At 32.7% G+C, this 60948-nt stretch overlaps 1 protein-coding gene across 1 annotated transcript; it reads left to right on the forward strand.

The window, feature by feature from the left end:
- Positions 1-3185: 3185 nt before the first annotated feature.
- GlyRS (glycine--tRNA ligase) lies at positions 3186-49482 on the forward strand. The gene is made up of 12 exons (XM_072540601.1): positions 3186-3558; positions 3611-3954; positions 7304-7469; positions 9922-10067; positions 23752-23849; positions 24007-24221; positions 24439-24603; positions 41989-42242; positions 48290-48414; positions 48528-48692; positions 48765-48952; positions 49239-49482. The coding sequence occupies exons 1-12, from the start codon at positions 3316-3318 to the stop codon at positions 49347-49349; spliced, it is 2220 nt and encodes a 739-aa protein (XP_072396702.1). The 5' UTR covers positions 3186-3315; the 3' UTR covers positions 49350-49482.
- Positions 49483-60948: the final 11466 nt, after the last annotated feature.

Consider the following 60948-nt stretch of genomic DNA (forward strand, 5'->3'; position numbering starts at 1 on the left):
AGGATTCCAATAGAATAGAAGGATTGTGTCATATATCCAGAAGGATGTGAGACACAAGCAAAAAAATTGAATATAAATAAACTGGGCAAAGAAGCAATAGAGTATAAAAATGCAATAGAGAAGGAATTAAATAGAGCTTAAAATCTACTAGATGTGGAAAGGCGAATGCAACATATTAAAAATAGTATAAATATTAAAAGTGGCCGAGCAGGTAATAAGAGAACAGGAGAAACATCAAAACGTAGTATGGCTTGACGCCGAATATACATTGATTATGAGGACGATGCGAGGATAAAATATTTGCAACTAGGAAGAAGAAGTAGCAAGGAAGAGTACAACATTAAAAGAAAAGATGCAACAAAAGTGTGCAGAAGAAATAAAGTTGAGCCTTACGATTTAAAAATAAAAGAGATACAGACAAGCAATTCAAAACACTACAGAAAATTCTATAGAGAAGCGAGGCTACTAACAAAATCGTTTAAACCTACGAAAAGTTTTTGTAGGGAAAAGAAGGAACTAGCCTGACTGATAATGAAAGCATTCTAAGCAGGTGAAAGGAATATTTCCAAGAACTACTAAATCATGATAATGCACTTACTTACACCCTTGGCATGTTAGCCATTTGGTGGCGCGCTGACCAATATAGACGAGCCGTTTCTCGTAGGCGATCTTCATCCTCCTCGGGTGGCTCTGTTTTCAGGGCTGGGCACTCTGGAAGGTGAGCAGCATCCATCTGGGGCTGATCACATAGTGGACAGTTGTCATTTTCGCGGACGCCGATGCGATGTAGATCGGAGGCCAGGTAGTCATGCCCCGTAGTTGTTCTGAACACGGCTACACTAATGGGTCTCGGCAAGTTGCGAGTAATTGGTGACTATATTAGGTGGGCCCAAGCACCGGCTTGTATTTGCTGCTCTTTTATCTTCGCTTGATTCCTCTTCTAATGGTGGCCTTTGCTGATGTGTACGATTGGAAGCTATAGGGCTGTGCCATTTTTGTGGAAGTATTCGTCTTTGCCTTTCCCAGAAGGTTAACGCGTGTTGCTCTCTGCGGCATTGTATTGGTTCAATACCGGTCTGGGCTTCCATTGATGTAATCGGTGTTGATTTTGGAGCACCGGTGATGACGCGAAGGGCAGTGTTCTGGCGCCCCACTTTGTTGCTGTGAGACGCTTGAGCAGTCGACATCTCTTTGTGGCTTTCTCTGCAATGTCGTCGATTTGAGGTTTCCACGTCATTTTCTTATCTATGTACACCCCCAAGTATTTTGTTACGTCCTGTCTTTCCAGATCAACTCCTTTATACGTCAGCTTGACAGCAGTCTGTTTTGTTGAAAGGCTAAGTACTTGATATACGGTTTTGGTTGTACTGACTGTTAGGTAGTTTTTATCCGCCCATTTTTCTAGATTTTTCAGAGCCTGGTTCATTACTCCCTCGAGCGCTCTCAGACTGCTACTTGATGCCCATATTAGGAGGTCATCAGCATACAGGAGGGCTTCCACACCAGGCGTCTTTCTAATCATTTCGAGCACATCGGTTATCATTAAGTTGAACAATTGACAGCTGATGACAGCTCCTTGTGGCAGCCCTTGTCTTTGCAGTCTGAATTTGGAACAGTGGTTGTGAAATTTGACTCTCTAATACCTTTCCCCGAGAAAGGATTTTATCCAATTGAATAGTTTGCCATCAACTCCGGACTTCGCTAGTTTGTGTAACAGCAAACCTCTCCATACTGTGTCGTATGCAGCTTTGAGGTCTACTAGCACTGCTACTGTTGACATCTTAAGGTGGAAAGCATCCTTGACTTTTTGGGCAAAATCGACTACATGGTCCATGGTGTTCCTATGTTTTCTGAAGCCAGCTTGAGCGTCGTCAATCAGTTGATATAATGCAGAAGTGGTGGAAAATGCACCTGCAGTTATATCAGCTGAGAGAAAAATTTATGGACCTTCCAAAGATGGAATTATAAGTATAATTACTTTAAAAAATAATGTACTGATATAATAAAAGCTGAATTATTAAAAAATTATGGACCAGCATTATGAAAACAAAGACACAATTTTAATCACCCAAATATGGAAAGAATAGAAATAGGGCCTTATACAACCCATTCACAAGAAATGAAATAAGCAAGAATGCTCCAACGATAGGATAAAACCAAATTTATGTTTACAACAAGGACAAGACGAAACAATAGAAACTTTTTCCAAACCGGTCTCTACAGGTTTGAAAATGAAGCAGAGTTCATGTACTTAGAATCCTTACTAACCGAAAGTAATGACGTAAGTGTAGAAGTAAAGAACAAAGTAAGCAAAGGTAACAGATCAGTCACTGTATTTATCAGAGATGTGAGTTTGAAAAACTTTATTCAGTACTTTTTTTTAATTTTCTTTTCCTGACTATTCGAGATGGTTTGCTTTTATTCTTTTTGTTTACATAACTGCGCGCTGCCAATACAGCAGGATGGCTGTTCTTCAAAATTTGTATTGCCTTTGGTCCAATTTGTTGGTCGGTTACAGGATTTTTTTACAAATCTTTGGTGATTGTTTAAATGTCTCGTTGTGTCAGAAGACTAAGTGTAAAGGCAGGCAGCATTCAGACATTTTTCCAAATCGGTGTAAATATTTGCCCAAATTTTGCTCGGTTGAAGGTCCGTTCGTTATTATGATTCGCTCAAAAAGTTATCACCTCCTCATCCCAGTAAGCAAACTCCTCAAACTCCTCAAAACTCCTAAAAACTGCTTTAGGAGTGGATATTAAACGGCTTTCTTAAAACTGCAGATCTTTTGATCTAAAAAATAGATGTGAGATCTTTTATGTCGCAGTGTGTCTATAACGTCAAACAACCTTAAAATATGCAATATATAATCTATAAATACAAATGAAGCGATGTTAACGGTGTAAACAGAAGACAACAAACAAGAAATTATCTTATCGTTTAATACAACTCTATATAGTGGAAACAAGAGCCAACGACAAGAAGACTGAATAATATATAGTTAAAGTAAGGTACTGTAAAAAAGATGATAACAAAACGAATACGAAACAATATTAAGAATAGAATGAGAATGGAAGATTCAAAATTGTGTCCTGTAAAAAATTAAACTGAGCGCCTATGGAAATGTAACAGTGAAGAGAGCAGCAAACTTCATTTCAGTCTTTTTACATGAACGCACATTTCTGTCACTGTCACTGTTTCAAAAAGTTTCATAACCTTACATGTGCTTTTCTCGTTCTCGGTTTCCTTTCACTTTGCCGATAATTGACTGCTTCGTGGCAGAATTATCGCTACTGTTTGAGATAAATTGTGCACCATATGAAACTTATCTCAATATTGCGGAGATTAGCAATACTAAATTGTGACATTTTGCAAAATAGCATAAAAAAGGAGTGTAAAGAAGTTGCAACAGTCAGGACATTTTACATCAGCCCTTCTGCAGAACAGTGGGGCAAGAATAAAAAACATAGAAATATTAAATTGAATCTATACTTCGACGCAATGGCAGATCCTCAAATTGAAGAAGTTTTAGCCCCTTTAAGAGCCAGTGTGAAAGAACAAGTTAGTAGTAAGTAAACTAGAGGTTTTGTATAATATTATATTATTTTTTTAGGGAGACCTAGTACGCAAACTAAAAGCTGATGGTGCTCCTGTCTTAGATGTCAAAAAGGCTGTAGTTGAGTTACAAGCCAGGAAAAAGCTTCTAGAAGATAAAGAGTTGAGCTTAGCACCTAACAAGACATTTGATAGAGCGAAAATGGAAGATCTCCTTAAACGAAGATTCTTTTTTGATCAGAGCTTCGCCATATATGGAGGTATAACTGGACAGTTTGATTTCGGACCAATGGGTTGTGCATTTAAGGCAAACTTATTGCAGACCTGGCGCCAATTTTTTGTCTTGGAGGAACAGATGTTGGAAGTAGATTGTTCTATTTTGACACCAGAACCTGTTCTCAAGTATGTATTTAATCATATCATTAATATAATCTTACTTATCATTGATATAGTATAAAAGGGTATGTTTATAGTTTATATCACTAAGTTAACATTGACAATTTCCTGTGTATTCTTGACATTGGAACAGTGCACATATGTTGTGGGGTTTGGTTGGGCTTCTGCTTTTAAATTCTATCGAGCTTCTGTGACTAGGGATCTTTTATTTAAGCCTTAGTCCAATTGGTTGTCATTTAGATTTGAACTTTCATTTAAGTGTAAAGAGGTGTTTATTTTCCGAAAACTATGAAGTGTCAAGCAATGACAATGATTTCAGTTTTGTTTTATGCTCTATTCTATCCCTTTCGGTCACGCTTTTTTTTAGTGTAATGAAATATATTTTGTTAATAATTCCAAATGATTCCCAGTTATGGTACTCTTTTGTAAGGTAATGTCTTTTGGTAGGAATATTAGCATTTTTTGTTAATAAAATAGGTCCCGTTTTTGATGTTGTCGATCGACAAAATTGTGACTAACTGTAATATTTACTTAAACGAAGTTAAAATTCTTGTGTTGTCAATTGACGACACAGTGACTGAAAGGGATATACAGATAACTGTGGCCAGTGTTTACATTCTGCAACATCTCATTTTTTGTGGATTGGTCATAGGATAACTTATTTCCACTGCTTGTGTGTTCGTTGATCCACACTTTATTAATTATCACAGTGATTTCTTCTTTCAGCGTTTTGCCACCTTTTTTTAGAAACTCAACAATCATATTTTAGTGCCTTGTTTAATACAAGATCCCACTGCAAGATCGCCAAGGTAATAACATAGTTTATCAAACACACATTTTTACATACATTTAAAACTAGGAGAATACATTGATAATAGGTTGCCAGTCAAAAAGTGACTGCAAATATTTGTAATTCAATTAAGAGTAATTAATTTTTGACAAGTATTTTATTTCTCATTTATTTTTTAAATAAAATTCGCTGCTCACGACATATTGTCGCCTCAAAGCGACAGTAGGATATGTCAAAAAATGTAGTTTCGAGAAAAACGCAATTGAAATTTTTACGAAAGTTCATTACTTGAATAACTTTTTTATGTTTGAATGGATTTACATGAAATTTTGTTTGAGTATATAACTTTACAGGCCTTACATAAATATTTATAGTAATTCATAAAAAAGTGAAAAATAATTGGAAAAAAAGGTAGTTGTCCTACTGTTGCCCTCAAAGATAATCTGTTTTTTAACGATATCCATAAATTTCTGTTATATAAACTTATATTGCACTAAACTTTTGTTTAAAATTTTACACATTTCAATACAAAAAACAAAACAATTTTGTTGTTCAAACATGTTATTACATAAATAATAACATGAACATACTTATTTTCCAAAATATAATAAACAAAATAAAATGAAAAATCATCAAAATCAGTAATGGTAATAGATACTGAAAGTTGTAAAAGTACAAATTTATTGCATTTTATTAAATCAGCCAAAAATTTTTAAAGGGGAATTTATCATGAATTTAACTTACCTTTTTTCTGTGCTTTATAAATTCCAGATAACAACTCAGAATCAGTGTTATTTTGTTCGTTAAATACACTAAATACTGACTTCTAGATAACCCATAATTTGTACAATTTAAATTGGCCGAATGATTCATTTTTACTCTTTAACATACACCTTTTAATATCAATGTAATATAACTATTGTTTAAGATTACTAAAGATAAAATTGTGACCGCAAGCTGGATAGTATAAACAAAGACGTAATCGCAACTCAGCAATAAGTACATGGCAACAGTAGGATATGTGCGTAAGATAACTTAGTGTTGCATTAATATTGATGACCAAAATGGGTGAACAACAAAATATAATGGTATGATAATGTATGTTGTCTTAGTGTTGCATTATAAAATTTGAGCTAAAAGGAATTAAGCTACACAAGGATACGTAATATTATGAAAAAAGTATATCACTTTTTATTTATCCTAGTGTTCCACTCAGCAGAAGGGTTTATTTCGAATCATTTGACATGAATATCACAAAAGTCATTTTTTTTATTTATCCTACTGTTGCTTTGGGGCGACGATATCTGCATGATTTTTATATTAAATTAAAGCTAATTTTTTTTTCTTAACCCTTTCAGTATGGGCCAAGTATCCTTTGCGTGTTGCTCATATATCGCACCGGGAAAATTTTGCACTTCACGATCGAGACGGCCATCGTCTAAACAAACTAAAAATGGAATCGTTTTTAGTTTGTCGGCAGTTTGTTTATATTCGTTTTATCAAAGTAGTGGATTTTTTTTTAAACTTCAAAAAACGGCATTCAGAAAGTACGGCACTAGGGTGGGTGATGTGCTGCCGTGTATGTACGGCATCAGTATGGTGTATTTGTGGATCGTAACGTACATGAATGATACTAGTAAGCAAGATGGACAATGTATTACATACTATTACGATTATAGCTCTTCAAAGATGTAATTACTTAAAAAATGTATGGTGACAGAACCTAAACGATGGAGATTAATTTGCGTAATAGTACGGCGCTCGCTCATCAAAGCAGCAAATGAAAATCATACTTTTACAGCATCAGTATCGAAAGGGTTAATATGATTATATATGGTTGAATGAAAAAAAAATGAGATAAAGCCAAAGATAAAGTAATTAGAGTTAAAGACACTAGTTTAACAAGTGATATTATGTATATTATTATGTAATTCTTGTAATTCTTATATATATATATATATATATATATATATATATATATATATATATATATATATCGACACATGCTTTAAAACTCACACAAATGACACTTCAAACCAGTAGCATTGTATGCTAGCTATTTTTTATTTTTCTTTTATACCTCGCGTTTTTAACAGCTGGTAACTCCAGTTTTCGACCGTTTTTTCTTCCCATTTTCAGAAAGTTCCCTTCCTTCCGACCAAACTTCTCAATGTGTCTGGAAACCCTAGAAGCGATGCCAATAAGATATCGCAGATTTTAACAATCTGCAATCCAAAAATGCTCAATCAAAAGAGCTGTTCCCAAAGTATAACTGGTAACACGCGAAAGTACCCCCACAGAGCAGCATGGCTAGCAACCTTCCTCCTCACCACACACCACAAACGACACCCACACTGACTAACTACTGCTTCTTAGCAAGCCACTCATCTGCTGAATGTCTCCTTCACCAACACAAACAACATTCGCAGACTAATGTCTGCTCTTGCCAACTCGGAGAGAGCCCATACCTCTCCCTGGAAGGGAGCCCACATCTTGAAGAGGCGTCTCGCCTAAACGAGATATAAATAACTATACTCGCTCACTTTAATGTTATTATCATTTTAGAGCCTCTGGACATGTAGATAGATTTGCTGACCTCATGGTTAAGGATACAAAAAGCGGAGAATGCTTTAGGCTAGATCATTTAATCAAAGCCCATTTAGAAAAGATTTCAGCTGATAAGAAAACTTCTGCTGCGACAAGGGAGGAATGTCAAGATATTGTCATCAAGGTTAGTATAAGAAGTACATTTTTTTTATTTAAATGTTTCTTCGTTAATATTTTTGCTTTCTTGTCACCAAATTATGATTATCATCAAATATATCTTAGTGAACTTAGGAGAAAGAAACAATTTTTTTTCTTCTCTTGAAATGAAAATCGAGACTAAAAATGAGATTTTTGACATTTCCACTTCCACTCAGGAAATTGTTTTCCAAAGCAATTGTAAATTAAAAAATAAGATCTGGAAAACAATTTCAGGACTGAAACTCAAAACATAAAAAAATATAAATGTTATGTTTATATGTGATTAAGCCACGATTATTGTAATGAAAATTGCATTTTATAATTTTTGTTTGACGTTTCGATTTTCAACACATGAAAATCGCCCTCAAAAAAAGATTATGTTAAAAATATGTCAAAATTATAACCAAAAGTTGTTTAAAGGTTTTTTTTTTTTCAAAACTAACAGTAGTTAGTAGCTCCATGATAGCTGATACATTCAGTTTAGCTTTTGTTGTCATATCATCCCCCTCTAATTTGACTCTTATTATTTTCCAATGACACATTGGCGAAAAGACTGATGATATTGAAACTGACTAGCATATTGTTGGAATTGTAATATATTTTTTAGTTTTTGCAAGAATTGTTAAGTTTTTAATAAATGTTGTCTTGTGTGCTAAAGGCTTTGGAACTTTGACAGTCTGATGCAAGGAGAACCCATGCTGCTGTAAATTGGTTTGAGGGGTACATTTCCTTTGTGAATTTTTGAGACTCCATATAGATGTGGTGTCCTGCTGTAGTGTGTTGTTAGTGTTCTTCTTTGGTATAATTGTCAGGTAATGCCTCAAGATAACATTTTTTATTAAGGTTTTGACCTTAATAAAAAAATGTTATTTGATTTAAAATTATTGTAGGCGACTGTAGCACAGTGGCTAGGTTACTGACTTAACAAGCTGTAGGGCCCGAGTTCTATTCCCGCCATTTACATTCAAATTCTAATTTAACTGAGCCGCCACCGTGCTTTGGAGGGCACGTAAAGCTGTCGGTTCTGGCTACGTAAGTATTTAAGTCTTGTTAGGGGCGCTTGCACGACCTGAAAACCCTATCACCAGACCTTAGTCAGAAGATTAAACAAACTTTCCTTTTTAGTAAAATTATTATGGTTTCCTCTCAGAAAAATATAGGTACCTATCAATATAAAAATTTTCATTTATAAGATGTGATCATTTTGTAATAATTTTTAAATTATACATAGGGGGTCTTTTCAATTTTGCATATTTTTGCAAATCCAGGAAGATTAAGACACTATTGCTTTAGTGCAGTCCAAATTTCGTTTTTGTTGACAGCAATAACATTTTCTGACGACATCCTTTATTTTTAATAAAGTAAAAAAAATTACGACTTGGATCGGGACTTTGTGTGTTGTAACCATCCAATATTTTGTTGCACCTGTGTGTGAACTTGCATTTTGATGATTCGTCCTTTGGGGTAGATTTTTCTAAGCTCAGTGATGGCTTACGGGAGGTGTCTGTTGAGGAAAGATCCTTGTTTGAGTCTTTTTGTAGCCTCTTCAAGGAAAGGTCTGTTATGTTGATGACGGACGTGGCAAGTCGGCTGGGATCCCAGAAATGGTACAAGCTGTCTTCTTCCAGTTAAGCTCTGGGTGGTTCTGTCAGTTCAGGTGATTAATTAAAACCAAAATTGAAATCAGGGTATACCGTAAAGAAAACGGTCATTTTCAGAATGATTGAACTTTTTTTAGCAACTGGTGCAGTAGATATTGTTATGACCTGCTTTCAACACAAATATCGCGACCAATTTTGTTTTGGCACACTCCGAAAACGGAAGACCTTTGATGGTTTTTTTTTTCTGGTGGATTTTTAAACATATGACTATTGTTTACTTTCTGGTTCTTATAAGTAAATCGATAACTCAGCGCCAGTCACGATATCGTTTATTTTTTTAATTATCCTGCTTTGGACTGGGCTAGAATTTTTAAAACAAATTCACCTTAACTGCTTTATGTTCTTCTGCCAATAGATGCAATATGCGACGGGAAACTAATGTGTTTACACATAATTATTCTTACAAAATGTTTTTAATTCAATTCTTTGAAATCCCTAGTGACGCCTTTATTTTGCGATATGTCACAAGTGGCTACTTGTAGATAAGCTTTTGTATAGTATCGATGTTTTCTTGAGACAATCGTGTTCGAAAATTATAAAAAAAAATGTGCCAAAATGTTTACGGTATAATTCCATTTTTCGACTAGATGATCAACTTTGATTATTTTCTTCCATCGTTCCACTTCTTTAAGGATTCTTGTCTGAGGCCGCATCCTGTTCGGCTACCTGGTTCCACTGTTGTTGACATTTGATTAGTGGCGCCGTCTTTGTCCCAGTGTGCAAAGCATAAAATACACGCCACGTAATAATACTACTTTTAATTTCTGTTTTCTTTAGTTGGATGGAATGAATAAAAATGAAATGGGTGCTGTATTGAAAAAATTCGACATGAAAAGTCCTCTTACTGGAAATGCCCTAACTGAACCTATGGAGTTCAATCTAATGTTTGCAACACAGATAGGGCCATCTGGTTTAATTAAAGGGTAAGTTACATTAATAATAGTAGTCTAACAAGATATCTAAAGCCGTAATCAGACAGCTAGTGGAATGTCGCTCTTCGCTGGTTTACGTCGGCAAATAGAAACAGAAAATCGATATTAAGAGCGTAGCGTAGGTGCAAAATTTCGGGCCAATGCTTTTTAAATGCATTCATTTTTTTCGAATCCTGAGAAAACTAATAAGTATTTTTGAAAAATTTAAACGCAGAATGAATGAATACATTATTACTGAGGGCCGAAAGTCCCTGAAAACTTCTATAATGTTTATTTGAATAAGTTACAGGGGTGAAAAAAAAAAGAGAAAATTTAGTGTGATTTTTAATTTCAAATATTTTCTTCAAAAAAACTTTTTGTTTATTCTAAGGGACTTTCGGCCCTCGGTAATAATGTAATCTTTTATTGTGCGTTTAAATTTTTCAAAAATACTTAATAGTTTTCTCAGGATTCGAAAAAAATGAATGCATTTAAAAAGCATTGGCCCGAAATTTTGCGCCTACGCTCTTAACGATCAGAAAAGAGACAACGGTTGGCATCTCATGTTATTGTAAAATTAGTAAATATTTGCTTTTTGATAAATGCACTCGACCCACCCCAAAATGTAGTCAGTCAGACTATTCCGATGGTGAGTATTATTGGTAAAATCTGTTGTACGCCATCAGTTTTGGCGGTAAAAATTTTATTAAGTTGAGTAATTTATACAATGATAAAAATTTCAACTCAACTTCGTTAGACTACTCCATAGTAAAATTACCACTACACTGACCGTATCTCTCCTAACCGAGTCCGAAGGGCCGTCCATAAATAGATAGTTTTGCCCTATCTATCACAGGGATCGGAAACCACAAATATTGAGAGAGAAAAACGGTATTCCACATTGTTTTGGTTCTCGTCTTTATATTTTGTCTTTTTCTATCACGTATTTTCTATTTCTCTTCGCAGATGAAGAACGCCACTCCACGTTATATGAGATCGCTCTTTAAGAGAGTCATGAATATTCATAAACAAGGGATATACCCGTTTTATGAAACGATCCATTGTTTATATAATTTCACACCTCTAATAATAGCACCACGCTGAGCTAAATATTAATGAGTATCTTAGATAGCTTGCTAGACTATACAGTATCGGCAATACTAGAGTTTCAATTTATACAATCGAGTTGCAAAAATTAATAATCGTGAGATTTTCAATAAATGATCGAAATACAAAGCATAATTGGAATTGTGCTTTCTTTCTTTCTTTCTTTCTCCCCTTCCTTTTACCCTAACAGGGTGTCGGATTTGGGCTAGCTATTTTAATTTCCATTTACCCACCTCTTCCATTATTTTCTGTTTCCTGCCATTATTTTCATTTCCTCGAGTGATTTTTGTTTAAGTTTTCCCGCCTCTACTACTTGCTGTATCCATTTTTTTCTTGGTCTGCCTCTTTTTCTTTTTCCGGTGTTTTTTGCTTCATAAATTTTTCTTGTTATTCTATTGGATTGCATCCTCATCAGATGCCCATACCAGTTCATTTGTCTCTTTGCTATTTTGTTCATTATCGGTTCCTGGTTGGCCATTCTCCTAATAGTCTCGTTGCTTAATCTATCCCATTTTGTCTTTCCAACTATCCTTCTTAGATGTCTCATCTCCATTGCGTTTATCCTGCTTTTATGTTTTTCCAGAATTGTCCAGTTTTCACTTGCATAGAGCACAGTCGGTATCACTATTGTGTTATATATTTTTATTCTTGTTTCTCGTGCAAGTTCTCTTGTTCCCATTATTGGGGCTAACACATAATATAACTTGTTTGATTTCTTTGCTCTATTTGTTATTTCCCAGTCTATTTTCCCATCATTAGTTATTATACTTCCCAGGTATTCGTAAGTTGTTACTATTTCCAATTCTGAGTTTTTACATTTTATCTTTATTTGATTATCTTCCTTATCTCCTTTGCCGCTGATTATCATTATCTTACTTTTTTCCTCGTTTATCTCAATTTTAAGTTCTTCTATTTATTCTACCCATATATCCATTAGTTTCTGCATTTTATTCTCGGAATCTGCTATTAGTACTATGTCGTCTGCATACATTAAGGACTCTATTGTTACCGGTTGTAATCTGCGGTAACCTATTATTGTCTGTAGTTGATTAGTTCTGACTCTAGTGTTTCTTATCAATTCGTTCATTACTATTATGAATAGCAAAGGGCTGAGACTATCTCCTTGTTTAATACCTCTCTTCCAATTAAATGCTTCCGATCTTTCCCCTGTTATTTGTACCCTTCCTTTTACCTCTTTGTAAGTACTTTCTATAATTTTTATCAATGCATTAGGTACGTTAATTTTCCTCAAGCATTTCCCTATATGTCTTTCTATCGTGTCAAATGCTGCTCTTAGGTCTATGAATGCTAATACTAGTTTTTTCCCCGTATCTATGCTTCTTTCTATTAGGTTTCTAATGATATATATGTTGTCATTTGTCTGTCTTCCCGGTCTAAATGCCATTTGTTCTTCTCCCAATACCATTTCTACTTCTTGTCTCAGTCTCTTCTCTATTATTTTCGTATATATTTTAAAGCACACCGATGACAGACATATTGCCCTATAGTTGTCGCAGTTTACATGTTCTCTTTTTTTTGTATATTGGCACGATGATATTGTTGTGCCAGTCTTTAGGGATTGTTTGTTTTTCCCACGCCTTTTTATATATTTTCCATAGCCAGTTTATTCCTTCTTCTCCCATGTATTTTACCATTTCCGGTTCAATTTCATCATCTCCACCTGCCTTGCCTATTTTTATATTTGATAATCCTTCTATTACTTCTTCTCTACTTATTTGCCCTGGCTCTGTGTTTTCTTCGCCTTCATTGATTATATTGTCTTCCTTTATCACTTCGGTATCAAATTTTTTCTCATAATATTCTTTCCATACCCTAGCTATTTGTTCTGGGCTTATTTGTATTTGGTTTGAAGTATCTCTTACTGCGTTTATTTCCTTTCGTTTTCCCTGCCTTATGTGTCGTATTGTCGTCCAAAAGTTTCTATTATTTGTTATATATTCTTCCTGAAGTTCTTCTCCAAATTCTTTCCACGTTTTTGTTTTTGCTTGTGTGACTGTCTTTTTTGCCAATCGTCTCTGCCTATAGTATTTTTCTTTATCTTCTTCTAATCCCGTTTCGAGGTATTTTTTCCATGCTATTTTCTTCTTTTTTATTTCTGTCTTCACTTCTTTATTCCACCACCTTGTCCTTTTTAACTGTTTATTATATTTTTTGATTCCACACACTTCAGTTGCTGTTGTCTTTAATACTTCACTGTATGTATTCCATCTTTCTTCCATTGTCCATGTTTCTTTTTGGCGCTCTATTTGTCTCAGTCTTTTGTTAGTTTCCTCCGTGTAAAATTCTCGCACACTTTTTATCTTTAGTTTGTTTACATTTACTTTCTTGTACTCTTTTCTTTCCACTTCCTCCATTTTTTCAACCTCCAGTTTTGCAGTAACCATCCTGTGTTGTGTAGACAGTTCGGGTTCCTTTTCCGTTAAGATGTTTTTTTATATTTTGTTGTAGGTTTCTCGTATAGACTATATAGTCGATTAAGCTTTTCGCATTTCTCTCTTCAGCCACAAATGTATATTTGTCGTTAATGGTTTGTTCACTGAATGTGTTTTCTATTATCAGGTCATTGGTTTGGCAGAATTCGAGCATTTTAATTCCATTTCTATTTAATATTTCTTCCCCATATTGTCCAATGTATCCTAATCCCCTGTTAATATCCTTACCTACTCTTGAATTCCAATCGCCTAAGATTACTATTTTTTCTCTTGTCTCTCTTAATTTGTCTAATGCGTTTTGGAGTTCGTTGTAGAATTCTATCATTATCTCTTCTTCATTACCTTCTGTTGGTCCGTATATTTGTATTATTCCTATCTTATCTTTTAGTTCTATTTGGGCTGTGATTATTCTAGATGATACTGCTTCGTAGTTTGTTATTCTTGATTCTATTCTTTTATTAACTATTATACCGACTCCTTCTTTTGCTCTGTGACCCTGTGGTACTCCGGAATAATATAGACTATATTTCTCATTGATATTGATGTGTCCTTTCCCTATCTTTTTTGTCTCGCTTATTCCCATTATTTGTACGTTCATTTTTTCCATTTCTTCCGTAGCTTCTATTTCCTTGCCGGTCAGAGATGTCACATTCCATGTCGCTATTCCTATATGATTTGTCTTGTTAAGATGTATTTCCTTATTACTGTATTCTTCTTCTCCATTATTGGTGTTAACGTTGATTTCATGCTCCCTGGTTTTTGTATTAACATTATATCCGTTATTTATTTTATTAACGTTTTTATTTCTAATGCTAATATTTAATTTTTCCCTACCTTCATTACTAATGCTATGCCCATTTTTGATATTCCCCCTAACTATAATATTATCACTACTGTTAGTAAGCCTAATACCCATATTCCTATCACAAGTCATATTTCTAATGGCATACTTATCATTTACATTTCTAATCCTATTCCTATTACTACTTAAAACTAAACATTTATCATCATTGTCCGGTTTATTTTGTAATTCTTCTTTCTCTATTCGTTGCTTCACCTCTCCTTGGTTCTTTTTATGTTGCTCTGGTAGTTTTTTGAACTCTCTATTTCCACTACTTTTTCTTCTTTATAGCACCATCTCCATTCCTTGCCATCTACTGTGATTTTATTGTATCCTATTTTGACCATTTTTCCATTTTCCCTCATTTCTCTTGCTTTATCTCTTAAAGTTTTAATTTTCTCTCTCTCTCTCCTTTTGTGAGATCCTCTGTAATCCATATTTTTTTGGTCTTCACATTCTTAAGTTTGTATTTGTTTCTTAAGATTGTTGTTTTTTCTTCTTCGCTTTCTAGTTAAATTAAGCACGTTTTTGTGCCTATTTTTTGTGCTCTTTTAATATTACTTTTGACTTCAAGATGATTTTCTAGAATTGTCTAGAAAATCATCCTGCCAGCTATAAGGGATGCTCAATATACAAAGAGCTACAGAAAAAAAAATTTCCAACACTTAGAGATAAAAACGCAAGTCAACCACCTCGTGCAGAATTTCCTTCAAGCACTCAACCAACTACAAGCTATGCGAAAATTGTTGCAGGAAGAGATAATAGAAATACATCTACCATAGATGAGACTCCTCATATAATAGAAACAACAACTCCTCAACATATACAAAATAATCTAGAACTACTAGTACATAAGTTAATGGAAAGAATGGATAAGATGTTTGATCTCATAATTTCTCTGATATCTAAGCTTAACCTTCAACACTAAACTAAAGATGTGCTGTTGGAATGCCAATGGCTTAACCACTCATTTCCACGAAGTTAAAGCATTTATTTACTGTCATAATCTAGATGTTATGTTTATTTCCGAAGCACACATGACTAATAAGAGCCATTTCCATATTCCCAAATATTCAACCTATGTAACTCAACATCCATTAGGTAAAGCCCACGGAGGTATGGCAATTATTATAAGAAATAACATTAAGCATCATGAAACAAATAAAATTAGTAAAGTTAACATCCAAGCCACATCAGTGTCGGTCGAAGATTCACAAGGCTCGATTATTCTATCTGCTGTTTACTGTCCACCGAATAAAATAATTAAAGCTGATCATTTTACTGAATACTTTAAGATGCTAGGACACCGTTTCATTTCTGCTGGAGATTATAATGCCAAACATCATAAATGGAGTTCCAGAATCGTAACCTCACGTGGACGAGAATTATTAAAAAGTATTAATGAAAATCATTTAATTCCTTTCTCTACTAGAGAGCCTACGTATTGGCCTACTGATAGACAAAAAATTCCTGATCTTATTGATTTTGCTATAGTAAAAGGAATATCACATACCTACCTCCAAATTTCTCCTTCATTTGACCTCTTATCAGATCATTCCCCTTTCTTCATAGATCTACAAAGCCAAATTCATAACTGTTCTAAACATTTAACACTCTCTAATAAAAGAACAAACTGGAACAGATATAGAGAAGAAATAAAAACATCCATCAATCTAAACTTGCCTCTTAAAAGTGATAGTGACATAGAAAACGCAGTTGCTCACTTAACTACAGTTATTCAGCAAGCTGCTTGGACGTCCACCCCAGAAATTTATTACAAACACAATTCCGAGTCCTATCCTGCACACATAAATACACTCATATTGGAAAAAAGAAAACTGCGAAAGATATGGCAGCTCACTAGGCATCCAGAAGATAAAACAAATCTGAATAGAGCTTGCAGACTACTCAAAAGAAAACTGATCCAACATAAAGACAGTGGAATCAACAAATATTTAAAGAACCTCTCACCTGCAGATGATACAAACTATTCGCTGTGGAAACTAACAAAAAAACTTAAACACAACGAACAAATGAATATGCCAATCAGGAAACAAAATGGCACTTGGGCTAAAACTGACATAGATAAAGCATATACTTTTGCAAATCATCTATGCGAGGTATTTCAACCGCATCAGAGGGAAGTCTCAGGTGAAGAAGAACAAGCTATCCATGAAGTCATAAATGCACCATATCAAATGGCTCCACCTATTAAACCTGTTAAGAAATCTGAAATCAAAGAAATAATTGATAATCTGGAAATTAAAAAGTCACCTGGATATGACTTAATATCTAGTTTAGTACTAAAAATCTACCCAATGAAGGCGTAAGTTTAATTACTTATATATTTAATTCAATATTAAAAACAGGTTATTTTCCACTCCAATGGAAAGTTGCTCAAATTGTTCTGATTCCAAAACCTAATAAGGATCACACGGAAGTATCTTCATACCGTCCTATTAGCTTGTTGCCTATTATATCTAAAGTATTTGAACGGCTTTTTCTGAGAAGACTGGAGCTTATTTTATATGACAGTAATGTTTTACCGAATTATCAGTTTGGGTTTAGGAAACAACATGGTACTATCGAACAAATTCATAGGGTGGTAAAGACTATCAGAAATTCGCTTGAACAAAAAAATTACTGTACTGCTGCATTTCTAGATGTCTCTCAAGCATTCGACAAAGTTTGGCATGTAGGTCTTATCTCCAAAATTAAATCTATATTTCCTCATCCCATAAGTTCACTTTTAAGATCCTACCTGACAGATCGATTCTTTCAAGTCAAAAGAGGTGGGGAAATCACTAACCTGTTTCCAATTTGTTCCGGAGTTCCACAAGGAAGCATACTAGGACCCACCCTCTACTTAATATTCTCATCAGATCTCCCAACGACGACCAATACAACAATCGCTACATATGCCGATGACACAGTTATCATGGCTTCAAATTCTACAGCAGCTGAAGCAGCCCAGGTATTACAAAATCACCTACTTAAACTAGAGAGCTGGCTTAAGCTGTGGCGGGTCCAAGTTAACAGTTTAAAATCAACACAAATAACGTTTACTTTAAAAAAAGGTGTCGCGCCACCGGTTTCTATAAACAACACTACACTACCAGTTAATAACGTCGTTAAATACTTAGGAATCTATTTGGATAGCAAACTTAATTGGGGCATCTACATCTGGAAGAAACGCCTTCAACTCAGCTTAATCTACAGGAAAATGTATTGGTACATGAGTCGAAAATCAAATCTTAGCCTGGAGAACAAACTTCTGATATATAAATGTATTTTAAAACCGGTATGGCAATATGCAGCACAAATCTGGGGTACAGCAAGTAATACCAACATACAAAAACTTCAACGTTTCCAATCGAAAGTACTGCGCCAGATCTGTAATGCCCCTTGGTATATCACGAACCACAGATCACACCACGATTTACAGCTACCAACAGTTTGCGAAGCAATATCTGCTGTAAACTCTGTATACAAGAACAGACTATCCTGCCATCCAAATCCGCTGGCCACGGATCTGCTCAACATTTTACACGTAAGAAGATTAAAACGACCAGACCCTTTGGACCTCTAGTAAATCAGGAAAAATAGAACATAATGTCATGGTGCGGTGAAATAACAAGTTTCTATTCAGGTGTTTTCTAAATCTTTCCTTAATTTGTGTTTTTGCCTTGTAATTCTCATCTGTGTGTCAGTGATGTTTACCTGTATTAAACTCTGTTTGTTAAGTGAAAGTTTAAATTAGTTGATATATCATAGATTATATTTATGTTATCTTTTACCTGGGTGCTCGCCACTGGGCAGCTTCCCACTATGTTATTGTACATATATTATACATATTGCTTATTGTTTATAATGAGACAGATTGCAATAAACATTGGATGTTAAAAAAAAAAAAAAATTAGTTTTATCTCTTCTTTAACTTCATTTATATATCTTCTGATCTCCTTATTTTCTTCCTTCATTTCTGTTTTCAGCTCTTTTATCTCCGTTTTAATCTCCTTATTTATTTCTTCTAGTAGTTTCTTTAGTTCTTCCATTTCGCGATTTTTTATGTTATCCTTTGGAGGTGTTCTTAACGTAGCTTTGCTTCTTTTGAAGGCTTCCTCCTCGTCGGATGAGTTATCGTGTTCTGGTTTATTTCTTTTGCTGTTCATTCGATTTTGTTACCTTCTATATTAATATATATTTTCTATATTAATATACACCAATATAGTATTTTCCTATAGTAATTAAACTTTTTTATTACAATAACAATTAATATTTATTATTTTAATTTAATTTAATTCTAATCTTAACTTTAAACTAATTTATTCTAAGGCCGGATCTGGATTTTTGTAATAAACTTATGAGGCTTTTATTTTAATATTTAATTTTTGTCGGCACTAATTACTTTCTTATCTGCCAAGAAACCAAAAAACGCGTAGGAATCCCTAAGCAGGTCGACCCCTCGGACTTAAAACATTCGCCAAAACCAGTTTTTTTTAATATTTCTCACAATTATTTATTTACTCAAAACTTGTTAAAATTATTTAAAATGGTTATATCTTACTTGTCTGATGGTATTTCTTTTATTCACTACTATCACCTGTATGCACCTAACTTTTAACTCTTTTTCTTTTTGAACTTTGTTGAATTTTTAACTTGTAGTTCCCCAATTATTTGAAGTTTATTACTTGTGTAATATTGTGCTTTCGATTACTATAATAATTATTTCCAATAAGTAGGCTAATAATATAATTGAAAGGCTTGGAAGGTCAAGGTGCTATGTCACAAATAACTGAAAATGAGATAATCCAGGTTAAAGTTTTTTTGGTTGCATTTTTACAAGAACCTGTTAAAAAAACTCAAATTTTGAATCTAGAATCTTTTGGAAAACAAAAGTTCTTGGGAGCAATTTTTTTTTGAAAAATATACATTTCACCCTTTAAAAAAAATTCAAATATGTACATAGCACCTTTGTACACCAACCTATTAGGATGTAGGGTAAATGAAAACAAGTACATGGTGCTATGTGTAGATCAGAAGACAAGCCAAAGTCACAAATCAGAGCTATATTTTATTTAAAATAAATCAAAATAACATTCTGTTAGTCAATGCAAAAATGATATACAAACATGTAGGACGCTACCCTTTTTAATTGCCCTGCAAAATTGCTTCCTAATACCATCTGTGTTCAAGGGGTACATATGGCAATAACTGCTTGATGTCTTCTTTTTTCTCTGCAGACAAACTGTCAAACTTCTTGTTTACTCTTGGAACTACAAAGTTTGGGGATATAGCACACATAGTTTTATTTGTCTTATTGGTAGACCTATAAAGTCGAATATGCACTTTCTTGAACGGCATATTGGGGTCGTAGCTATATTTAAACAGATAACTACCAAATTCATCTGCCCTTATCCATTTGATGCCATCTCTAAATTGAACAATCTCTCCAAGAAGATCCGCCTTTCCGGTTTACTAGTTTTAGAGATGTAGCTAATTCCTCAATGTTCCTAAAATGGGGTTCCATATTTATAACCTGGTTTCCTTTGGTTGTTTGCAGTATTATCTGTCGATACTCATCTGGTAAGAATAAATTAGGCTGTTTCCGTAGATTCTTTTCGATGCGGCCAAAGTCACGATCTGAGTCTAGGTAAGAGTGGCCCACCTCTGGAAATTTATGGTCTATAGTTTTGAAGTACCCTTTCAAAATCATGTACTGGTATAGACAAATAATCTGGAAATTCTTATTTTGTCCGACACAAGAGTCGGACCACACTTTCAGATGATTTTTTTCTCGAAGTGTTCTATCACTTTTAACCGCACTCAACAGTGAACTTGCAACTTCTGTACTGCCACGATTTGCTACGTCTTCTGTCCAGGTAAAAAATAGGCCCCTGTCTACATTTTTTGAAATTATATGCAGGCCGAGATTGTAAAACCATATCTGTCTTTTATAAAAAGCTTTTGATGTGGACAAACGAGGCAATGGCATAGTCTGTTGCAGATACATAGTGACATATGCAACATCGTTCAACACATTGGCAGTTTCCCTGTCAGCTTTTTGAGCCTCAAATGCAGATTTATAAAAATCAATATGTTCTTCTAAACATTGTCCACTATCACATGTACTACATGTATCACTCTTAGGTTGTCCAATGGATAAATTGAACTCGTAATCATAAATAAATCTGTACATGGACTCTTTTACTAAGAATTCGTCTGAAACTTGGTCTAGTCTGCATTGTTCAATGTAAAGTTTGTACATTTTAGGTACGGACAACAACGGTGATAAGAATTTTTTGTTTAGATTGTTGGCTCTAGAATAATGAGACAATTCAGCAGGAAACGAAGCAATATGTTCCATAACATATTTTTTTACACCTGGATCAAGTTTAGTATGCCTGTTGTTATGCTTGCCCTGTTTGTCTAACTCCGTTGCTGACAAACCTTTTTTATCTGGTTTTAGATAAGAAATACTTTCTTTCTGCCTATTTGGTACAATGACATTAGGGCTGATTTACAAATTGGCACATGAGTTCCATTTACTGTAATACTGTACTTGAGAGATGCAGTTTTATGTCTGTTTGCACCCCTATGTTTTCGCTGAGGTTCACTTATGGAAATTGATTTAAAAATAATTACATTTTTCCCGTTAATATCATGTTTGTAGAAGTCATTAAAAATTGATACTCTTGTATCCTGGTTAATCCTAGTTGAATATTTTAATCGACACTTCTCATTACAAATAATATTATCCTCATTAATGCGCTTAGCAGGTATCACTACACCTTTACGAGATAAGTAACTTTCTCCACATTCTCTTGCTTTAGCAGCCACATTTCTTTTCCATTGTTGTTTGTTTTTCTGTCGTTTCCTGGACAATTTTTGTTTTTTTTTACTTGTGGTTCTACATCTAAATGAGCCTGGTCACAACTAATAGGGCTACTCACCACTTTATCCTCAACACACCTGCTGTTTCTAATTGAAATGGGAATTTGTAGGTTTACCACATCACTTTCCGCATCGGACTGTGGATGTATTTTTGCTGTGGAATTTGTACTTGTTGAAGGGGATTCTAGAAAATTAGTTTTATCTCGATAAGAAAGAAACCTTTTAGAAGAGGAAATGCGAGCACATCTTGTATAATCATCATCACCATTATCCTCACTATCACTAACGATATCTGAGTCCGGTACATATTCATCACTTGATGGATCGTCGGAAATGCAACTGACATCTTCATTTTCACCTGAAACCAAACAAATATAGTAGTCTATATCATTGTTCTATAAGATTATAATTATAACATTGCGTTTATTTTGTTATTTGATAAAATATTGTCTACTTTAACTTTTAACATAACCTCAAAATATTTGATGTGAGAAAAACAATATTTTAATTTATTTGTAATGGTAATTTACTGTAGTATATTATTTTAGGTTAGTTATTTTATCAAGCTTACCTTCATAACTGCCTTCTTTTGCCTGTTTTAAGAGCCAATTCTAATATTTGTTTACTCCTTCTCATCTTGCACTTTATTTTACAACGTCAACAAAGCACAGTGACTAAGTGGATGAAGGTGTTATGTGCATGCTGAAGACACATGGCACCTTCTCCCTCCACACATTCTGCATATTAGTGTATCATAACCCCTTCACCAGCTGAATAAATACTAAGTTATGGCTAGAAGTGAATGGGAGATAGTGCTATGAGAAATAATAACACATAACGCCTTCATCCACATAAATATCCCAATTTTCAAGCAAATGTAACATAACACTTTCACCTTCCAAGCCCTTCAATTTTAAATAATTAAATATTTTTTGAATATTGTAAGAATTGTCAATTATTCCTTAATGAGTGAAATACAAAGCATAATTGGAATTGTGCTTTCGATTACTATCATAATAAATAATTAAATATTTTTTTAATATTGTAAGAAATTGTCAATTATTCCTTTGTTTTATATATTGATTGGTATTCATTTTTGCATACTATTGGTTAGAATTCATATTTGTACATATTCATACATCTGCAATATTTGATTTTTGTTAATTATTTTTGGGAATTGTTTGAAATTTTGCATTGTTTTAATCATTTATTTTTTTTATTGAGATCACATCGACAATAATAGGTTATTAGGTTAATCTTGTAACAGGTTTGACAAGTTTACAACATAACTTGGAACTTTGTTTCGTTTTTCCAGTCCTGTCGATCTTGAGCTTTCGGCAGTAAATTCTCAGCTATTCTTTTGACATCGTAAGAGGTGACTCATTTCAATATTGATAAATAAACCTTTTGTATGCCACTATATATATTATATATTTATATATACATTGTTAACAGATTGTTTAATATGTACTTTCCTGAAAAATATCTGTATTTTGGTTTAGGTCAGACTGGCTAATTGATTCTGCAGTTAATTATTTAAGTATTTTCCCTTTTATTCTTATAACTTTGCTTTTGATACCTTTGTTCGAGATTAGGATATATTTCTGATAATATTTTTAATTCGGGTATATGTGTAATATATTCTCGAGCGATTTTCATCGGACTGCGTAAATAATTACGTTTAGTTTTTAAGTTTCTTAAAAAAATATTTAATATTGTCCACAAACAGTTTATGTATGGTTGTCTAATCATTATATATATTAAAATACTCTATGTACTTAAATTTTCAGAAATGTTTTATTTTATTTCGGTAGATTTACTGCTTTTTAATTAAGAATAACGTAAAAATGTGTGTCAAAAAAGTGTCCAACAAGTTCAAACGGTAGTACGTCCGCCTAGATGACGTAATTGAGTAAATTTACTTATGACTAAGAGACCGTTAGTAGATTGTAACTTCAATTAAGAATATCATTTTCCCAATGAATTAGAGGGGAAAGATAAAGATTGGAGAGTTTTTTGTCCTTCCCAAAAACTTTGATAGTTTTCACTCCGACCTACTTTATTTTAATTACCACAACGATTTTATGTTCATACACTGAACACAGCAAATAACAAAATTGCGATACGCACGGCTGACAGAAATTTTTTTCTTCCATTTGTGCATATAGAATATTATAATAATAAAATTTAAACCGCCAAAAAAAAGAAAATTCTCTATTGGATCGTGAAGTCTCTTCACGAGTCAACATTTATAACAATACAACTAGACAGCCATATATAACAATACAGTGTTTTTGAATTATTGAAAATTTTTCAATATGCTGCTACAACAAACTCCTTTTTCATGCCTTAAACTATTGTTCTTGAATTGTTAAAATTCATAGTAGTGTATTTCTTGTAGATTTTTGCGGCCTGAAACAGCTCAGGGTATCTTCGTCAATTTTAAACGCCTTCTAGAGTTCAACCAAGGGAAATTGCCATTTGCTGCAGCTCAAATAGGTGAGTAACTGTAATTAGTAATATCTTCATAGCACTGTCGTCGCACATTTCTAAATCTAAGTACATAAAATGGTTGTATAACATTCAATAAAGGTTTATACAGCTATCTTTTCCTACTCACATGAAATAGGTCTGTCTTGATTTAAATAATTTTTAGGTAATGCATTTAGAAACGAAATATCTCCACGATCTGGCCTCATAAGAGTTAGGGAATTTACAATGGCTGAAATTGAACATTTTTGCGACCCTAATGATAAAGCTCATCCCAAGTTCAATAATGTGCGAGACACACAACTGTTATTATACTCAGCTTGTAATCAGATGGATGGAAAACCAGCTGAAAGAACAACTATTGGTGTGGCTGTTGATTCGGTAAGATTTTTTCAAATATAAACCCTTTAAAATATTATAAAATCAAGTGATGACGATATTAATGTTTACATAACTAGGGATCAAAATCGAAATATTATTCACGTAGATTATGAATCAGATATCAAAACTGCTCTATTATATCTACTGAATTTTTGTTTCATAATTGTTTACTAGCTCCAAAAATCGGTTATTTTACTTTTTCATCATGTCTTTGCAGGGCCTGGTGGCAAATCAAACCTTGGGATACTTTATGGCCCGAATTCAACAGTTTTTAGTAAAATCTGGAGTTGATCCAGCAAGATTAAGATTCAGACAACATATGGCAAATGAAATGGCACACTACGCATGCGATTGTTGGGATGCCGAATGTTTAACCAGTTATGTAAGTATTTAATGTATTTATTTTTCCTTTCAAGTCCGTCGCACGTCATTAATGAGATTTCTACATTGTCACAGTACAACAAACTGCTTAGAAATTTCTTAAATAAGCTAACATTCCAAAACCTACACAAACATTTACGAGCATCCTTGTACTTAAACATATTATCACGTAGCGAAAAATGCAGTATTTATTTTGATATTTTAGAATTAATATTTTAATTATTTTTACTTATGCACTTCAAATTCAAAAAAATCTTCTAAATCCTAATTCATCAGGGAAAGACGTGTGTGAATGCTCCGTTGTTGAATTCGAATTTCGGGAAATAGTAAGTACACGTTGGTTTAACGGGCTAAGTTAATTAAATTAGAAAGAGAAAGTGTAACTACGAAAAAGTGTAGTTTCAGAAATAACTATGGTAGAGCTCATATTTCTGAAGCGGTGAGTTAGATCTGCCCTCTGGCACCAATGGTTGGGGATCCTCTCATATAGATTGAAAGTAATAAAAATTCATAAATTAGATAATTATTTAAAATATTGATCTAATTATTAATCGAAAAAAAATTACATAATATTAATAAAAACAGGCCAAACTAGCAAAAGCCAATATTGTGTTGTGAATAGAAATTGAAACAAATTATAGGGTCGGAGCGAGTAATAATTTGAGCGACAAAAAATATTCAATTCAAGAAATAAGTTTCAACAAAATGGATAGTGAATCAACAGATGGGGGGAGGGGGCGGTAAAAGAATCGAGGAAAATGAGGTGTTCACAAGAAGCAAGAAGATGTATGGAACACCAGCAAAAGAAAATAAACATAAAAATATCGACCTAATATTGGAATGAATAACAGAAATAAGAACGGGAATGCATGAGATGAGTTTAGAAATGAAAGATATACGAGAAGAACAAAAAGAATTAAGAGAAGAAATCAACCAAATAAAAGAGGAAAATGAAATTCTAAGAATAAAAAAGATATAAACATAAAAGAATTTTTATGAAAGATTGAAAAAAGAAAAAAGGAAAACAATGTGATCTTAACTGGACTTGCAATAAATACAACAGATACTAATAAAATGAAAAGGACCATGACAAATTTTATGGTAGAATATCTAGAAATACATGAATAAGTGAACATCAATCATATATCAAAAATAGAGATTTTGATAGATCTCAAATGTGTAAAGATGCATGGGAAAATGTACATAGAGTTCAATGGAAAGATTCAAGTATGAGTATTCAATAGAAACAGATGGTAAAAAGAGAAAAATCAAAGAAGCAGCTCTAATTATGAAACCATTTGCGTTGCAAATTTCTGGGCAGAGTGCAGTAGGATCTGGTTACTCATATTAAAAGAGGAAATTAATAAAAAGAAAATACAGTAATAACCCGAACTTGCGCGATAGGTGGGGTAGATGGGGCCGAGCGATAACCGCATAAGTCGAATTCGCGTAAGTCGGGATATAATTTCGTGTACAAATTATTTTTAATTGGGACCGGAAGCTAAAAAGTAGCAATTTACACGAAAATGGTTTATTAAAAGCTTAAGATATACAAATATAAAATTACCCATCGAAGTTATTTTGTTGTAGAAGGCTTCATAAAATCTAATAAAGTAGTTTGACAACTCAATTTTTTTTCTCTCAAAATTTTCTCATAACAGGCTTTATAAATTGAGCTCTTCAGTCAAGTTTCCAACCGTCATTTGATCCTCAGTTTGAACAGTATCCAAACAATTAAGCTCTGCATTTCTATGAGTTCATCAATTATCAGCTCCTGATTGCGGAAATCCAACAGTTCTTGAACGTCACCACTATCCACTTCTAAATTTATTTGCATGGCGATTTTAAAAACTTCTTTCATCAGGCTCTGGCGTCAATTTCGCCTTAGTGTCAGTAATGAAAAAAGGACACAGCTTTTTCCTGGCGCCATTTAACGTTTTTGTGAAACTTCATTCCAAGATTTTCCAATGATTTACATCTAAAACGTTGAATTTTTTCCCAAAGTCTTTAACAGATAGCTCGTTGTTTTTCTTATGACTTTATACAAGTGTGCAAATGATCGTCTGGTGTAATAAGTTTTGAATATTTTAAAGACTCTCTGATCCATCGGTTGAAGTAAGGGGGTTGTATTAGCTGGTAAAAATTCTACTGTCACACATTGGTCAAAACTAGTTCAAGTTGTTGGAGGATGATTTGGTGCGTTGTTGATGATTCACTATCATCATCATCATTGGTGCTATAGCCCTATAAAAGAGCCTCGACCTTCCCAAGTCTATTACGCCAGTCAGTTCTATCCATTGCCAACTGTTGCCCGTTTGCTGCGCCTATTTGTCTACCATCCTCATCTACACCATCCCTCCATCTGAGTTTTGGTCTACCCCTTTTTCTTCTTCCCACAGGTTGTGACATAAGGATTCTTCTAGGAGGGTTGTTCTGCTGTGATCTTGCCAGATGTCCTGCCCATCTTAGTCTTCCTATTTTTATAAAGGATACTACGTCTTTACCACCAAATATGTGTTTATATCTGTGATATATCTCGTAGTTAGGGAAGAAGACGACACTCATGGATGCATAACCTGCGACAATGGTTCGGACTAACATCGATCGAACTGTTCAGAGGTGCCGTAAACAAAGTCAAAATAGCCTTGTTAATAGCCAACGTCCGAAACGGATAGGGCAAAGGAAGAAGAAGATCTCGTAGTTGTACCTCCTTCTCCAAACACCATTTTCACAGATGCCACCAAATATTCTTCTCAGGATCCTTCGTTCAAATATAAGCAGGAGATTTTCATCTGCCTTGGAAATGGTCCATGCCTCCGACCCATATGTCAACACTGGTTGTATAAGAGTTTTGTATATGGTTATTTTTGTTTTTTGGCTTAAGTTTCTGCTTCTCATATGTCTACTCAGTCCAAAATAGCATTTGTTTGCTAGGATTATTCTTCGCTTGATTTCTTCCGTCATGACGTTCTCCTTGGTGATCAGGGAGCCTAAGAGTATGTGAATTTGTCCACCACTTCAAAGGTAGAATTATCAACCGTGAATTGGTGACCGATGTTTCTGGCTCTATTGTTGGGTGTTGATGCCATTATCTTAGTTTTATTTTCATTTACTTGCAGGCCCATATTTTTTGAGGCGTGTGACAAGGTGGTATACATTTCTTCTAGCTTGCGTGTTGTGCGGGCAACTAGATCAACATCATCTGCATATGCCAAAATTTGGGATGATTTATTAAAAATGTTTCCTCTGCTGTCTATTTGGGCATCCCTGACCGCCTTTTCCAAAGCTATGTTGAAACGGAGACACGCCAGCGCATCTCCCTGTCGCAGCCCAACATGCGTTTCAAATGCCTGTGATTGTTCGCCCTGTATTTGGACTTTGCAAACAACTTTACGCATTGTAGCCTTAACCAATCTTATCAGTTTATCGGTGATGTGGAATTCATCCATGGCTTCATACAATTTATTTCTTAGGACACTATCATAGGCCGATTTAAAATCTACGAAAAGATGGTATGTGTCGATATTAAATTCATTGGTTTTTTCCAGTATTTGCCTTAGCACAAAGATCTGGTCTGTTGTTGATCGACCAGGCCTAAAACCACTTTGATATTCGCCAAGAAGCTCCTCTGAATATTCACTCAGGCGACCATATAAAATACTCGAAAATATTTTGTATACTGTATTAAGGAGGGTTATTCCCCTATAGTTTCTACATTCTAATTCATCGCCCTTTTTGTGTAGCGGGCAAACGATCCCAATACACCACTCTTCTGGGATTTGTTCCTCATTCCAGGCTCTCAGTATGATTTTATATATATGATTAGTCAGAGTAGCACCTCCACATTTAATAAGTTCCGCGGGTATACCATCACTTCCTGGAGATTTATTATTTTTTAGGTGTTTTATTGCATCCCGTACTTCCTGAATTGATGGAGGCTCCAATGGTGTATTGTTGTTTGCTCCTGGGGGTGGTTGATTTGGATCTTCTACTTCGATAGTAAGCAGTTCTTTATAGTGTTCCACCCACCTTTTCAATACTTCTTCTTTTGTATTGAGTATATGCCCCTCCTTATCCTTACATAGTCCGATCCTTGGTTTAAATTCTTTTCTTGCTTTATCTAGATTTTTATAGAATTTTCTTGTTTGATTTTCCTTTTTTAATGCCTCAAGTTCTTCCAATATTCTATTTTCATAAGTTCGCTTTTTTCTCCGATGGATGTACTTCTCTTCTCTTCTGAGATCTTTATATTTTTGTTCTTTTTCTTGGGTTCTTCTTTGCTGCATCAGTTTATATGCATTGTTCTTTCTTCTTGTAATGTCCTCGCACTCAGCATCGAACCACTCATTACGTGGTGGTGGTCTTTGCAGCCCTAGAATGTTATTTGCTGCGTCTTTAATGTAGTTTTTACACATTTCCCATTGTTCACTAATTGTTAGATTCTCTTTAGTTATGTATTTAGTTTCGATATAGCTTTGAAACCTTTCTACCGTTTGATGATTCACTATCACTTTAAATACAATTTGTGTCGATTGACAAAACGTTCTACTTCAGGTATGAAATTATGACCAAATCCATCCTCAAAAAGGGAAACAGTCACCCAAGCTTTACGATTAGACTTCCAAATCACAAGCGAGACAGATTTAGCTTATCTACATTGAATATGGTTTGGTAAGTGTTGCCACATTCATTTATCATAACTTTTAATTTCTCTGCAGAACTATGCCATTTACAGTGACTTTTGATTCTGCTGTACCAACCGTTACTATGGTTTGTTTTTTAACCAGGGGGAGTAAACTAAAAAATCAGATTTACACCCAAGAAAATTACTAGAAAAGTCACCAAATACATCTTCTTTTTTGGTTGATTATCTCGGCCTTGCGGTAATTCAGTAATTAGTATCGGACAACCTCACACGTCGATTCTAACTTAAATTTGTTTATTTTTGAATATATTTTTTTTTTCAATTCACTTCAAATATATATTACAATTACAATAAAAAAAATGTTGGATTGTTATGAAGAAGTTAAAAAGTTTTTAAAGTTATTAGGTTAGATTAATTATTTAGAGTATTTATATTTATTAAGTACATATAAACTATTATTTTATATATATATATATATATATATATATATATACATATATATATATATATATATATATATATATATATATATATATATATATATATTATATATATTGTTATGATATGTAAAATCGAGAAAAATATTGGTTTGTTTAAAAATATTTCAAAGTTCAAAAACATTAAAATAATTCAGATAAGTATAATAATATCCAACAAACATTTCGAAGAAGGAAAGTTATTAAATTCTTGGATTACCTGTACTAAACAAAATGTAAGCTTTGCATAAATTATTTCTTTGTTATACTTGAGTGACCCGCATAATTTTAAGTGAAATCCAAAGACAATTGAACCGGGTTTTCCAAAATACATTAATGCAGTGATTAGAGACAAATATAAGAGATTTTAGAAAGAGGTTTTTGTTAGTTTTTAAGAATTATAGAAAATATTATTTGTAAATAAGTTTTAGGAAATTTTATAATTATAGGTAAAAATTTGTTTGTTATCGAAATGAAAAAATGGGGGAATTGTGACGAGTTTTGATTGGCGGAGATTGAAAAAGGTGGGATAGGTATGTAGGAAAAAGTTTAGCGAGATTGAGGAGAGAAAAAAGATATCAGTTGGTTTTCCAAGTCTGTAAGACGAACAGTGATTGTTCTCTGGTGGTTCCCAAGAAGTAGCAAGCAGTAGTGTTGAATGTTAGTGAGTTTTTGTGGAGTTAGTGTATCTGACAGAAGCTGAAGCAGCAAAATATTGTAAGTCATATTTTCCTACTTATATTCCAAGAGTCACTGTTCAGGCCAACGAGAGATTCAGTTTATCGTAAAGAGAAGATATTCCAAGAGTCATTTTTCACTCGGGCCAACGAGAGATTCAGTTTATCGAGAGGAGAAAGGCTATCATAATTTGAATGATTGTTGCTTTTGAAGGAGATCATTAAGGACGATATACTTGCAACAATCTGTTGTAAGATTGCTGATTACATAGGGAGCGGTTGAGAGGAGATAATACAGTCTACAAGGAACAAGGATTTGGACCACTCATCATCAGAGAGAGATATTTTTGTTTTCTGCAGTTTTTTCTTTTATTGATAACACAATTTTTACACGTAATTTAGAAAGGATATAAATATTTTGATTAGGAGAGTTAGAATAGTTTGGGATTTTGAGATTTCAATTAATATTGTTTGTACCATTAATTTTGATTGTTCACGTACGGAGAACAAAATTTTGAGAATCCTTATATGAGATTTGTTTATTGAAAACTTTTGAGTGTGAATTATTTCATTATTTTTATTTCAATATATAGTGTTAGATCATATGTGTTTTTTATTATTCCGGTATTCTCTGGACCTTACCTTTCACATGTAATAGCATAGATATTGAAGCACGAATTTAACCCTGAGATAAAAGAATTAAAAATTGTGATAGAGTCATAATCATATCATTTAAATAATTTTAATTAATCAAAAAAATTAATTAGCTAATTATTGCTTGGCGCACCAAGACTTTAAATATCACAATAACTGGCTTCCAAAACGTGGGGCTTGAAAATATCGCAGCTTTACATTTGAAGGAAGGGAAAGAGATCTGGAATAAGTACAGGTGATCCAGAGATAAAAACATATAACATTGAGGGAATTTGAATTTGAAAGTATTTTGACAATTTTTCCAGGGAATATAAATTTGATTTATTGATTGATCGTAGTTAGTGGATATTTACTGCTATTGAATTATTTGATTTTATTTTCTTTACCAATCGTACATTTGATATTTATTTTGAATTATTTGAATTTTACTGATTGCATATTTGATATTTGTCGTGAAAATTTAATACATTTGGGGAGAAATATTGTCGTGTTCTGAAACATATAGAGTGTTGTAAAATTTCACATTTGGCGGGGACAAAAACAGTAACGAAAAGAAACAACATGTCGACCACAAGGAGTCAAAGCAAAATGCAAGAAAGGAAGGAGGATAACAGAGAAGAGGAAACAATTGTTGAAGAAGGATCGGATAATGAAGGAAATGTTACAATAGTTGAGGAGAAAAAAGAATTATCAGGAATAGATAAAATATTACAACTAATGCAACTCCAGTCACAAAAAATGGATAGAAATCAACAAGAAACAAAACAAAGAATGGAAGAAAACCAACGGGAAACAAGACAAGCAATAGAACTAAATAACAGGAATATAGAGCAGCGTTTGGAAAACTATGAACAAGAAATTAAAGGATGTGTTGAGGGGATAAAGAAAGAACTGATACAACAGATAGAAGAAATAACCATAAAGAATGCAAAATAAGAGACAGAGATAAAAGATATCCAAAATACGATGAAGGAAATAAAGATTGTCCAGAAAAAGGAATTAGGACAGTTAGAAGAAAAATTTGAAATGGCGCTACAAGAAGACAGGAAGGAAGTAGAAAGAAGATTAAAGCAAAATGAAAAACAAATGGCAGAAATTGAACTAAGAGGGGTAGAGAGAAAAGAAGTTATCATCCATGGAACAAGCGAGGCGAAAATACAATTTGGCGGGGATATTCGGAAAACACACCCAGTACCGTTTGTTAAAAATTTGAAAACCAAATTACAACATATTAGATATTTTGATGATTGCAAAGAAACAATTAGAAACCATTTGAAAGAAGGAGCAGCGTTATGGTATGAAAGCAAGGAAGATGAGTTTGAAAATTGGACAGATTTTGAAAATAAATTTCTCAACTATTTCTGGGGGAAAAATAAACAGAGAGAAATCAACCAAGAGCTACAGAATGGAAAATATCACGAAAAAATGGGAATATCTGAAGAAAGATATGCTTTGCAGATATATAACAATTCAAAATATCTAGAATACAAATATTCTACCGAACAGCTGGTAGAAATGATCAGCAGACATTTTGAGGAAACGTTGGAAGATCACGTGATTTTGAGAAACTATCAAGATATTGATAGTTTGTGCCAATTCCTTCAATTAAAAGAAGCGAAAAGAAATGAGAAATAGAAGACAACATGACCAATATAATGGACCGGAAAGAAGGTATTCATCAAATTATGACCAGAGAAACCGACATCCCAGATCAACAAACGAATATAGGCCGAGAAATTACAATAATTACAATAGACAACAAAGTTACGATAACCGGAATGATACACAAAATAGAACAAATTAAAATCACAACAGGAATAGAGATGCACAAAATCCTCCGAATAGGAATACGAACGAACAAAGGGACGATAGAAATAATCAGAGATTCCAACGACAAAACAGAAGAGAGATGAATCATGTAGCAATAGAAAAGGAGGAAGAAGAAGTATTCAATGAATCCAGACAGGATTTTCAATAAGGCATCCACTAAACAAAAGTAAAAAACTCTCCGGTATATTTTGTCACCCGAGAGAGTTTATACAGTTGGCGGGAAACGAAAAACAAAATTCTAATTCCAATCTAATTTTTTTAGATGCATTTATAAAACATAAAGCGATTAAAATTCTGATTGATTCTGGATCGGAAATTTCGTTAATCAATAAAAAACTAGTAAAAGAATTAAATATGGACAGATTTGTGTATAAGATTCCGAGGGTTGCTTTAGTGGGTGCAAATAATAAAAAATTGACGACAGTAAACGAAGGTTTAGGAGTACGGATCAGAGTGGGAGACAAATTCTATATTATGCAATGTGTGGTGATCGAAGATCTAAATCATGATATGATAGCGGGAATTGATGAATTGAGTGAAAAACATATCACCATCAATTTTTCGGAAAATCAACTGGAAATCAGAGCAGAACCAGACAACATAGAAGAAGAAAAGGAAACAGATAGGAGAAAATTTTCTGAAAGGATAAATGGACAAGAAAAACATAAAGAAATCAATATGACGGTAGAGGATAAATCGAAAGCTCAAGAAAAAAATCAATCCGAAGAGGAAAAGAGAATAAAAAAAAGAAGAAGAGTTCGAAAAGAAAGCAGGAAAAAAAGGAAGTTATAAGCAGAAAAATGGAAGGAGCCGAAACATGGTGCTCGGAATACCAGATAGAAATTAAAGATAAAAAAAAAATAGAAGAAGAAATAACGGAAGAGGACAGAGAAGAAATGGCAATTATGGACGAGAATCCAGAATTTTGTGAAGAAGTAATACGGACAGTGAACACATGTGAACAAACTGAGGATGAAAGAAAAATAATATGTGGAGAAAACATGGAGAAGGAAATAGAGAAGATTTTAGAAAATTATGGAGATCTTATTAATGAAGAAAGCCGAGTGGCTAAAAATTATGAACATTCTTTTAAAGTTAAAAACTTAGAAAATTTTAAATCGAAAACATATCCAATCCCGTATAAATACAGGCAAAGCGTCGGACAGGAAATTGAAAATATGATCAAAGACAAGGTGATCGAAAGATGTGACTCTCCATATATCAACCCGATAGTATGCGTAAAAAAATCAAATGGTGATTTGCGATTATGTTTAGATGCAAGAAACATTAATTCGCACACAATCGCGCAATACGAAGCGCCTTTGAACATAGAAGCCATTTTTGGACGAATCACAGGATCACACATTTTCTCCAAAATCGATTTAAATCGAAATAAATCGAAATAAATTCATTAGGTACTTAAGTTTTAAATTACACAAACCTTTAAGCGACCATTCCTACGCAGAAATTAGAAATACATTAAACCTTCCTAGGCTATCTTCCAGACGGATGTATGCTGATGTTTTCTTTCTTCATAAACTACTGAATTCAAAAATTAATTGCAATGATCTACTGTCTCTAATCGACTTTAATGTTCCCTCTAGAGTTACCAGAACATCTCATAATTTTGCAATTAAATTTCATCGCTCTACTTTTGGTAGGCATTCTCCACTGAGTAGAATCATTCTAAATGGAAATAGAATAGACTTTGATTTGTTGCTGTGCGCTTCGGAAAATGTCTGTAGAATGTGTTTAAAAAAAATTTAGTAATTTTATGTGATTTGTATTTGCTATGTGCTTTATATAGTTTTAATATTTGTTTTTTTTTCTATATGGCTGCATTGCCAATTCTTTTCATACATATTTGCTATATCTTTGTAATTATTGTATCACTAGATAATACTTGTAATACTTTGTGTATATATTGAATTGGGTGGTATCCCGTTAATAAATAAATTAAAAAAAAACACAGTTTTTGGTTAATACCTTTGGCAGAAAAGTGTCGAAATTATACCGCTTTTTCTATCGACGGAGTGGTGTACCGATTTAGGGTAGTACCATTTGGACTACAAAGTGCATGCGCTGCTTTGGTTCGCGCATTACACACAATTTTAAATAGGCATGGAGAATTTGTTGTACATTACATAGATGATTTATTAATTTTCTCACCGGATATAACAAGCCATCTACGACATATTCATACTGTTCTCGAAGAACTTGATCAAGCCGGATTAAAATTAAATATTCAAAAGTGTCAGTTTTTCCAAAAAGAGGTATTGTATTTAGGATTCAAATTAGACACAAAAGGGATTAGTCTTGCAGAAGATAGAATTGAAGTCATAAACAACTACCCTAGGCCAACCAATTTAAAAACTTTGCGGGGATTTTTAGGAATGGTAAACTATTTCAAAAAGCTGATACCAGACCTCAGTACAAAAGAAATACCGCTAATAGCATTACTTAAGAAAAATGTCAGATGGAAATGGGGAACGGAACAAGAAATCGCTTTCAAAAATTTAAAAGGAGCGTTTTCCACAGCTGTAAGAGTGCACCACCCAAGATATGAGCAACCTTTCATTCTCAGGACCGATGCTTCCATAAAAAAATTTGCAGGGGTGTTATCACAGATACAAGACGATATAGAGGTTTGTTTCCCGTGTAACCAAAACGTATGAGAGAAAATACAGCGTTACTGAATTAGAGTTTGCCAGTGTGTTATTTTGTGTAAACAAATTACGTTTTTACCTACTTGGGGCAAGATTCACCATTGAAACGGACCATGCAGCGTTGATACACATAATGAAAAATAGGTTGGTAAATAATAGAATTCATAGGGGCATTCTTTTACTCCAAGAATATGATTTTGAATTTAAATATATCAAAGGAACGGACAATATTTTGGCTGATGCGTTGACGAGAGATGAACAATTCCGCAAAGAGGATCACAAAACTCTCCACGTAGGCATGAACATAATGAGAGAAGAAGCAGGCTTATTTTTTTTGGCCAAAATCAGGGAAAATCAGGAAGAATTGAATGAAAGAGAAAAGCAAAGGGCTGAACAAGAAAATAACCTATATTTTAAGAGGGTCGATGGTAAAGAACTCTATGTAATCACGGAGCAAATGGCAAAAGAAGTTTTTTTAAAGTTACACTGTGACAACGGACATATTGGAAGTAGAAAGGTGTGGCTTATGTTCAGGGAGAACTACATTTGTCGACAGGACTATACAATAGCCAAAGAGGTGACTCGAAATTGTGTGACATGCCAAAAGTGTAAAAGTAGGAACTTTAAAAATGAAAACGTCACAAAAAACGTCGTAGCTCGGAAGAAACTGGATATTGTTGCTATTGATATGTTGAGCGATTTGATACCAACAACTCAAAGGAATAAACACATATTAGTTATGGTGGATCTTTTCTCAAAATATGTTAAATTGTACGCATGCAGAACCACAAAAGGAATTGAAATACTTAGGAAGATAGACAATTTTATAGAAACGGTGGGAAGACCAGACAATATTTTATTGGACAATGCGACATATTTTAGGAACGAACGTTTTAAAAGGGAATTAAGAGAGAGGGGCATCGATACAAAATTTATAAGCATCCGTCATTCACAGAGCAACCCATCGGAGCGTTTTATACAAGAAGTCACAAAATTTCTACGAATTGCCGCGGAAGAACATCATCGACATTGGGACAGAAAAGTGTTTGAGATCGAGACCTATTTGAATTGTGCTCCAAATACGGTTACCAAAGAGACGCCTTTATATATAATGAAAGGAACAATGCCTACAAGACCGTGGGAAGACACCGCCACCAGACAATACGAAGAAGTGATCGAGTTGGTTCAAAGAAGATTGAGACGAAGTGGAGAGAAATATCTCCAAAGACAAGAGAGAACCCGAAGAAGAAGGCCGATCAAATTCCAGAAAGGAGATAAAGTCTTAATGAAGGCACTGAGGGTGTCGAATTTACAAAATGGTATTTGTGCTAAATTGATGCCGATATTTGAAGGTCCATATAGGGTCAATACGGAAAATGGGGTAAATAGTTATGAATTAGCGCACATAGAGACAGGAAATATACGGGGTATTTTTAACATTCACGACATCTATCAATATCATGAATAGATTTTAATAGCATAGTGAAATAATTTGATCCTAGAAAACTTTTGTCATTTTTAAAATTTAACAAAGAGTTTTCGGCAGATCAAATGGCGGGGATGTGTTATGATATGTAAAATCGAGAAAAATATTGGTTTGTTTAAAAATATTTCAAAGTTCAAAAACATTAAAATAATTCAGATAAGTAGGATAATATCCAACAAACATTTCGAAGAAGGAAAGTTATTAAATTCTTGGATTACCTGTACTAAACAAAATGTAAGCTTTGCATAAATTATTTCTTTGTTATACTTGAGTGACCCGCATAATTTTAAGTGAAATCCAAAGACAATTGAACCGGGTTTTCCAAAATACATTAATGCAGTGATTAGAGACAAATAGAAGAGATTTTAGAAAGAGGTTTTTGTTAGTTTTTAAGAATTATAGAAAATATTATTTGTAAATAAGTTTTAGGAAATTTTATAATTATAGGTAAAAATTTGTTTGTTATCGAAATGAAAAAATGGGGGAATTGTGACGAGTTTTGATTGGCGGAGATTGAAAAAGGTGGGATAGGTATGTAGGAAAAAGTTTAGCGAGATTGAGGAGAGAGAAAAGATATCAGTTGGTTTTCCAAGTCTGTAAGACGAACAGTGATTGTTCTCTGGTGGTTCCCAAGAAGTAGCAAGCAGTAGTGTTGAATGTTAGTGAGTTTTTGTGGAGTTAGTGTATCTGACAGAAGCTGAAGCAGCAAAATATTGTAAGTCATATTTTCCTACTTATATTCCAAGAGTCACTGTTCAGGCCAACGAGAGATTCAGTTTATCGTAAAGAGAAGATATTCCAAGAGTCATTTTTCACTCGGGCCAACGAGAGATTCAGTTTATCGAGAGGAGAAAGGCTATCATAATTTGAATGATTGTTGCTTTTGAAGGAGATCATTAAGGACGATATACTTGCAACAATCTGTTGTAAGATTGCTGATTACATAGGGAGCGGTTGAGAGGAGATAATACAGTCTACAAGGAACAAGGATTTGGACCACTCATCATCAGAGAGAGATATTTTTGTTTTCTGCAGTTTTTTCTTTTATTGATAACACAATTTTTACACGTAATTTAGAAAGGATATAAATATTTTGATTAGGAGAGTTAGAATAGTTTGGGATTTTGAGATTTCAATTAATATTGTTTGTACCATTAATTTTGATTGTTCACGTACGGAGAACAAAATTTTGAGAATCCTTATATGAGATTTGTTTATTGAAAACTTTTGAGTGTGAATTATTTCATTATTTTTATTTCAATATATAGTGTTAGATCATATGTGTTTTTTATTATTCCGGTATTCTCTGGACCTTACCTTTCACATGTAATAGCATAGATATTGAAGCACGAATTTAACCCTGAGATAAAAGAATTAAAAATTGTGATAGAGTCATAATCATATCATTTAAATCATTTTAATTAATCAAAAAAATTAATTAGCTAATTATTGCTTGGCGCACCAAGACTTTAAATATCACAATAATATATATATATATATATATATATATATATATATATATATATACATATATATATATATATATATACATATATATATATATACATATATATATATATATATATATATATATATATATATATATATATATTGTGACAATTGGGGTTTATAGAAAATAATTTATAAGTTATATACTACATAATATTAGATATAAAAAAGTGTTTGATTATTTTAAATAAGTTATATACTAGAGAATTTAATAAAAATATATTTATGTGAGGGCATTTTTAATAAATTAGCATATAATAAGTGTAAAAAGTTGTATTTTAATGTTGTAAATATATTTAAGTGAGCCATGTGCATAGGCAACCAACTATACAGTAAATTGACAGATAGAAATTAATCATAATACGAATATAAGTGGGGTTATAATAATAATGTTAGTTTAAAATGTTTAATTTATATATATTTAATGATTTAAATGTTTATTCTGATCTGAAAAGCCTAAATGTCAACAAAATTATTAATAGAAAAGAATGGAATTCTCTGGATCACCGGAGATGGCCATGTTTGCGAAATGGTTTGTTCCAGAAAATTCAGACAAGTATGTAATAGAACAAATTGGAACATGATCTCTTACCAGATGGTTCTAGAATATCCAAAAAGATATAAATACCCGTGATTTGGATTCAAGATGGCAGTTTTTAGTCAGAAGTCAGGCCAGTTTATTATGAAAGTTAGTAGACACATTTAGTGAAGTAAATTGTTCAGAATTTTCAAGAAGTCAGTCAGAAAAGTTTAGTAAGAAATATGAAAGATTAGTTGGAGTCAGTGAATCAGTTACAAATAGTCAAATTGTTTAATATAGTGAGTTAAATGAAGATTAAAAATTATGCATATATTTAATGCACATTTATAATTATACACAAATAATTATTGAAGATTATAAAAGTATATTAGAAGAATATTGGATGGACATTGGAAGGAATTAAAATTATATTATGATTGGAGATTAGTATAAATCAACTTATAATAATTGGATATTGGTATATTGAAAAGAAGAATAAATATAAATGGTGTTTGCTGGTTTGCTTGGTGGTGTAGAAATGCTGGTGAAGAAAACTATATCTTAAATTGGTAGAAGCTGATAATTGGAAAAAGTAATTTCACAAAAACAAGGATAACCGAAGTACGAAGACATTTAGTGATGATTAGAATCTATATAGTGGAAAACAGTTCATTTAGGCATTCAGTGAAAGAAAGGTACAAAATTTTGTTAATATAATTTAGTTAGTGTCATAACAATTTCAATTTTGAAGATAGTTTGTTTAAATTTTACATTGTCTATAGAATTTAATTAGTTTTATAAGAATATCAATTTAAAGATAGTTTATTTTAAATTTACATTGGCTAGGTTAGATATATATGTGTGTTTCATAATAGTTATAATAAAGATAATTTAAAAAAGTACTTACAAACTAATTCTTTGAGAACCGCGATAAAAACCCTATATATTATATTATTAAAAATACTCATTGCTCATCATTCAAACAAACAACACATCATAACAATATATATATATATATATATATATATATATATATATATATATATATATATATATAATGTTACATATCTAAGTATGGTTTTTAACAGATTTTTTGTAATTTGCAAATAGATCTTATATGCAACATATGGTTTGGTTTCGTTAAGACGTAAGAGATTTTTTTAGGATTGCATCTCTAAAAACTAATATCTGCTCTCAAGTTGCAAATTCATCTCTGTTTTGTTTTCCATTTACTCAAGCATGTATCAAAAAGTTAGAAAGAGTTCAAAGATTTCTGAAATACTCTTCTTTTAAACTGCGTAGACCATATTCTTATTCTGGTGTGATCAATTTCTTGAATCATGATTTTTTCTTACCAGAAGAGGTAGCTTTGACTTTGATCATTATTTTTAAGCTTATTAGTCCAATCTCCTGAATTCTTTAGCCAATTTGTTTTACATAGTCCTTCCCGTTCACTGCTGTAGAATCCACTTTTTCATGTTTGCCATCACAGAATAAATTATGGTTCAGATATAGGTGTGGTCCTACTTCTCATGCATGCTAATCAGTTACCTCATTAGATAGATTTGTTTAACTTATGTATCAATATCTTTAGGTTCCATTTGAAGCACTAAAATGTAAAATGATACTTTGTATAATTAAGTGTGTACTTGCAATTTCTTTAATGCTGGATTCTTGTTTAATTTTGTCCCATTTGTTATCAATAAATAAAATTTACTAAAAAATACTGGATTTCTGTGAGATAATCAACGAATTCAATCTATTATGTTACATTGTAACATAATTCTCCAGTTTTCTTGTGATGATCTACAACCAGGAAGAACAAAACCAACTGTATCAATACAGCATAAAAGTACGAATACCAAAAGCAAAGTCTACAGGCTATGATAATGATGCGAGTAACTAAAACACATTAATTTACTAAAGTTCTTTTATTGTGATGAAAACAAAATGAAAATGCTTCCCAACAAGTATACACTAAGTTTAAAAGATAGTTGCCGTTTTTTTTATGATAATTATAAATAACATACGTTTATAAATTTATAAACATTTTAAACTATCTTTAGTATAAATACCATGTAGAAAAATATCACATTAAATACTATTCGCATATCATCAAGTCCAAGTTATTACAAACAACTTAAAGAGTCAGATCAGAGAAATCGATTTAAATATTAGAGGAAAATAATATTGAGTGTATATATTCGGGATGTATGCACCCGAGTTTTTTTTTCTGGTTATTCCTTATGATTTACCATGGGATCACTAACAAGAGAATTTTACTGTCAACATTGCATGTGGCTGTCTTATTAAAGACAAATCACATTCTATGATTTTTCTGACAAGTATTTCAAGTTAAAGTTGATTTCATGTAATCGAATGAACTATCTTCCAATAAAGTCGTCCCAGGAATGCAACTCAAAAATATTGACAATATCATTTTAAAGTCATCTACTTTAAAATGTATAATATAGATCTGAATTGTCAATATGAATAATTCAGATAAAATTAAATCATCATAGAAGAATTTTTGTTACCAAGTAACCAAAACAAAATTTGTTTAATTTATTAATGTTTTGTATTTTGAGAATTATTTTCAATCTAAACGTCAAATAAACATATTTTAAAGTAAAATTGTCGCTTATTCCCAATAAAAATTGTAATTCTTATATCTGTTTACAACTATTTTCGTTAATTATTACTGTGTTGAATACCGGTTTTATTAAATTTTCTCAAAAACTTGTTAAAATATTGGCTTAACCTAACATTATATTGATAATGTCAACACATAAATGTCGCATAATTTAGCGTTACAAACAAGCAGTATAGATAAAGGAATTCATATCCTACCCTAATTACGGTTTTTTTTGACGAGTTTATATTATTCACAATGAAATTAAAAATTAAACAATTTTTCTTTAAGGGATGGATAGAATGTGTCGGATGTGCGGACCGATCTGCCTATGATCTTACCCAGCACACGAACGCCACTGGAATCCGATTAGCGGCAGAGAAAAAGTTACCAGAACCAAAAATAGTCGATGTAATCGAAGCACAATCAAATAAGGGATTATTAGGAAAAACCTTTAAGAAGGATGCCAAGACAATCACGGATGCTTTGGCAGCTTTAAAAATCGGAGATGTTGAAACACTAGAGAGCAAATTGGAAAGTACTGGGTATGTATATTCAATTAATCTTGTAGATAATCAGCCCTATTCTGTAACTACAAATCGAATAGAAATGAGTCAAATCGAATAGAGGTCAGCAAGTCGGATCGGAATTTGTAGGAATCGGTATTCTATAACTCATCTCGACCTCTACTATGGGAATGTTGTGTAGAAATTGATTTCGACTATAGTTTGGCCGCTGAAAAGATGGAATGATCACGTGAAAGACACGCACTCTTAAATATTCCTCTCCCTATGTTATCACTTTTCCCACGTTTACACCGCTCAACAAAAACGAACTAACACTCGCTATAATATATTTATACCGTTTTTTACAGGTTATTGATTTGCATTAAATTTAAACATTTTATTGGCTTTTGCGTATAGATTTAAATTCTAAATTTCAACTTTTATAGGGTGGACAAATAAAAAAGTTTATATAAATATGTCAAAAATTAAATTTAAATAAAATTAAGAGATAAATTCGCTTTATAAATTTGATGGAATGCGATTCGTTTAAATAGAATAGAATATCTTTATTCGCAAGAATCGGTTGACAAAGAAATATATGATTTAAATGATTGAAAAACACGTTTCTGTTTCGATGAATATTATAGCAAAATTTAATTTAATTTTATTTAAATTTTGTAAAGAAATTAATAATTCTAAGAGTAAATGTCAAGAATTTTACAATAATTATAATTAATACATAATAATATATACATATATTATATACTTATAATATATATATGTATATATATATATATATGTATATATATATATATATATATACATATATATATATACATATATATATATATATATATATATATATATATATATATATATATATATATATAATATAAAGGATGTTAATTAAGTAAGTTTTTTTGCCAATGATTTACTTTGTATATATATATATATATATATATATATATATATATGTAATATAAATAAAATAATATCAGGAATATTACAATAATTTTAATAAAAAATAATCTTACCTATTATTTTTCCTGGAATGATAACTTTTGTAACAATCCTGTATACAGATGGGCACTTTGCATTCTGGATATCCAGTTGCTACAGCTGTGAGCTTTTGTTGTCTAAGTTGTGCATTTGCACATACATGGCAGTTCCTTTGGTGTTTCTGTCCTTTGCTAGTTGGCCAATGTCTTTCCATGAAAGTTGTGGCCGTTAGTAGATAAGACATTCCACTGCATTGTCTTCCAGGTCGTTCTGTTGTAAGGACTCCAACATGTGAAACAATAATTTTTTGTACTACTTGATGGGTTTTCTGATCCATTTAACTGCAGATATGTGTATGTCTGCTTTATCTATCATTCGTATATTTTGCATATAATTCATGACAGAATCAGGTTTTATCACGGTTTTCCTCGATTATTATTTGTTGATGTAAGTTTGTCATCGTCAAACGTTGGCAGCATATAAAAATCACGTTCGTCTTTCCACCTCATTGCTAAAATATTGTTACTGGTTCTCGTGTCGAAAGTCACACGCGGTACTTTTTGCGGAAATTTTGGAAATTGTTTATTGTGTCTATTTCCAATATATGTCCTGTATTTTCATATTTCGTTATAAAATGTGTTACTGCGCTACCACTAAATTCTAATAAATTGTTCTGCACTATATCTGTTGTAACACCTACGAAAACTAATAAATCTAATACCATTCCAGTTTCACAATCACACAACACACATATTTTCACTCCAAATCGGTGTCTTTTCGAGGAGGTATATTGCCTAAAATGGTGCCGTAATTTAATCACTATCATCAGAGTCTTCGGATGAAGAATCGTTACCTAAATTAATAATAATTGGTTCTAATTGCTGTTCGATAATAAAATCCAATTGCCACATCTTGGATATAATTCCATCAACATGATTGACAGCATTTTGCCAATTATTAGCTGTAACATTATTTAAGGCTTGATTGAACAATACTTTTACGTCGCATAACTTAAATGTACTATTTTTTCTCGCAACTTCGCCCTTTACTTGCGCCCAAATTAGTTCGATGGGATTTAACTCACAATGGTACGGTGGCAACCTCAGCACACACCTACCTGTGAGTTTAACCATTTCGTCTACCACATATTTTTGCTCAATAGGATTATTTTTCACCAATGTTAATAGTTCTGCCTTGACCATGTCATCAGTGTATGGAATACTTTTTTGTCGTAACCAAGTTTGAATATCAGCCTTCCGCGTAGCACTGGTTGGCAATTTTTCATATTTCCTACTGTGGTATGATGCATTGTCTAAAACAATAACTGCATTTTCAGGCAAAGTTGGTAAAATCCTTTGTAACCAATCCTCAAAAAGATGTGAATTCATATCTTCGTGGTAGTCACCATGTTTCTTGGACTCAAACAAAAGCAATCCATTTTCGACAAACCCGTCTTTAGAGCCGATATGTAAGACAATGAGTCTTTTTCCTTTTCCAGAAGGATGTTTCAGTCCTGTAGATAAGCCTTCCACATGTGCTTGTCGAGCACTGGTAATTGACATATCAGTCCAAACTTTATCAACAGTATGGCCAGCGTTGGTCCAAGTCTCATCTAGATAGAAGATACTTCGATTTTCCTGTTTATACTGCTTTATACATCGCAAGTATCGACGCCTCCACGATATGATCTCATTTTTTTCCTTTAAGACACTATTGCGGCATCGTTTTTTAAAGCTGCAAAATAAAATAATCTACAAACAAATCGACTTCAATAAACAGCGTATTCATATTCGTAAAACATTCGCATTAAATTTCGCAAATTCGAGTGCGAATGCGAAAATACAAGAATATGCAAATATTCGCGAATAGGAGTACGAATATTCGATACATCACTATTACTAACATTAAAAATCATTCTCACCGAAAATTAATTGATCTCAATACTTTTCCCAAAGTAGTCTTCTGTAGATCAGGGATATGAGGATTTTCAGAAATTTTCCTCATAATCTTTTGGATTGTTGGAAGCTCATTATCGAAGAAGAAACTGTGAACTATCCGACGAATCATGTTCTTATGCTCATCTGTAATTGTATCGAGCACTTTGTTTCCTCTAGAATATAGTTTTGGTGGTCTAAATTCACCATTATTTTGACGATGTTCTTGTAAAATATTATACACTGATGACTTGGTGACACCTAAAATTTAAAAATATAATTAATAATATTGTTGACATAATAATGCTAATAGTTACCTGTAGCCTCAGCAGTGAATTTTACAATATTTCCCTGTTCTGCTAATTCTTGGGATGCTTTTTTATAAGTGTTCATTATTACACCTTTTTCCTCAATAGTTAAATGTCTTTTTTTTGATCTTTTTCTTGGAGGTGAAAGAGTGTTTACATCCATATTTAATAAACGACACAATTAATAAAACTAATACAAATAAACTCACAATAAAATTAATACAAATTAATATACGTACGCGTAAACTCTACAAACAATTTTTAGCACTGCCAACAAAATTCTCCAGGCGGCGGAAGTTAAACAAAAATAATTACGGTGTAAACAGTTTCTCAGAAGGTCTAGTTTTGACCGACTGACGATGCTTGCATTCAGTGATCATGCGACCTTGGATTCCATCTTTTCAGCGGCCCGAGTATAGACAAGCTCTGTCGAGATCAAATTTCGACATCGAAATTGGTCTTGACGCTTGCGCGCATTGTTATCATTATTGTTTTGACATTTATTTGTTGACTTGTTAATATAAATTAGCGGTTGATTAATTTTTGCAGCTGCTTCATTTTTTAGTCTGTGGTGTTATTTATTTAGATAAAGTTTACTAAATAATTTAACTGTTCAGCAGATGTCTTCTTCTTTGCTGTTCCGCTTGCCATGTTTTATTCTTGTAACGAACTTTTCAAACTTAAAACATATCAAAACTACTTGACAACAAGCGTGAAGTATAATCTTCTTTTTGATGAATTTTTTGCCCGCACTAGCCTTTCCAGTAACATAACGTCACAGAACACTTATTTCACTTTTCAATGCGGGGTTGCCACCAACTTCTGAGCGCGTTAAGTAGAAGTTGGCGTTTTCGATTTACACCGATTACGATGTCAGTTACAGAATTCCAATTCAAACACGAAACCGATCCAACATTCCGATTTCGAGTAATTACCGTTCGACTTGGTGATTTCTATTCGATTTGTTAAAAGTTACAGAATAGATTTGAATGTTATTTATCTGAATAGTTAGCGATAAGTAGTAAGTACCCATTTCTGAAGATAAGTCATTTCTTGCTTCAATTCCTTTTTATCATTAGCAATTTTGCTTATCGTGGTGCAGCAGGTTGTTTTAGATTATCTGATCATTTAACTTTTCTTCCTCTGTTTAGTTAATGGTTTTACCGATTCCAGTGGGTAAAATAGTTTGCGTTTGCTGTCACGGGTTTTCTCTATTATTAACATAATTTTAATTCTTGCTTTTTATCTAATTAGTGAATTTTTCAATGTGTTTAAGGTTTCTGCACGTTTACCAGTGTTGTGTTGACGTAATATACATCGTAGACGTATTTTTTATATTAATTTTCAGTATTATTTATATTTTTAACCTAACATGTTTGTTTACAATATGTCTGTTCGAAAAAAATGGCTGACACTATTTTTTGATGAAAAGTCCTTTTGCACGTGAAAAATACCAAAAAAAATTAGGTTGAAGAAAATTGAATTTCAAAGTTCAAAATCGGTATACGTAAAAAATATATTTATTCGACTTCCAATGAAGCGATTTTCTTAATTCTTTTTTAATTTGAATAAAGACACTTAATCTAATAACAGAGACAATAATTTACTAAACTTGTATGTAGACACCTAAAAACGCATTACCAAATTCCAAAGATACCTTTTTTTATAAGTAAATTAATTTATTTATACGCCAGTCATCAGAGACGGAATGAGAATGTTAATTTTGGACCCCAAAAAATATGCAAGAAAGTTTACTACTTCCACCCTCGGCTTCCCCCTAAAGCCACATCTCTTCCCTCGAAGGAGAGAAAAACGGAAAAAATATATTTATCAAAAATCTATACCTCGTAGACAAATTGTTTCAAGTAAAACATTTAGCTGGGATAATTTAAATAAAATTTGTATCAATTCGACGGTAAAAATTCGATATCTTTTGATCAAAGACTCCAATGGTCAAAAGTTAAAAAACGTTTTAAAGGTGAATAGTGCAGCTTTTTTTATGAAATTTTTGCATTTTTCGCAATTGAAGTCAGTTTCTATAAAATTGTTAAATAAATAAACGTTGCTTTTTGCAATTTTTTAGAATTCTCATGAGATCATAAAAATTTATCACTTCCAATAACCGGTCACTATGGAATTTATATTGTTAAAGTTTAATCTTTAAAATCTTCTTTTTATATAGACATGACTGTCTGTTTTTCAATGTGACTTCAGTAAGTTGTCATTCTATCGTTTTCGTGGGCTTCCTACTGATCGTCTTCCTATTGAGAAACCGTCTCTTGCCGTCTGTACTACTATATTTGTTTTCGTTCGGCTTATATGATCGTTCCATTCTACTCTTCTATTCCTTACCCAGTACTTGATGTTCTCCACCTCCTCCACTCGCATCTACGTCTTAAATCTGTACTTCTAACTCTATCCCATAGTGTTTTACCATCAATTTTTCCAAGTGTTTTCATCTCTGCTGTGTCACCTTTAACACCCCATCCTCTCTGTGTCAGGTCCTGTTTCTGATTTCTTCAAAATCTATGGCATGAAATTAGGTTTTGATTTTTGGCAACAAATGTGAGGCAATTTTTTGCTACATTATATTACGATTATCCGATAACGCTATGATTACAACATAACATTGAATGACTTGAAACGAATGTATAAAGAAATGACCAATAATTAATTTTGTTTACCGCATGTGACGACCTTTTTAACACTCCGCCATCTTTTCCTACTTATATGAACTATATCTATTTCCATGTAAGCTGCCGTCTGTTAGAGTCGTAAAATGAATAGCTATTATCTAGCAGTGTTTATTTTTCTTATAGACAAATAATTAAGCTTTTTTTTATAGATCTTATGAGTTGGCAGTGGGAGACAAAAACTACACTCTTTCCAAGGATATGGTATCCGTGAAAAGATATCAAAATACAATACATGTTGAAGAAATTATTCCCAGTGTTATTGAACCATCCTTTGGTAAGTTTGAGATGCTTTTGGTTAAACATTTGTTGTAGTTTTCATTTACGCTGTGTAATAAGACCACGATTTTTTGTTTTTAATATCTATAATTAATTAAATTTTTATTTAAGGTGTTGGTAGAGTAATGTACGCCATCTTCGAGCATAATTTCAAACAACGCGAGAACGACGAACAGAGAACATATCTGTCATTACCAGCGGTTGTGGCACCGTTAAAATGTAGCGTCCTGCCGCTAAGTTCCAATCAAGAGTTTATTCTCTTCATTAAGAGAATATGTAAGTAGTTATAATGTAAAAACAGATTAGCCTTGTGTGTAAATAGTAATACTAAGAAAAAAACTTTTTTAGCCTCAGAACTTACAAAAGTTGATGTATCTCACAAAGTAGACGATAGTTCTGGATCGATAGGGCGCAGGTATGCTAGAACTGATGAAATCGCCATACCCTACGGTATTACCATTGATTTCGATACCCTAAAGGAACCGCATACTGTTACTTTACGAGAAAGGGATTCAATGGGACAAGTTAGGATACCGGTAAGTCCCATAATTCTGTCTAAAGCACTAACTCAACACCAGAAGAGACAGTTCTCGACCAAATACGTAAAAAAATTATTAACTAACAAAATTTACACAAAGAATTTAACTTATATAACAAAAATTCACTGTTAATTGTCTTAATGACTAAATTATATATTTAAACAGTACATTATACTAAAATTGCCAAAAATGGTTATAAGTGTGACTTCACATTCTTTCTTTTGTATTTATTAATGTTGTGTGCATTGTGTTATGAAAAAAATTTGTTTTTTTTTATTTTTAGCTCGATGACATCGCACAAGTTGTTCACAATTTGTCATACAGCAAGCAGAGTTGGAAAGATATCGAAAGCAAATATCCCAAATTCGAACAACAGGAGAGTAAAGCGGTATAAATAAATATTTATTGGAAATTTGATAAAAAGTCGTATTTTGTAAATTTAAAATACCTTTATCTTAAGCTTAAAAACGTCAAGCTTGCAGCAAGTTATTTATTATTTTTTTTAATAAATTTGAAATATAAGTCATTAGGTTTTGTTTTTATGCTTTTATACAGGATATTCGAAAAGCGTTTTATAGTGATTATTTTCGAGGTTTATAAGCTGTGTTCCAGAATTTTTTCTTCGTGACCTTTCGATTGCAATTGCGGTAGATTTTATCAAAGGCAATTCGGCAAGAGTCATAACATGTCGCTCTGTTGCTCACTGATGGAACTTTTTTGTAGATTTACTGATAATAAATTTTGTATTTTACACAAAGAGATTTATTTCTCAGTTTAGAGTCTCCAATTAGTTATTTCCACTGAAAATTTCGGTTCTTGAAGTAACACCATATTAGATCTTAAACATATGCGTAAACATGCATGCATATGAAAAATGCGTAAAAACATGCGCATTCTTTATTATAAAAACATTTTTGAATCATAAAATTTCTTAAGATTCAAAATGAAAACTTATTAAAAATCAGAGTGATAAAAATCTAGCGAATAGTATATTTTCGTACTTTAAATCGCTATTTTTTATTTTTTTTTTTTACTGAGCGTGTTAGTGAAGGGATGCATTATTTTACTGAAAGAGTAAAAGTATTTTGTTTGCAATAATTTTTTTATCAAAACCTTAGCGAGAGCGCCCACCAAACTGGCGTGACATGTAACGTGGCAGTGACGTAGCACGGGCATGGCACTGGCGTGGCAGGTAGCGCACACTAAAGTAGCATGACATTAAACAGGCTAGTTAAATTCAAAATATCGTCCTCTGGGGATGAAGTTATGCTAACGTCAACAATATGAACAAAACTCGTCCGCAACGTCAGTTTTGGGTACACCCTTATTGGAAAGAGATGCAAGGGCATAGTAGATTTAATTTATTTAAAGAATTAAAAAATTCCGGACTTGTGTTGTCATAGATACCTGGAAATTTCTCATTTAATGAGACAAAACGAATATTAAATTCTGGACTGTCTTCGATATTTAAATTTTTTAACAAACACACATACAAAATACAAGTAGCACGTGGTAAAAGTAGAACAATCTCTATTTTTAACGACGTGGCGTAGCAAGCTGCATAACGCCACTGTCACTGTCATTTTGGTGTGCACTGAATCATTCGTTTGCATTGGTTACATTTTAAGTAACATGCTAGACGCTCGCTTCTTGCTACTTACCTCTTGCCATGCCAGCTTATACCTCATCCATCGGCCGAGTCAATTCATTTGCTAATTCCAATTCAAAGTTCAAGAAACACTTTTATATTTTATACTGTTACTTCATCAAGCTCAAGGTAAGAAGAGAACAGGACATGGAGAATAGAGAAAGAAGAAGTCATCGAAGAAACAAAAAGAGTTAAAAACGGAAAAGCTGGAGGAGAGGATGAAATAGAACTAGAAATGATAAAATGAATAGACTAGGAAGTCATAAACCTGGTTCTGGGTCATATGTAATGAAGAATTGAAGCAAAATAAAATACCAAAAGATTGGGAAAATAATCTTCATCATCCAGCCCTCTGCGTAAAAAGTTAAATATAGGCCTCCCCTAATTTCTTCCAGTTCTGTCGAAAACTGATAGATCTAGATATGATCGAGAAGTGGGGTTAAACACTCTAAAGGCGCCTGGAGGATCGCAGTTAAAAAGAGACTTTCTACCCAAAAAATTCCCATAAAGTTCCTCTTGTTGACACTAACAGATATCAGTTATAGCTAACATTTAAGGTGGTATTTCACAATGTTAAAATTTATATACTTTTTAGGTACAGTTATCGTCACTATTTCAAAACAACTCTTTAACTTATCATTATGGTTAGTTGTCATGTTGGTAGTGGCTGTCACTAGTTCACGTAACATTTAATGGAAGGCAGCAGTGATGTATTATAAAAATCTGCAAAATATTGAAAACAAGTTTTGTGGTTATGCCAATTGTCTATGGGTTATGCACTAACCATGGAAATGCGAATCACGTGGTTTTGTAAACATTTTGGCCTCTTTTGACTTTCAATCATGATTGTGTAACGTTTAAGTGTCTTAATAATACAATCATACCATTATATTATCGTGGTTGAAAGTCAAACAAGGCCCAAAATGTCTCGAAATCTTTACTGGGGGATTATTCGGGTTTATACATAATACGTAGATTACATAAGCTCTAGCATGTCACGTGGGGCTTATCTAAAAACAATTCCAGCTTTATTCACTTTTTGGAAAATTTTATTTTTATAGACAGATTAATTTTTGTCGGTACATTTAAATATTTCCCTAAGTGAAAAAAATATTGAAATTTACTTGAGTAATAATTAGAAATAAGATGAAAATATGAAATTTTCTGAGGAAAAAACTTCCTCTGTTGACATTCGATATGAAAAAATTGTTATTGTATTGACGCTGTTTTTCAACTGAATTACATATTTTAGATTTCTTAGAAATACTGTTCTTATAAATAAATAGTAACTGAATCATCATTCACTTGAGAATTAGCATAATCCCTTTTTTGATCATTATTTACTTGTATTTTAAACAATTGCAAATTTCTTTATCAGAATTGTCATCTGAATGCTCTTTAAATACAATAAGTAATAAAATATCTCCAAATTAATGAACGTTTTGTATCTATTAGTGAGAATTTACCCTTAGGTACATTTTCAAAAAGCCTCTTTTGTTGAAGTACCATGGCCATCAACTTAATATAGCATTTGTTATTGATTAGGGAGATTAGTAAAATTTTGTTTATATTACATTAGCTATTTCCATTGTCATCATATTATACTCAAAAAAGAATGAAGAAAAATATGATTATTTTTATTAAATTTTAATTTGAAAAATCAGTAAACTTTTGAGATTAGTTAAAAATGTGTATAGCAGGAAAAATATTCAGTCAATCAATAAACAAGATTGGTATACACTATTTAAAATAAAAAACAACACTCAAAATCAAAACAGCAACTTAACCTCAAAGGTAAATAAACAGCGTGATACAAAAATTCGATCGAATGATCCAATCCGAAAATTAGAATTTGTGAAACTTCAACTCATAACTAATATCAACTTATATTGAAGAAGACTGCCGATTATATTATAAATTCCAATACTTGGTCTCGCTGACCACAATGTCGCTGTTCAGAGAATTAAATTTCGGGAAAATTAAAATGTTAGAATATGATGTACCTGCTATTATCTACCCAAAGAATTGTTAAACGTTAGTTTATGTGAATGCCACCAATTTTAACTGCGGCTCGAACATACCCTCTATAAAATAAATGCTCAAAATGTATATATACCTTCTAAGTCTTTAAAGACATTTTGTAACTGTATGTATATGTGTACAGTAATTTTTCAGATAGCTTGTTTTTCTTGGCGGGTGGCAAATTGCTTTATAATTTTCAAAAGAATGAAATTTTGAACAGCAAGCAGTCCCATTGGACCTGGTTTTTAGTAATTTGTAATCTATTAATGCCACTCAGACAATACATAACTTAAATCATACAGCTATCAGTTTGGAAATTTTTTATGGAGGAAACTGATTTTATGAAATACAAGGAATATTTTTTTGATTTCAGAAATGTGAACTTTGACTACTTTTCAATAAATAATTATTTAGTATGTATAAATTGGGAGGGACTGTTTCTTAATGGGACAGTTGATAGTATGGTAGTCATTCTTTATGATATAATTAACTCACTGATAGAACACTTTGTTCCGCTAAAGAAATATAAAACCTCAACTTTAAAATTAGTGGCCACTAAGATGACTATGACCGTTTTGTGGCTTTAAAAATTTTTAAGAGCAGACTGTCTGAAACGGTATTTGGAAAGGATACAAAACATTTCCGATAATCCAAAATATTTTTGGTCTTACATTAAAAGCAAAAGAAATTGATATAATTTACCATCTAGAATTGATTATTGACAGGGTTGGCTTAAATGTCAAGGACTCTGCCTATAATATGTTCGGAGAATATTTCTCATCAGTCTACTCTGATGAACAACTAGATACTTTACCTTCTTTTAGTTTTGACAGTTCGATTTGTTTGAGTTTCATAATACTTACAGCAACTGAAATCTATGTTATTGCAAGCTGTAAAATTCGAGTATGTGCGGGGCTGATGGTATCCTGGCTTCTTTATATCCGAGTCTCTGGAAGAGAAGCTTTTTAAAGCGGACTTTTAAATCGGATGCAAGGAACGACATATCAAACTATTGAGCTGTCTGTAATTAGTCAAAGCTGTGTAAGTTGCTTGGTTAGTAAGAAATTGACATGGAGTTTTAAAGACTCCCATTGTGGCTCTGTTTTATTTTGCTTGTCTCTGGTCGATTTTTTCGAAGCTGAAGCTGTTTTCAATTGAAGATCCTTTTTGTGTGGGGAATCATCCCATTCTGGGTTTTGGTTTTACAGTTTCTGGTGTGACTTCAGTGTTTCCTCTACTTTTCTCCATTCTTCTTCCTCTCTCTTTGATTGTTCTTTCTATATTTCTAATTTCTATAATCCTTCAGTCTTCTTCCACTTGTCTCCATCTGTTTAGGTCTGCCTGTGGTTATTTTACCTGGTGGTATACATTCTGTTATAACTCTTAACGGATTGCTCTTCTCTCTTCTCATTATGTATCCATACCATCTAATTCTTTGTGGTTTGATTGCTCTGTGTTCTCTTAACCCATCCATTCTTGTATTTCGTGATTCATCCATTGTTTTGCATCCTCTTCGTTTTCCCTCTTTGGGCCCAGTGTTTTTCTGATAATCTACATTTCGAAACACTTTCAATTATTCTTCTTCTCTTGCTGTTAATTTTTTTTAGGTATTTATTTTTTTTAATTGATTTTCATTTTTGTGTTTCAGCTTATCTTCTTATCTCTAAACATCTTTTATTTATATAACACGCTGTGTTTTCCGCTTGAATTCTTCTTTTCATATCTACACTTTCATTTCTTCTGTTGACTAGTACTCACAGTTGTCATTTGTGTCTTCTTTTTCTTGTTTACGTTCATGTATTTTGTTTACTATCATTTATTTCTAGTCCACTCAGTTTGCTTCTTTTCTTTTTCATGGAAAGTTTTCTTTAATGCCGTTTTATCTGTTGCTATTATGGTTATATCGTCCGCGTATCCTATTATTTGTACTGTATTCATGTTTATAGTTTCTGCGTTTGACAGCTTTTTATTCTTGTCTAGTGATAGAATAAATAGTACCGTTGAGAGCGCATCTCCTTGTCTTACTCCATTTTTTATTTTTATTATTTCTGTTCTTTCTTCGGGGTCAGAAATGAGGAAGTATTCAGAAGAGCGGGCTTACAGGATAGGGAACTTTTTAGTTATGTAAAAAGTAAGAAGACTGCAAACTTGGGACACATATTACGAGGAGAAAGATATACTTCTCAGCAACTGATACTCGAAGAGAAGATAGAGGGTAGGAGGGGTCTGGGACGTAAAAAAATGTCATGGCTGCGCAATATTCGACAATGGACACGGTGGACGCCTACGCATAAATGCACGGCACCTTAAGAAGAAGAAGAAAATAACATTGCGCTTATGGAGATCAGTGTTGCCAAAACTCTCAGGCACATGTTGTTAAAATAGATTGTTGATACATGATTCATTCCAATCAGAGCCGTATTCAGCACTGTGTAGTTGTAATTAATTAATTTCACTAATAAAAGGATATGTATAGTTGAATACAAAATAATGCATTATAAATACTTGTTTCTTTAATTAACAGAGATAGGTATGTAATTATTATAAGTCTAATAAAAATAGTAGTTAAATTTTACTATTGTTTACATTGTTTATTATTGTTTATTACATATTTATTAACGCTTTAGATAAAACGTAACTAAAAAAAAACAAGTGCTGCTTTAATTTTATTTTCGTGTAAGTAATAACAATTACATACATAAAATTTCTTCCTTGTACATAGGATGAATCACTACCAACGGAACGGAAAATTACAGTGAGAGTGAAAAAATTTTAAATTATTAGTTTGTAAGTTGATAAAAGCTCATTTTAAAATTATTTGTATGTAAAATATGCAGGGTGTCCCAATAAATTTCGGCGTATTAAAGTTATATTTTATCTTCTTCCTCTTTATAAGCAATCCTGCTTGTTCATTGGCGGATTGATACCTCTATGGAAGGTTGTCACTCCATTTTTTGCGCGGTCGGCCGATACTTCTTCTACCGATTAATGTTATGTTATATATTATACCGATGTTATATGAAATTTTTTTTTATATTACCTAATTTTCACTGTTTCCGGGACTATTATTTACAGACTTTTCAGATTTGGCACTTGTGTCCGCTGATTTGCACATTATCACATAATTTACTCACTGCATATTAACATCATCCTCATCTTCTCTATCTTCGCTATCACTTTCATTATTGTCACTGTCAACCGTCACATTTATTACCACAGGATCAATATCATCCATCAACCCGTCAATAACCCAAAATTTTTGCTCTTCCTTAATAGCAAGTTTGCAATAGTTTTTCCAATTTCCCACTGTTACTACACCAAATGCATTTCTTATTAATTGTTCCATAGCGACACTTTTAAACTCTGTGTTGTGTGAGGCAATATGGCTTTTGACTTGATTCCAAACCATTTCAATTGGATTTAACTCACAATGGTATGGAGGTAGTCTCAGAATGGCAACATTTTTCTTTTGCATCTCGTCGATTTTATATTTTATGTATTTTTCTATGAATTTTGTATTTTCCCACAATGATCTCGGAGTGATAATTAATAGTGACTTAAATTTGTCTGACCACATAGTGTCGGTGCGTAAACGTGTAAACTCGAAACTGTTTTTGATCCGTAAATGTTTTACACGTATATCTCTAACTTCTGTTAGTAAACTTTACTCAATATACGTTAGACCTATTCTTGAGTTTGCCGGACCAGTGTGGAATCCAGATCTCATTCGCGATAAGATCCTACTTGAAAATGTTCAGCGTAAAGCCACAAGACTGGCATACGGCCGTGTAAGACCTAACTATGAAGATAGATTTTCCATGGCTCATCTTACGACATTCGAGCAGCAACGTCAGAGGTGATCCAAGTATGTCCTTCCGTATTTTAAAACATAATTTTGGGAACCTAAGCACCATATTCACTTTGAATTAAGACGAAAAATTAAGAGGCCATCGATACAAATTAAAGAGGGAACAAACTACTGCAAGGTCCAGGGTGAACTTCTTGCCAAACGGAATCTTTAATATCTGGAACAATTTGGATCAAGACACCATATCGGCAACTAGTGTTAACATCTTTACAAATAAACTTGATAGCGGTTTATTTTATTTATAGGATTGTGTTTTTTTATCATTATATATTTATTTATTTATTGTCCCACAATTCAACTTTTGTATGATATACTTAATTGTTTATGTTTACTTAACTATATAAGTTTTATAAGGATGTTTTTTATTTTTGATTTTTGGGCATAATAGGAGCTCTCTCCTCTGCCCTTATTTGTAATATAATAATAATAATAATAATAAAGACATAAGACAATAAAGACAAAATAACAACACTGTTGTAGCGAAGCTTAATCATCTGTTGTATATGGATGATTTAACATTAATGGCTTCCATTCGAAACCACCTAGATGAGATGCTAAAAACTGTAGAAAATTTCTCAAATGATATCAGTATGAATTTTGGACTAGACAAGTGCCGTATCCGTATACTAAATATAGTCAGAGGAAAAGTTCAGCCCGGAGGTTTCGATATGCAAGATGGCCAAAACATCGAGGCAATGGGTGAAAATGATATGTACAAATATCTCGGAGTAAAACAAGCGCGGAAAATTGACCATAAACAAATGAAAACTGAACTAACTTCGAAGTTCGTGCGAAGAGTAAGACAACTAAATCGGCCATATCTTAATAGTAAAAATTTGTTTAAGGCATTAAATTAAATACGTACGCCTGTTCCGCACTGAGCTACTCATTTGGTATTATAAAGTGGTCAAAAACGGATATAGAGGGTCTTCAGCGGAAAGTAAGAATACTTCTCACAAAGGCGCAAAAACATTATCCACGCAGTGCAGTAGAGAGAACAACATTACCGCGGTATCAAGAGGAAGAGGACTTATGGATATAGGTGAGCAATCGGATAAACAAATTGCTAATTTAAGAACTTATTTTCAGGTACAGGCTAAGACATCTACTTTACATCGAGCAATTTGCGCCGTAGATGATACGACGCCGCTTAAACTGAGGGAACAAGAAATGCGCACAAACCACCTGACTAAGCAAGAAAAAATGCGCACATGGATGAGTAAACCTCTGCGGGCGACATCTCAATGAGATGAGCCAAGAATATGTCGACAATACAGCGTCGAACTATTGGTTGACATCAGGAAAGATGTTTCCCGAGACTGAGGGTTTCCTACTTGCCATTCAGGATCAGGTTATTCCAACTAAAAATTACCTGAAATATATTGTTAAAGATCCTTAAGTCCAAAATGGCAAATGCCGATATGGATGCCAAGCCCAAGAAACCATCCAACATCTTACCGGTGGCTGCCAGGCATTTGTCGGTACTGATTATAAAGAACGCCATGACTCAGTAGGAAAGATTATCCACCAAGAACTAGCTGAAAAACTGGGACTTCTCCAAACCGACCATCTTCCTTATTATCAATACGTCTAGAATGCTTGAAAATGACAACTACAAGCTATACTGGGACCGCACTGTTCTTACGGACCAACCAGTGGCGCATAATAGACCCGATCTCATACTAGTTAATAAACTTACTAGGCAAACAACACTTATTGATGTGGTGATACCCAACACCAATAATTTACGTGTTAAATACAACGAAAAGATCGCCAAGTACAGAGATCTAGAAATACAAATCAGGAGACAATGGAGAATGGAAAGTACTCAGACGATACCTATTATTCTTTCTACCACTGGAGTCATCCCGAAGAGCCTCCTAGAAAACATAAAAAACTGGGTCTAAATGAACATCTATATAAGATTATGCAGAAAGCTGTGCTACTTTCGACGTCCAGATGTGTACGAAAATTTTTGGGAGATACACCGACATACCAAGTCACCTAGGACTTGATAACATGGAAAGAGTCCCACCAGAGCTCAATCCTTTTGATACCGTAGGTAATCGGAATTAAAATTAGATATGATATCTAACAGCAATTGTGATAATGGATTTATCATCTACATGAAAAAAAGGTTTAAATGATACACAATATTTTACTCCTGGTATTTAACAATATTAATCACCAGCATACAGCAAAACATTCATACATTTTGTAAAAGTTAATATTGTCACCCCTTTATTTTATTTCCTGTTTGCATTTATTTCCAAAGAAGCTTTAATCTCTGCTACTGTTTTTAAGTTCTATCATTATGAATTGAAGTAAGTTTGATTGGTAACCAGAAATTTTCCTATATCTGCCGTTTGTTAGCTAAAACATCGCTAAGCCACAGCGCCCGATTTTGAGATATGAGCAAAAAAAAGGGGGAAATTTTCAAGACATTACTGTTGCTATTTACTACTATTTATCCTAGAAGTATGTATGTTCTTTCGAAAGGAACGTGTTTTAATTCTCTTAGAAATTAAATAAGAGTTTCAAACAAAATTTACTTATTTTATGGTATAAAAAACAATATAAGTGATTTTAGCTGTTGTACGTTAATGACGTTGTAGTTTAGTATTTTGGAACAAATGTTTGATACAATTTTTACATCATCACTAAAGGTGTTTAATTGTTTATTGGCTAAAATAGTTTACTCCAGTAGCCATTGTTTTGTATTATATGCTTAACTAAAACATCACTTATTTGATAACCTTTCCTTAATAGCGATGTTTTAGCTAAGTAATAATGCCTTAGATTTGAAACAATACAGTAAAATGTCATTAACCAACAAAATAAAACGGCAAGCTTTGGATAAGAAACATTTATTATTATAAAAGAAAAGAAAAAGGTATAAAAACAAAATAGCACTCATAGGCCAAATAAAAAATCAAACAAAAAACAAAACTTATCAATGAATATCAAAATTTTAGACGAAAAGAATGTAATTATTTAAGTACTTAATTTCTTAGACTTGTCTAAGAAAAATAACAAAACACTAAGGGACGGGCGCGTAGGATAGATTGAGTGGATATGATGGATAAGATTTTGATGAGACATATTTCGCGCGAATCCGAAAGCACCAATAATAGTACTAATACTTGTTTCATGAATTAGGAATTAGATTTATTTTTAAATGTTGTCGTATTTTAAAACATTGTTATCCGTCCTGTCCGGCTATCTCCTAATCATAGAAATTGTTTCTCTTTTAATATTATCATTAACAATATTTAAACGTTATCAACGTTAACATTTATCTTAAGTATAACAACTAAACATCGTCGCGAGAACTATGTATTATCACTTTGTGATAAAAATATTTTCTGGCTAATAAAACGTTAATGTCAACATTACATCCCACCCCACCCCAATGAGTCCTTACAAGTAAATGACACTTTATCAGTCTTATTAAGGTAATTATTAAGTGGTCTTTCTATTAAATCTAGTTTCATTCCCCGCCTCGTCATCAGTTTTTGTTGGTAATGTTTTCCAAAATGTCAATTTATGTGGCGGTACCATCGAGCAAAAAGATAAAAGAGGGAATTGAATCGTTATGAAAAGGAGACCAAAAAAGTGGCCTCTGATGGCAGACATCCGGAAATGCGAATGCGCCAAATTTAAATTTCATGACACTTCACAATAATCATACAGTGGTGTAGGGGTTCTAATTTATCTATTTATTTGTTATATTACATAATATTAATACATAATACACTTAAAATACTTTTTTTAACACTAGAACACAATAAAGTTTTAATCAAATAATAACAATAATAGTCTAAAATGTGAAACAATTTTTAAAAAACTTCAATAGAAAATACAAATAATCTTTCATGTGACAGTTGGGACAAACAATAACATCAGAAATAACATAATCCAACTAAAGTCTGTCCCAAACCCTTCTTTCAGTGCGTCACTAATTTTGACGTAATATAGGATTTTAAGAATGTCGAGAATTATTGCATGAAATTTTAGTTAAATCTGACAGTTGAAGGATCGTAATCGGCTAAATGTGAAAATATTATTTTTTGAAAATGTGGAGTAAAAACTTTAAGAATTCAAATTCTTTTTTAATTTACATATTAGAGGTCCCGTCCTGTATAAAAATTTTTATTGTGCATTATATTGGAACGACAGTTTGTCCTAATTCCTATTCTATACACTCCAAGGAAAGTGCTTAATTAGCTAACATTTATTTATGTATTTATTATTATTTATTACAAACACTATGGCTAAAATGTATAGTATTTAAACTACTAATATGAATATTTTTTAGAATAATTTAAAACTTACTTCACGAACGGCAGAAACTGGTAATAAATATGTCCCAGCCTCTTTTTCTAATTGAAAATAATTTAATAATTTTAATATTAGTCTTTGTTCATTCTTTGTATATCTCGGCATATTTAAAAA

Source organism: Diabrotica undecimpunctata, chromosome 8 (assembly GCF_040954645.1).
Source record: "Diabrotica undecimpunctata isolate CICGRU chromosome 8, icDiaUnde3, whole genome shotgun sequence".
In the NCBI taxonomy this organism is placed as follows: Eukaryota; Metazoa; Arthropoda; class Insecta; order Coleoptera; family Chrysomelidae; genus Diabrotica; species Diabrotica undecimpunctata.

Coding starts and splice junctions, on each gene's coding strand:
- GlyRS (XM_072540601.1), top strand. CDS start 3,316: ATGAAACTTATCTCAATATTGCGGAGATTAGCAATACTAAATTGTGAC. Junction 24,222..24,438: donor TTGGTGTGGCTGTTGATTCG/GTAAGATTTTTT, acceptor ATGTCTTTGCAG/GGCCTGGTGGCAAATCAAAC. Junction 42,243..48,289: donor AGCAAATTGGAAAGTACTGG/GTATGTATATTC, acceptor TTTTTTTTATAG/ATCTTATGAGTTGGCAGTGG.